This window comes from Bactrocera oleae, chromosome 3 (genome assembly GCF_042242935.1).
Source record: "Bactrocera oleae isolate idBacOlea1 chromosome 3, idBacOlea1, whole genome shotgun sequence".
Taxonomy (NCBI): domain Eukaryota; kingdom Metazoa; phylum Arthropoda; class Insecta; order Diptera; family Tephritidae; genus Bactrocera; species Bactrocera oleae.
The window spans coordinates 54,045,594-54,097,769 of record NC_091537.1 but is presented as its reverse complement, the minus strand read 5'-3'; the positions used below and the strand labels follow the sequence as shown (position 1 = coordinate 54,097,769).

The following is a 52,176-nucleotide window of genomic DNA, read 5'->3' as shown; positions in this document are numbered from 1 at the left end:
AGGAAGCGTTTGAACCAGGAAAAGGATTTTCACAGTCGGTAGAGCAAGAAGCTTGTATAGCTGCACAAGGGTCCTCACAGTCGGAAGTAGAGGAAGGGTATGTACTAGTCGAAAGAGCTGGATGTGCATATATCAGCACTCGTGTCCTCACAGTTGAAAGATCAGGAAGCATGTGAACCAGTAAAAGGGTCCTCACAGTCAAAAGAGCAGGAAGCGTGTGTACCAGTACAAGGGTTCTCCCAGTCAGAATAGCATGAAGCTTGTATACCAGTACGAGGGTCTCACAGTTGGACGTGCGTATGTCAACGCAGGTGTCCTCGCATTTGGAAGATCAAGAAGCATGGGAATCAGTAAAAGGGTCCTTACAGTCAGAAGAGCAAGAAGTTTGTATACCAACACAAGTGTCGTTATAAGTGGAAGAGCAGGAAAAAATTAAACCTGAAACAGATGACCTTTTGCAAGAAGGTCCAGAATTAGAAAATGTAATGCATGAAGTGGAGTTGAACCAATGTACAACGAGTGGAGAAATAAATTCAGAAAGCCCGGTCGCAAAGGCTTATTGGGCACAATGGAATAGTTTGAAGTGAGTGTCTGGCTGCTTTCATCGCGTATGGGAAAGCGAAGATGGGCAAAGTTCCCAAGCTGTGATGATTATTCGGAAGGTAAGGATTCCCGAAGTTCTCAACGAGCTGCACAATGGTCCAAGTGGATGATGGATTGAAGCAAAGATTTATTGGACTAGTTGTCGTCAATCAGTTATGGAGAGTATTGCAAAATATGCTGAGCGCATTGTAGCTAAAGGATCAAGGTCCAGGAGTCATGGCCAGATGAAACAGTACAATTCGGGTCCGCCAGTTGAGCAAATAGGCCTAGATAAAGATGGTCGATTTTCCACCAATAAGTTAGGAAATAGTCGTGGTCGTCGAGGACTATTTCAACGAATGGCCAGAAGTATACACAATTCCTAATCAAGAGGCTGAACCAGTGGCGGACGCATTCGTTAACAAGTGGGTGACGAGATTCGGTGTTCAAATGGAGTTAAGTTCTAATCAAGAGGGGGATCTCGAGTCAGCTTTATGTCAAGGGATGTATCAGAAACTAGGTATCCGGAAAACGGATGGAATTGCAAACACAGTTCTAGTTAGAGTGTGTCGTGATAAGAACAGTTGAGACATAAACAAGAAATTGTAAGCTCGAATAACGAGCAATAAGTGTTAAAATGTTGGAATTAGAAATAAAGATAAGTGTATAGCTATTAAATTGCGACTTTTGTTTACCAATCCAGTGATCGAACTCAAGAGTGAGTTGCAAGGTAGACGATTTATCGAGAAATCCGTTATATTACAGAATCCACATCAGTTTTGTCGCCTAAAGTGTAATTGAGCTATAAGCAATAAATTGTAAACTCGAATAACGAATAATAAGTGTTCAGTTGTTGGAATTAGGAATAAAGATAAGTGTATAGCATTAAATTGGGACTTTTATTTAACAATCCAGTGATCTAACATAGGAGTGAGTTAGAAGGTAGACGATTTATCGATTGAGATCACCTCCTTGAAATGTGCCCTCTAAACACAGGAATGAAAATAAAAATAATGTGATATAATAACTCGTTTGTGAAAAAGTATTTGTAATAGAAAACGTTCAACAATATTTTGGAAAAAAAATTTAGCTTTTCTTTACCACTTCTGAGGTTCCAATGTAGGCGCGTTACCGATTTTTTTGAGTGTTCAATTCCCCAGGAGGCCTATATTCACCCATATAAAAAACCATATACAGTTCTAAAATAATCGACTTTTCGTAACAAATATAACTCGAAATATATATACATTAAATCATGTACATTTTATGAATAGTAATTACATTAACAATATAAGTCGATATTATCCACTTGAAATGATTAAATAAAAGACTAAAATAAATATATAAGATCAGATACAATTCAATTGTATTCATTCACAATATTAATACCATAATCCTTACAATCTACTTAGTAATAATTAATATTTACAAAATGATCTAAATTGCCCACACCGAAATACTTTTTAACAACCCTTATCAAAGGAATAGTGGTGGAGAAAAGGGTCCTATACCAGATACACGAAAACACTTAAAAAACAAAAAAATAACGTAATAATAAGCGTATAAATACAAATACAAATATTATACAGATATTATAGAAATATTTTTCATAAAATCTTAAATATCTATCAAAATAATAAATAATATTTTGGACCAAACTATGTAAATGTAATTTTTAGGAACTTTAATAATTTAATACTATTTGAATACGTAACAAAAACATTCTTCAAGTTATAAATTTTAAAACATAGCACGGCAACACACTGTAACAGATTTGAGTACAAGATTAGTAGGCAACCCGTACGAAGGCCGTTTTAGTAATAAAATATTTGGGGGCAACCCGTGTCAAATGTAAGTTTTTAGCGTATTATTGAAAAACTTAGGATAGGTTACTTGAAGTGTCCACAAGTGCCAGTAACAGATCGAGGGTCGGCTTTAGTATACCGGCCCAGGCTTTCGGGGATAAAATGGGTATGGGCGGGTAGAGGAGATCCTCCAGATCAAGAATACATATGGATATAGCCGCGGGAAACTTATAGTTCGAGATATTTACGTTTAAAGTTAAAAATTTCAACTATTTAAAGTACGTCTTTTTGCGGTTTAAAATGAATTAAACACTTATATCTTTCACTTTTATATCCACTAACACTTGACTAATTCGTTTTTAGAAATTTTTTTTATATTAGATGCTGCAAAAATAGCTTTATTTCAATATTTAAATCATTCTTCAATTTGATTAATTTTGACAATAACAAAATGTCTGGACGGTATACTAAAGTTTTCCCCAGATCGATAAACTCAATACATTCATATTACTTTTACTAACACACTCATAATGTTCGACCTGGCAAGGAACTTTAAAAGACAGTAATTTTTTGACATACGCTGCCAGTAAATGCACAAATAGTGACATACCATAAACACCAAACACTCACACTGTCATAAACACAATATAAACATGTATCCAGGTAAAGTTATACCAGAAAATCAATTCAAGACATTTTTGTTAGATTATTGTTAGTCAGTTTAGAATTTTTAAACTAGAATGACATTACATAAACATGTATTCAAGGTATGTTGTACCAAATCATCAAATCAAGAAACGTTTGTAAAATTATTAATCAATACCAAATTTTAAACTAGACTGTCCACTATTTGTTTACATGATTCCGTTTGAACTGCGAAGGTCAATCAGATTCCGTGTAAGCAGTTTTTACAAGACGGAATTTTGAATATGGGTACAAAAACACAATTTTATATCCTTAGGTGCATTATGGTCACTATTTCGTTAGTTGTATAAATGCAGACTATTTTCATACGAAAATTAGACATACTTATGTTTCAACCAAGCAAAATGTGAAAGAAATGCATTAACTTAGCCCCTCGTTTAACTAGTTTCAATTTCCAAGGAGTTGTCAAAACACGCTTAATTACTGTAAACATATTAAAATGGTACATCGGACCACCGGCTGCTCAATCACTTTTTATATGTAAGTACAAGTAACATTCGATCGTTAAAATATTATATGTTTGACAAGAACCTTCGCTTTCACACTTAAGAATTCGTACTCGCATTCTTTCCTGGAACCGATTTACTGGCATGTGTGGCCCCAGCGTAATACCATGTTGCGACCAAAAATTTGATGCGATTAGAATACATTTAATCTGTTCACTAATCTGAACTGTCCTCACTGCCGTTGGAGATTTATAAAACAGAAAAACAGCCGATTCTACATTACCGGAAATGACCCGAGTTTTATCCGCCCAAGCCCTTTTATTGCGGCGATCTAACCCTGCTTGGATCGGTAAGTTTTATTTTAAGTTTGTTGTCATTAGAGCAACGCCTAGCAGCAGGGTTGTTCCGTATCCGAGGAGATAGTTGCATTTATGAGCCAAGAATCCAAGTTAAACAGCCGCTCAGATCTTCTTCTCCTCAGTTTCATGTTGCCCAACAGGATATCACCCGAACATAGGTGCGATAGGATGGTACTGGCGAAACAGATTGACGATTTAATATTCTCCACAATGAATGACGAAGCCCCCACCAGAATTATGGGCGCCTGTAATAGCTCGCCATATATTACTATCGCTAGCGGTGGGCTGATATATAGCATAACCTGGCGACCTATGCTAACTCTCGCATCACACCATCTGCCCATAATTATCTAGATCGAGAAACCTCCCGACTTTATTTCTGTGGACACCCGCACCTTTGTTAACATTAACAAAGCTAACTGAGTCGGCTTCACAGACTTCACCTAGAGTACCTTCACCGCACTATCTATTCCTACAGATGTCATCGTTGGCGAGCGTCAATTCCGCAAGGTGATTGCTGCTGCTACCGCTCGCTTCATACCGGTTGGAAGAATCGCTGCAGTATTAGCAGTTATTAGTCTTATCGTCCGGTAACTCTTCTTTCCCCAATAGTGAATACACTCGGGGCCCTGCTACTCCCGACATTCGCTCACCACCTGAGTCTAGCAGACCCTCAGCATGGCTTCTGACAAGTGCACAGCATCACCACAGCAATCAGCGCCATAAATACCCAAGTAGTTCATGACCTAAACCAGAAGCCACCCTGAGTGAGGACGATCCTCGTAGCGTTGGACTTGTCAAATGCTTTTGACACAGTCATCCACACAACGCTACTTGAGGACATATAACAATCCACGCTCCCTCCAGAGCTGAAGCAGAGGACTACCTGACCGGTCGGCATTCATCCGACTACTGTTTCGAGGTCAAAACTCCAAACATAAAAGATAGACGTCGGGCAATGAAACAACTCAAACGAAGAAGCTTCAGATTTGTCAAAAACTGTACTCCGGACTATCACGGGATGCCTCTAGCTGTCCCCAATAGAACACCTCCGTAGTGAGGACCGTATGCTTCCGGTTAAGGAACATAACGAACTCCTCTCCGGGCAGTTTCTTCTGGGATGTGTTCGGAGAAATCACCCCTGCAGTCGTCTGCTTGAAACGAAACCGCCTAATAGGAACATCAAGAGGTCCTTCTTTGATCACGTCGTCCTCCCAGGATTACGTCGACGACATTGGAGAGTACGCCGACCAGACTTCGGACGCAACGAACATAAGACATGCACTGACCGCCATTCACAGCAGAGTCGTCAACGCCTTCACCGACTCCCTTTCAGTGAATGGCGTACTTGGAGTCAAACCACCACCCATCGCAGACGTATGAAAATTATAGTATAATACCATTAATAATTAATAATTTTGTGATTGAAAATCAACGGTTGATCGTATAAGTGTGAAAATTTATAATTGTATGTATTTTTCAATGCAGAATCGTTAAAAGTTGAAACAAAAAATTTTGCCAAAAAATAAAAAAATTATTATTTGGGGTGGACTACTTTACATCTAGGGGTATGAAAAATAGATGTTGGCCGATTATCAAACCTACCCGATAAGCACACCAAATTTTATGAAAATCGGTCCAGCAGATTCGGGGAAGTTTGGCAACAAACACTGTGCCATGAGAATTTATATATTAGATACTGTACATATATAATATTTAACCTGCAGTAAAACCTTATAGTCAAGTGTTCGATACTGATTCAAGTGAATTCGAAGAAAGTATATACACAACGACAACACGATCATGATAATGGCTTTCTAAATTGCGAAGATTTATTGAAGGACACAGAACGCGTCCACGAATTTTGGGAATATAGATGGATTCACAGACGAAAACACAAGGAACTATGTGATTGAAAAAACAAAAATTTGTAATAATAATGAAAATTCTAAAAAAACGGATTTTCGTCCCACCCTATTACCTATGTGTGCTATTGCATAAGTACAATATAATAGTTAAACAATTTCAGAATTACCAATAGAAATGCACTAACATATTAACTGCAACCTAAACTGTATAAAATTTTCATTTTGTAATTGGTACTTACAAAATCAGTAGCGATCAGCATTGGTCGGCGGTAATCCTCTTAGCTGTATCCTCCAAGCGCGCGGACTGGGCAATGGACGTCGCTACCATCACCGTCTCGGCTGGGCAGCTAGTTCCTTGCTCAGGTTCGGTGATTAGGGCAGGCGGTCGTTAGCTAAGTCAGGGGTATTTATTCATCCATCGCCTTCTGGGAACCATGCTTTGCATACGACACCGGGGGAGGGGGATGCATAGCTATGGTAGAGGTTAACTTCAACCTCTAGGGCGGCAGCAGCGGTCAGAACTAACCCACTGGGGTAAATCACAAAAGAGGAGTGGAGCTGACGCTGCTAGATGCGCTTATCCCGAAAATGGATGGAGACCCGGGAACGTATATGCCAAATTTTGATGAAACGGGCTGGCTAAATGGATTCAAAATCCTAAAATTAAAAAATGACTCTCTCTGCTATTGGTAAAGGAAGTAGTGGTGAACCTTCAAGGCCCTGTGGGAAGAGTTGTCCTCGAGAAAGTTGACCGAGGCTGCATCCCGACCATTCCGAAAGCGAAAGTACTTGTACTTCGCACGGTAAAACCGAGGGATGCGCTGTAACTTTTTTAAAAGCAAAATCCTGATGTGCTGACAGAAGTTTACGATCTCCGACAAGAAGGATGGCTGCCAGAACTACATCCTCCAAATAATGGCGTGGGACGTAAGTAACGAGTATTTTCGCCTCAAAAACCGGAACCCTTGAGATAAACCTTCATAAAAGCAAGCTCGCCTTTGCCGGCTGAGAAAGAGAGAAAGAACCCTGGTTATAGATGCTGACGCCAATGCGCACCATGCGGGAAGGGGTAGCAATTATCCCAACGACAATCTAGCTATTGCTAGCAGTGGAGAGGAACCAACATAAATAGGGCCTACCTCGAAGAACGTTTTAGGTGTAACACTATACACTAACACAATAATCAAGGTCGAATATTGGATAGTGAACTAGTTGCATTGAGAAATCACTTGAAGATCTTGTTAACATGCTTTTTCCAGAGTGTACGGACGCTTTAGCTTCCAACATGTAGGAAATAGTGTAGAATACGTCCCCTCCGATATCATATAAAAGGACAAAATGCTTTGGGCAATCAACGGCTTCAAACGGTTTAAATCCTCTGGTATGGACGGTATTTTTCCAGCCAAGATGTGGAATGTATCAACAACGCTGGCACCATACCTGATGATATTGTGATGAGCACTTATGATAGAAGAAAATCGAATCGACGATAAATTGCCAGGATCAACTAGACATGGAATTCGTAGTTGCCAGAATTTCCGTGTATAGCCATTAAATTGGAACTTTTATTTAACAATCAAGAGTGAGTTCAAATATAGACGCTTTATAGAAAAATCAGTCAAAATATGAAAGATGTTTAAGGCTTAACTATCTTTTGGAAAGAGGCGAGGGTCATATTCATGCCAAAGGCGTGCAAAGGAGTCCCCCCTTATTCAAAAGAATATAGACCAACAAATCTAACCTCATATCTTTTGAAGACACTCGAAAAGATTCTAAATGCTTACATTAGGCACACGATTTCCTCGACTAACCTATCGAAAGCTCAACACATCTTGCGCAAACGTTAATAAACTGGAGGCATCCGGGTAAGAGCCCGCAATCATAACATATAAAAGCTCTGCTAAGCTGCAGGAAGATTATTGCAGAATGAAACGAAGCCAGATTGCTCAGATTAAAGCAAACAAATTATGCATAGCAGTCGACATAGCTATACTAGGGACGAACAAGTTCCTGCCTTATCTAGAACTCGGTATCACAATTAGGTATCAAGTGTCAATTAAACTTCGTAAAAAGCATGTCATATTGCACGACGTGAACTTCCGCTCTTATTAATAATGAACCTCCATTTGGCATTACAAAAGATCTGTAGGTCTATGTATGACGTTACAATCAGCCAATGTAACCTAACCTAACGACCAGCATAGAGTCGAAAAGAGCTAACATTTGTCAGAAGATTGCATGTATATCACAGGCTAAACGACAAATCTATGAACTGGCACTCTAGAACCAATTCGATCGATTGCGGTCACAGAAATCAGAAAATCATAATGTTCAGTACCTTCCACGGCGGTGTATGTTTTTTGCATTAAAATCTCAAATGAATTAAATAAAATCTTAGTAATGGCGGTCGTTGTTGATGAAAAATGGTATATCTGGAAAATTTTCAGTGTCTATATATGGCCCTCTTTCTCATACATTAAGAAATTATGTTTGATGTATGTTACTACTCTTACAACAGAATTTTCCACTTAAAAACAAAAAGCTTTGAAGCTTTAAATATGTAGAGGTGAAACTTTACAAGTGTAGTAGTAAATTGGTTACCTTCGTCTTATAGGGATGTTGGCGCAAATCTTAAAGTTTTTTACTCGGGTTGCGTACAAGTCGAAAACTGATGTATAACTCTCCTGTCACTTGAAATCGAGATCGTAAATTACCTACCCGACTTTGACAGTTAACTGTAACGACCAGATTGAAATCCTACCACACATGAACGGCGAAATTTTGTTGCCGCCGTTTAAGATATATAATATATTGAAAACTAAAAAAATGCGAAATTTTAATGTACCTGATGAAGCGTTTGGTGATGTGGAGCCTCGTAGCATTAATTCCCAATTGAAAATTATAAAAAAAAACATTTATTAATTGAGAGCAAACAAGTTTAAATCACTTTATTAAGTGTTGAAAGTTCAAAAGTCCGTCGTTTTAATATACCATAAAATCATAAAAAAAGGTTTTAATAGTTTTTCCATATATTAGGTAAAGTAAAAAGTTCGTTCGGTTTTTATCTAAGAGATGGTGTTATTGTCCATAGTACTAGTGTTACGTGTCGCAGCATGTCATACTATACGGCGCTGAAAACGTGTTTATTCAGATGACAATTTTTCGATTGATTGACTCAGTACATTGTAAGCGCTCGTCAAAGATCAAGGCGAAAAAGCAGCCAAAGCGGCTGAAGAAATTAATTTAGTTTATGGGCCCGATACTGCAAACGAACGTGTAGCACAAAAGTGGTTTGCTAGGTTCCGTCGGGAGGCCTGTCGTCGAAAATTGCGATAAAATCATGGAAATAGTGGAAACAGACCGTCACGTGAGCACTTATTTAATTGCTGAGGAACTAAAGATAAGCCCGAAAACTGTTTGGAACCATTTGCATAACCTTGGATTCAAAAAGAAGCTCGATGTTTGGGTGCCACACGAACTAACGCAAAAAAACATGATGGATCGAATTTCTATCTGCGAATCGCTGCTGAATCGTAACAAAATCGTCCCGTTTTTGAAGCGGATTGTGACTGGCGATGAAAAATGGGTCACATACGACAACATCGAGCGCAAACGGTCGTGGTCAATATTAAAAGGTCAACATATTGTAACGAATTTCTCCAAAAATTCGTCTACCTTGTAACTCACTCTTGAGTTCGATCACTGGATTGTTAAATAAATGTCGCAATTTAATGCCTTTACACGTATCTTTTTTATAATTCCAACAACGCAGCACTCTAACTAGAACTGTGTTTACTGCACAGTCCGGCAGCCCTTGTATAGTAGGTCTTTAGCAAAGTTTGCCACTAGAACATTCTGGCAACTACGAATTCGCATCCGTGTTCGTATAATAAATTTTTATTGTAATAAATGTTGGGTGTTCTAATTTAAATACCTAAAAAGAAGTGTTTTATCTGATCTGGCTACAATGCGAAATGTTATAAAAAAAGATTACAAAAATAAGCTTAATCGAAGGAAAAATATTATTATCTCAATGTGATCAAAAACATGAAAACGGTAGTCTAATATATTAATGTAACAATCACAAGAGGTATAGTTACTTTTTTTGCATATGTATTGTGGTGAACACGAATACCAGAACAAATCAGAATCGACGATAAACTGCTAGAACCAAAGCTGAGGAAGATCAAGCAAATGTCAAATCCAACCAATCGTTAAACTAAACTGAGCCAGTTAAAAAGAGCACGGGCTGGCTCTCGCAAACAAATGCCCGTAATCTCCTACTTACACTAATAAGCTTAACGTTACCGTTAGTGGATGTGTAGCAAAAAGCGAATACTTACTCTGGATACGGGCGCATCACATTCCATAATTCGATCGGCAAAGTTGCGTACTGCAACTGGATAAGATACCCAAGTTCTCGGAAAAGCAACGTGGGAGATCGTAATTGGAAAGGCAGCCGTGTTACACATGTTTATATAAGCAGATATCGGCGACGAAGTGATAATTGGAGTAGACTTTCTACCGAATCAAGGAATCAAAATTGACAAGGAGAACAGGATTATGACTTCTACAAATATGGAAGTGCCACTTATGTTCGGTTACGATAATATGTACAATTCAATGTTAGACAAGTGATAACAATAGAGAGCCAGCAGATTCCACCAGCATCAAAAGCAGTTATTTGCGCAGAAATAGATGAAGATTATTGGCCAAACAAGTTGTGGATTGTTGAGGCCACAAAAGAATTTAGACCAACCTTACTTGTAGGCAAACCCCTGGCTATGACAAGACAAGATAAACGTGTTTCAGTAAGAGTACTTAATGAGTGCAAGTTACCAATCAAACTCTCCAAAGGAGCTTTATTAGGGCAGTGTCAAGAGATATGGGCCGTGATAAATTGCGAAATAGGTCTTGAAGAAGATTCCATGGATAATAACGAAGAAAGACAGTTACCTACTACCTAGAATCGCTGATCGTCAGGCACACAATGGTTCTCAACACTTGATTAGAAAAGTGGTAAAATTGGCAAGTGGAGGTAAATAAAAAAGACAAAGAAATTACATGGATTATTTAACGCTCCTGCTAGGTCGGCAGAAATCTTCCGCTGAACCCTCCCTGAGGGTGCCGACTGGTAATAAAAACCACAATTTCACGACGTAAGCGTGGATGAGCTGGCGACAGTCAGCCCCAGCCGTAGTCGTTAGGAAAGGTCAAACTTCTTACCTGTGTGTTCGTTGGACCAAGGTGTCATGCGACTCGTGTCGAGGATCAACCTGACTGGAGGTCCTTAAATAGCACAGTCTCGAACGGATCTTACGAATATCTGACGCCCTCCGTAATAAGAAAGCCTTACTTGCGTAGCGGGGAGTATGCTCGTGGGACCTGCTATGAATATGAAGCAAACGGACAGGAGCGAAGCTTGGTCCTGATGATAAGGCAAGCACAAGGGGCAGAAGCTAAAGCTGGCCCCAAAAAGCAGTAGCCCCAGAGGCAGCCAGACCCAAACCCTGCAGACAAAACACGGTTGCAAAGCAGGGGGAGGGGGGAGATGCCAAAGGGGCTGCTGCTGGAAGTGTATCTGCAAAAGAGTGGCCTGCATTAAATATTTAGGACCCGGCAAGGGCGTAGTATGCGGAGAAGCGACGCGTCGCATACCTACTGAAGAAAGTAGAGATGCAACCGCCAACCAAAGAGGAGCTAACGAAAGAGCTTCAAACATCGATTGACAGCGCAAGAGCAGTCCTACCAAATTTCAAGTTGTAACCGCCAGTAAAGGCAGCCAAGCGACAGAGGTCTGCTGGAGAGGCTAAGCCGTCAGCCAAGAGACCGACAACAAATGGATTCACGAAAGTGAGGATAACACCGTACAAGTCGGACGCCGATGCTGCAGACCATCTATAAACCAACGTTCGTTACAAGAAACTGAGAAGAAGTACTAGATATCACACTTGTTTCGGAAGAACTACTTAACAGGAAACGAGAAAAACGTATCCCTATGATTCCGCCGTTTCAGCCCAAAAGTAGGAAGGGTCTCGACATCCTCGTAAATCGATTCACGGCAAGCATTTGAAGTGACTTGTCCAATAACGCAAAGTAGTTTAATTTAACTAAGCTTTCCCGAGACGAGTCTGCTTAGATCATACAAAAAGGAAGTTTAGAGATCAAAAAGAACTTCTAGGATATCTTTTTGTAATGATATCGAGAACACGGCGGAAGCGTCTCGACTTAGGAACATAATGGCACAATCGGTGAAGCTGTGAAAGCCATACTATAGAGTATACTCAAAACAGCGGAGCAGAAATATACTACACTCCTATAAACATAGTGTCAGAAAGCAACCTAAGCTGGGCAAATAATAGCTTCAAGGAAAATCCACAGAAAAAGAAGGAGCCTTCAATAATATCCAGCCTAGGGCCATATTGAGTGCGCTTAAGGATCTGGACATCTCTGAACCTTTCAGAAAATTAATTGAACAGATGCTTACGAGCAGGTCAAAAAAAGGCCACCTTGTGACACAAATTGTCTAAATCGAACCAAAACTATTCAAGCCCCTAAGTACTAAATATGTGGACCCCAGTGCCTATAGTTGACCTTCTACCGAAAATATCAGTCAATCCACAAAGAAATCTCAAACGAGTGTACCATTTGACTTTGCGAAAGTATAAAATGTTCGGTTACATCCGAACTTAGCCCTTCCTTACTTGTTATAAATTAAAAATGCTCAATGTTGGTACAATGTCATATAAAGAAAATCTAATTATAATCGCAGTAAAAATACCGAAATCATTTTATAATATAGATCTTAAATTTATTGCTTCGTTATCAAATGATAAGTATTTAGAAGTAGATAAAACCAACGAATATACATGACTATAATTTCTGTAAATAATCATTTTCTAACATATCAGGAAAACACCGATTTGAAAATTGTTAAAAAGAACAAACTTTACACATAGTATAATAATTGATAATAGAAAGTGATGATAGAAATTCGAATCTGACGGGAATTTTTTTGATTATTTTTAATAAGAATCTATAATGAACCTTTTGAAAACAAACAAGAATATACAAAAAAAAAATTTAATCCAAATAGTGTTTGAACTTATCAAATTTTCAATTAACATTTAACGATATTGTTACAAAGCATTTAAAAAATATTGAACATATAAAAGAACTGAAATTTAATAATATTATTATTTATAAAAATTATGAGCAAAATACAAGAAAAGAAAATTGGGGATGTAAAATTAAACGAAATATTAAAAAAGTGTAGAAATAAGTAAGAAGATCCGAGAGGGAGGTTGACTATTTATATTCACAGACCCATATATACAAACATATACATGGGGGTTCATAAATCCAAACACATTTAATTTGTTTATTTATTCTTTATTCAAAAAATCGATCTATTAATATTGTTTTACATTTAAATTTCACTTTGTAAAGTGGTTTAAACTGTGAATTATATTGGTAATAAAAAGCGCGTGTATGTTGATTTAAGTAAGTTCGTAAGCAGACTAAAAATCAGACGAGGTTGCTCATTTTGATTGATAGAGTCGCACTTTTTAGTAATATACACATTTTTGGTTTTTTAGTAATATCCGCCAGACCTTGTAGAATATACCGATCCATTTTTCATGTATTCCGACACTGTGATTGTTTTTCGCGGCCCTTCATGGTCCTCAACTTTTATAACCTCGTAGTATATTCTGAAGTATTCTGATATATAATATTATTTCTTCCTTTAACCATTGGCCAACTTGATTTTCAATAAAACACTGATATACATAGGGTACTCGTTTAGGTGTAGTGTACTGGTATATCATCTGTAAGTATAATCTTCATAGCGAATGGACTTTTTTCTTCTCTATTTAAATGATTTAAATACTTAAATCATATAACTTTTTTCTTTCTCATCTTCTATAGACAAGCAAATACTATAAATTCTGTCAACACGTCACTTTGGTTCTGTAAAGGTTTCGGATTAGTAGATCTCTTAACGAAGATTGCTTCACTTCCCTTACCAACATGACAATTTTTCCCAATACACTACTGTCTATTTTTGCAGAATAACAAAAGTATATTTCTATAACTACATGGAAATTTATATTGAGTTTAATATTGTTTATATTCATCTCGATGGTATATCGCAACTTCCTAAAGTAATAAGAGCACTATACTTCAATCTTGCCAAACGCCCTTTGTCGTTACTTAATTCAATATCCTGATCAAGCAACATTAAAGTATCATAACGTATAATGCAAAGATCACTTCCAGTATCAACTCATGCGCAAAAAACTGTTATTTTGAATGTACACATCCCTTATTACATTTACATATCTTTGAGCCTTTACTGCATTGCTCAATGAATCTTTGCATAAAAAAAAAACGATGCCCTATCTTATTACACTTGTAACAGCGATATTGCTTGCCTGGAAATGTGTGCTCCTTCACCACACTTGAAACATTTGTTATTTTTACCAGCACTTTTACTATTTACTTTGACATCTGAATATCAGATTGATTTTGAGGAATTCTAGAATGAAGTTATTGCGTCGACCGAATTTTTTATATATGTATATATATCTGATTTTTAGTACACTGATGTTTCGGGCTTGATATAAAAGAACTTTATTAATTTGCAATCTGAAATATGTTACCATTTACAAAATATTCAATAACACTTTCATCATCAATTCGTATATGTTTCCTAATTTCAATTAAACAGCATAAATACTCAAGAAACGATTTTGATACTTTTTTATGAGCATTCCTTAAACTATTGTGTATATCAGCTGAAGATAGGTTTGCATCAAAGTCTTCAATGAGTATAATTTTTAAAGACGACCAAACACGTATGTATACCACTTACGCTCCTAATGAACAATTTAGCTGCACTCCTTAAAAGTTTTTTTGCGTAAATAAACATTTGCAAATTAATTCATTCATCATCAAATTCTATTGCCAACTGATTAACGTCTATGGAGTCTGTACCAGTAAATGAAGAAATACTATGGGTCCCACTGTTCCCACGTCTTTATACTGACTAGCACTCGATTCTTCGTCGCTAAATTTACCATTATTTAAACCGAGACGTCAGATCAAACAAATCTGTAACTCTGATTTTCTTTCGCTTGTTGGCAGTCCCAATTCTTCCAATTCTATTTCTTTTAACCACGTCATAGTCATAGCTTTAATAGTTTGAGTTAGCACTAACGCACTTTCACCTAGGATAACCTCGTATAAATCACGGTATACAGTAAATCAGCTAAGAAAAACAATAAATGTAAATATACCTGTTTGACAAATTATTTGTTTGTATTGGTTGATTTTTCTTTCCTAATTGTCATTTGTGTTAACCCAAAGTAAACATTTACCAATTTTTTGCTGTGAAATTATATTAAAAAAAAAAAATTTAAACAAAATATACCAAATACTTTTTGTTATTTAAATTGGTGAGTTTTATTTTAAATCTTTTAATTATTCTATGACAAAAATTTACATTAAAAGCACATAAAAATAATGGTAGTGATTTTTTAAACTAGGTGCGTTCTATGGGTTAATGAGAGAAAACTACCTATACATACAAACCCATTCATGTATACACTGTCAACTAATCATACTGCTGCCAATGGCTGATTTACTGTATACTGTGATATAAGCAGAGAATGTAAAATATAGAGAAGGTCCAACTACAGACCAGCGTGTGAATTGTCAAAACCTAACAAAATACGACGATGAGCGTGTTTCCCCACAGCTAGCTCGGAAGGAGAAATCTTAACCGTGGCATGTGAACAGAGCTGAGCATTCAATGAATATTATGCTCAGAAGTTTGCATTGATATTATATGATCATTAAGCGAATTTTTATGAATGCATGCAAAACTGAAAAGACCAGAGGTAAGACCGTTTCAAAAAAAAAAACAAAAGTTCCCAAAATTGCCGTTCGGTAAAAGCAAAAAAAAAAAAAAGCCATCGCTACGTTAGTTGTTTTTCCCGCAGGCAAACCGCCTACGCATTCACAACAGGTAACGAGTGCGAATTACTGAAAGTGGTGCGAACAAAAGAAAAAGATAAATAAAAAAATTATAATAAAACAAAAGCAAGTGCACACTTTCCGTTTTTGGCTCTTCCTTTTATTCACTACTTTTTATATACATCTTTTATACACATATTATATACTATTCAAATACGTATATGTGCATATTCATTTTGAAGTTAAGGGATTGTGGGATTTGCGGTAGCGTCCCTATTTATACGAAAACATTAAGGTGCGACATTTTTATAATTGGAAATTTAATAAAACTTTACAATTCGGTCAGTTTTTTGGCAAATTTTCTCGGTTATCCAAAAAATATCAATTAAAAAAAAAAATTTCTCGCTTTCAAAAAAAAAAAAAAAATTTTAATAGTGCTATTGCTCATTTTGCATATCTTTGGTTTGGCTTTTCGTACAATTGGGAAACGATATTTTTTTTCTTTTTCGTCAATCGATTCCTAATATTTCAGATTTATTTCTGTGCCAACTTCTATTGTTTTTCGTGAATTTTAATTAAAAAAAGCCAAAATGAGCAAGCCAAAGCCAACTATCGCCAACCTCTCTTCAAGTAAGGAGTTGATCGACTTAAAATCCTTAAGCGTCAAAGGACGGTGGCGAAAAGTAGCATTTTGCGCATAAAAACGGGCCTTCTCGAGAAGACTATGTCTCTAGATCCAATCGAATTGGAATGTCGTCTCGACATATTAAATTCACATAGTGAAAAATTCATGAAATGCCAATCTAAGATTGAAGAAATTGGATTGAATTGAAAGTTGGAGAACATAATTGTTGAAACCAAGTCAATAATTAAAACAATTTTAGCAAAAAATAGAACGTCTATTGCCGAAACATCCTTTGTAACATCTCACAGCTCAAGGCTCCCAAAAATGAATCTGCCGAAATTCAAGGGAGAATATTCGGAATTTAAAAATTTCATGAGTTTGTTTGTACGTTTTGTTCATAATGATCCAAATATCCCAGATATTGAAAAATTTAACCATTTGGTTAATTGTCTATCTGGAGAAGCTTTGGGAACGGTAAAGGCATTTCAAATGTCGGATGAAAATTATCCGAAGGCATTGGCAAGTCTCAAAAAAGATTACGATAATAAATGTTTGATATTTTTCAATACAATTTAAAACTTTTTGAGCTGCCAACTATCCCAAAGCTATCAGCACCTTCATTGCGCGCGTTGATCGATGAAGTGTCAGCTGTTTATGTCTCATTGCTATCGTTGGGCGATGAGAAACATATAACAAATGCGATTATCATACATATAGTCATAACAAAGGTTGACTCTATTACTCGGTTCAAGTGGGAAGAACATCTGGATAACGACAAGCTCCCATTGTGGAAGGATTGTGAAGCTACTTTGAACAGACGGCAGAAGGAGCATCGTGTTTGAAGACGAGACCCATAGTCGCAGCCAGCGCAAGTCACATTAAGCAATCCCAAATGGACAGGACGAAGTCAGCTCTAGCTGCTGCAAATACAAAGCAGCCGGCTTGTCAGCAGTGCAAATCAAAGCACCATTATTTAACCGCCTGTCCCACTTTCAAAACTCTCTCTGTGATTCGAGTTTGCCAAATCGGTACCCTTATGCATAAATTGTTTGTGTAAGGGACATACGGTCTCCAAGTGCAGGGCGGATCGATGTTGCGTGTGCAATCGATCCCACCATACGTTACTGCACCAGTATCCCGTTTCACTTGCTGTTGCACCTCCTCCGCAACCAACAACAACTACACATGCCATGCATACAACAAGCGTATCAGATCGTGTAATGTTGGCAACAGCAGTTATTCTTGTGAGAACCAGCTGTGGAGAATACCTGCCCGCTAGAGCATTGTTGGATTCAGGATCACAAGTCAACTTTATGACGGAGGATTTGGCCCAAAAATTGCGGATTAGACGACAAAAGAGGACGTTAAATATTATAGGAATTGGAAATTCCAACACGAAAGTCGGGGCAAAATTAAACGCATTTGTTAAGTCCCGGGTAAATAGTTTCGAATTTTCGGCGGAATTCTGGATTATGCGATGTATTTCGGCAAATCATCCAGACCATAACATCAATGTTAATGGCTGGAAAATTCCACACAATATTAAATTGGCGGATCCAGAATTCCAAAAATCCCAAAAGATTGATATGTTATTGGGTGCAGAAGCCTTTTTCGATCTGCTAACTGTTGGCTAAATTAAAAGTGGTCCTAATCAACCAACGCTACAGAAAACTCTTTTGGGATGGATTGTGTCTGGCAAATACGTCAGTAGTGTAAGTCCTCTTCCGGAAGCAAATAGCACATTATGCCAAGCTGAAGAAGACTTAACGTCAATAAATTCAGTAGTCCAAAAGTTTTGGGCTCTGGAGAAACTTCCTTCAGAAACAAATGGCAGCAAATTCACACCATAACAAAAAGACTGTGAAAAGTTTTTCGTTAATACAACTCAAGTATTACCTTCTGGAAGGCTTCAAGTCAGAATGCCCGTAAGTTATTCGATCACTCCTATGCAGTTCGGCGGTTTCATGCGCTGGAGAGAAGAACATTGAAAGATCCAGAACTTCGTAAAATGTATCTGGACTTCATGAATGAGTATAAAGCATTGGGTTACATGAACATACAAATGCTTAGCGATGCTAATATAACTAAGTATCCACTCGGTTCATTGGCCATAAAAAGAGACTTTTATGTTGATGATTTATTAACAAGATCTGAAAATTTTGAGTCTCTAGATCTTATAAGAAGTGAGGTAATTAAAATAATAAACTCGGCCGGATTCACCTAAACGAAGTGGTTTTCGAACCACCCTAATTTTTTCGACAGTGACTGCACTGAAAAGTCATTAAGCTTCAATGACAAAAACTCAACTAAAACACTAGGAATCCATTGGTTGCCGAAGACTTGTTTCGATTTGTTTTAGATGCCAATTTTAATGATCTGCGAGCCACTAAACGAAACATATTGTCAGTCTCTTCTAGCCTTTCCTCTTGGATTATTAGCCCCACTAGTCACCAAAGTAAACATCTTATTGCAAGAGATTTGGATCCAAAAACTAGATTGGGATGAGAAAATTTCAAAGCCAACTTACTGCAGCTTTCATCTATTAGCATTCCTCAGTACGTAAACCTAGAGTCGAGTGCTATCTGCCAAATACATGGCTTCTCCGATGCTTCAATAAGAGCGTACGGATGCTGCATATACATACGAAGCCAATCTGCTAGTGGTGTCTAATGTATACTGCTTACTGCAAAGTCTAGAGTGGCTGAAGACCAAGTCTCTTCCGCGTCTCGAACTCTCAGCAGCACATCTTCTTGCCAAATTATGGTCACGAGTAGCGCCTATGTTGAGTCGACGATTCGAGAAAATTACATTTTGGACAGACTCTCAAATCGTGTTGCATTGGGTAAAACACATCCATCTACATTACAAACCTTTGTCGCAAATAGAGTGTCCGAAATCCAAGAATTGACTGACAAAGTACATTGGCGACATGTGCCAACAAAACAAAATCCTGCGGATCAAGTGTCTCGGGGTTGCAACGTGGACGAATTGAATAATTCGATATGGTTTGGCGGTCCACAGTTCCTCGTAGAAGAAGCCGCTTTGTGACCAATTAACACTCACTTCCAGCTCTCTCCAGAAGACGAAGCATTAGAGAAGAAGAAAAATACTTTCACACTAGCTGCAAATGTGAAAGACAATGCTTTAATGGACCTTATCGAAAAAATATCTTCTCCTCAAAAATTGCTTCGTTTGGTCGCATATTTATTACGGTGGATTAGACGACCAAAATTGCCTACTGTGGGAAGGGATCTGACATCAGATGAATTACACTTGAGTTTTTTGAAAATTGTTCAGGTGGTCCAACATTCAGAATTTGCGAATGAAATCCAAAAACTGACTAAAGGCACCACGCTACCCGCAAACTTGCCAAAACTCAATCCGTTTTTGCATGAGTACTAGGATGTGTCGCTTTCATTCAAATTAATCCGAGTAGGAGGTCGCCTATTAAATGCACCCCTCCCATACGATGCGTAATTCCCCTTTTTACTCAATAAAAATTTGCATTTCGTTAACACTTATTTACGGTTCCTGCACTTTCGAAATCACCACGCTGGGGCAAAAGCATTGGTTGCGAATTCTTAGAGAACGCATATGGTTGATTAATGCAAGAGAAGCATGCAGTAGAACCATAAGAAACTGTACACACTGTTTTCATTACAAGCCGAAGTTGCAAACCCAAATAATGGGAAATTTGCCAGTCGAAAGACTTCGAGCGCTACGACCCTTTCTCATATGTGGCGTAGATTTTCGTGGTCCAATATATACTACATTAAAAATACGCGGTCGATATACAGCGACAACGCAAAAAAAATCCCGAAGCTGGACGAGGTAAGCTATAATTTGGAAACAGCAAAAATAATATTATAGGACCGTGGAACCGTGTTTCGACTTATGAATCTGCAACAAACATTATTCAAAAGCCATTTAATAGTCAAAAAAACTATGGCTTACTTGGTGTTAGAAAGTTCCAATGGAATTGGGGGATCACGAAGGCTTATTCTTATGCTCATTACATCAGTTTTGGCCTCAACATTTTTGTAATCGTAATATAAATCAAAAATAATTAATTAAATTAGGTAATAAATCAATTTTGATTTCACTCACCGTTCGTACAAAGAAAAAAAGCGAAGTGAAGTGGCGGGTGCTCGAATAGAGAGATGTGGTCGTAACCGAATCGAATGCTAAAAAGCCAGTGGGATCCTTCTTCTAGTCCCTTATACCTATATTGACGTCTTCATGGTGGTGTGATCGTGGTTAAGTTGTATTTGTGTGCGTGTTGGTGCATGGTGTAGTGATGTGGAATGTATGGTAAGTAGGTGTGGTGATGTGGATGTGAATTGGTGTGGTGTGACAGTGTCTTATGGGATGTAGAGCAGGTTCGCCTCCACGCGGTGCATAATGGGTAACGCTAAATGACCTGCGGCCTTCACGGCCTTTATAACTCCTACGGATTTGACCTTTGCTCGACACGGACTTAGCTTAACTATTAGATGGATCGGTTTGAACCCTGGGCTGGTGGTGGTGGTATTCTGTCACCTGAGTATGTAGGGGTAACACCCTGCAGAAATGGCTGATGGGCTAATACCAAGGCCGCCTCCGTCCCGTTAAAACCATGGCAGGCCTCAGAGTGTGTTCCCCTCCTGTCATCATTAAGTTGGTGTGGTAGGTGTTTGTTGAGATGACTCCTTCTTTGCGTTGGTCGGCTCTGAACGCACTGCCTCATAAGGGCGTGCGTCAACCCTCGCCTTGGCCTCGTAACCGAGACAACCTTGGGACCATTTAAAGGCGACTACCTTTCCAGGAGACGGATAGCGGCTCTGAGTGGGGACCCAATTACAATGAACACAAAACAACAACAAAACTTAAACAAGGACGAGGGAGGAAGCGGGTCGAAATCGACCTCTTCAAAAGTGGACAGTTCCCCGGGGGGGGCATCCTCACCGATGGGGACGAAACCGTCTCCGCCGAAGGGTGAGAAGAATAATTCCGGAGGTGACCGGCTTACCATCGCTAGGGGCGGTAACGTGGGTGGAGTGGGCAGGAATCTGCCGACGGACACCTTAGGCAGGGCAGAAGTGCGCGGCGGAATCGCTAGCACTAGCAGAGGAACCTCTGTTAAGTATATGGGGGGCGCGGGGTCCTCAGTGAAAGCTAAGGGCTCCGGGGGGAAACGCCAGACTACAGCTAAAAAGCTGAAGTAGGACCGTCGGCTGGCTACTAAGATTTTGGAGCGCTACGGTGGCAAGCAGGCTGACCAGAAAACTGATCAGCATGCTAGCACACTTGAGTGGGCCAAAAGGGTGCTAAGCGACGTCAATGTCGGGAAAAGGGGGTCGAGCGTAGCCCCCGCGTCGATGAAGCGACAGAGGTCGCAGGAGGGGGAATCCTCCCTCGGTAAGAAGCCTCGAGTCGGAGCGGCACCGATGTTTAGCGAAATCGCTAAACTCGCCAGCTCAATTGAGCTCGGGGTATACGACAGCAGCAGGGGAGATGGAGCCATCTCCCATGAAGAGTGCAAGCGGGTAGCGGCTGCTATCTCCGCAGTGTTCATGAAGGTGGTCAGGGGAAGCCCTGGACCACCCCCTAGATGTGAAAGTGCCGGGTGGAATCTCGGCTTACAAAAACTTGTAAGGTGTGCCGACGAACGGTCGGCATTCCTTTATAAGGAAGCGGTAGCCAGGGTGGGGGAAGTATGGAAGGGAGCAAGGCTCGAGGCGGTGGCCAAATCGGATCTTCCGATGCGACCTCGTGCTCGTGTCTGGCTTCCGGCCGAACCCTCCACCCCGACCGAAATTGAAGAGATATTGCGGTACTGCAATCCATCTCTTCCCACCCAGGACTGGAAGGTGGTCAGGCTGGAGAGGACCAAGCAACCATATCGGCGAGTGCTGATACTCCTAAATAAGGAGTCCCTCGCTCCTCTCAGCAGTGCAAAGGGGGCCATAAGCTATGGCTTCGAGAGGGTCGTCCTCAGGATTCTCCCAAATGAAGCCAGAGCTGATGGCCTGTCGCCACCAGCTGAGGTGGAAGAGAGTGGGAGAGCGACCCACTCTAAAATGGATATCGACCCCATCCTCTCGTATACGGTGAGCACGGCGGGCGGATCGTCAGTCGATGATGGATCCGTTTTCAGTCTCGACCGTCTGTTTGAGGCTGCTGGGGTCGATAGTACGGATGAAGGTGCGGAACTCGCAGTGCTGGAGAGGAGTTTGGAGGATGAGGATCCTCCATATTAACCTCCAGCACTCGAAGGCGGCCTCCGCCGATCTAGTGCTTCGTCTAGGACGGGATGAAGCCGACGTTGTCCTTATCCAGGAACCGTGGCTGAGCAGCAACGGTATCTCTGGTCTAAGGACAAAGAGCCACAAACTCCTGGCCGCAAACAGTACAGGTAGAACCAGAGCCTGCTTGGTGATCAGAAACGAACTTAACGTTTTTCTTTTACATAATTTCAGCAACGAGGACGTCGTCGCTGCTAGACTGGAGGACAGCGCTGGAGAACTCTGGCTGTTCTCAGCCTACATGCCGCACGACGACGAGGTGGAGCCACCCCCGAACCTGCTGAGAAGAGCCCTGGCAGAGGCCAGGCGCAAAGGAGCCGGTGTCTTAATAGCCTCGGATGCAAATTCAAGGCACACCGTCTGGGGGAGCTCGGACATTAACACAAGAGGTGAGTCACTCTTTGATTTTATTTGTAGAGTAGATCTTTCTATTTGTAATAGGGGGAACAGCCCTACTTTTGTTACTGCTAGCAGGGCGGAAGTCCTTGACATTACGCTAGCCTCTAGGGAAATCGCTCCCTTAATTTCGGAATGGAGGGTTCTAGACGACCATTCATTCCCGGATCATAGATATATTTCTCTCAGCTTGAAAGCCTCATGCCCGGAACTCAAAATCTATAGAAATTTTAGGAATACCAACTGGGTCCGGTACTGCAGGAAGCTTCGATCAGCTCTGCCACCCGCACCCGACAGGGATTCGATCCTATCGGCGGATGCGGTTGACGAGCTCGTCGAGATTTTCAGCTCTGTTAGTAGAACTACTCTTGACAGCTCCTGTCCTCTGAGAACTCAGAAAATCAAAGGGAAACCCCCTTGGTGGACATCGGAGCTAACGGAGATCAGATCTTCGAGCAGAAGATTGTTCAACAAAGCCCGTAGAAGCGGCTCTGGCGACGACTGGGCGTTGTACAAGGCCGGACTGGCCATCTACAAGTCCGAGTTGAAGAAAGCCAAGAGAGTTTCTTGGAGAGCCTTCTGCGGTAGGGTAGAGGGCTGTCATGAGTCCTAACAATTTAGGCGCATTCTTGCAAAAAACCCTACTCCAATGGGGTATCTAAAAAATGCAGATAGTAGTTGGACAACGAGTAGCGAGGAGTCGTTGAAACTACTCCTGGATGCTCATTTTCCACTAAGTCACTCTGCTGAAGAAGTATCACTGGGGGAGCTGCAGGAGGGCTGTACAGCCTTCTTGGACCTTCTGGACGATCGTCGCCTTACTTGGGCGCTGAAATCCTTCAAGCCCTTTAAGTCCCCGGGGCCCGATGGCATTATTCCTGCGCAATTGCAGCGCATGATCAAGATGTCATTGAGCTGGCTGGCCCCTATCTACGCGAACTGCGTCAGATTAGGCCATGTCCCAAAGGTCTGGAGACAGGTTAAGGTTGCTTTCATTCCGAAGGCCGGCAAAAGCTCTCACGTCTGTGCGAAAGATTTCAGACCCATCAGCCTATCCTCGTTTTTGTTTAAAACACTGGAGAGGCTTATGGATCTGTACATTAGGAGCAGAATACCGAGGGGTAATCTGTTACGGGCGCAGCATGCATATATCAAAGGCAAGTCAGTCGACACTGCTTTGCATGATGTAGTGTCATGGCTGGAGATAGCTCTCAAGCACAAGGAATTTGCTGTGGGCACCTTCCTCGACATCGAGGGGGCCTTCAACAATGTGCGACCAGAGGCAGTGGTTAAAGCCCTCGAAAAGTTTGAGGTGAAATCTAACCTCAAGCACCTTATTTTTAGTCTTCTTTGCGACAGAACTGTCGCAGCGGAGTGGGGTGGTGCCAAGGCCACCAGAAAAGTGAATAGGGGAACTCCGCAGGGGGGAGTACTCTCCCCACTGCTCTGGATAATGGTGGTTAACGACCTACTTATAGAACTCGAGACGCAAGGCTGTCGGGTGACAGCATACGCTGACGATGTGGTTCTTATGGTTAAGGGAAAGTTCCTGAATACCGTTTACGAGCTCACCCAAGGGCACCTGAACGTGGTATCTAGGTGGGCGAATAGAAGCGGCTTAGCCGTCAACCCAAGTAAAACCGAATTGGTTTTATTTACCAGGAGGTATAAGATACCAAATGTGCCTCTCCCTTTCTTCGGGGGTTCACTTCTTCAGCCTGCTGAGAAAGTGAAATACCTAGGGCTCATTCTCGATAGCAAACTTTCCTGGAGACCAAATATAGAGGAGAGAGTTAAGAAGGCTTCAGTCGCCTTATACTGCTGCAAAGGGGCTATTGGGAAAAGCTGGGGACTCTCACTTAAGGTGGTGTTCTGGCTCTACGAAACCGTAGTTAAGCCAATAATCTTCTATGGTGTGTTCGTCTGGTGGAGGGCGCTCGAGAGGACCACACTGGCTAAAAAGCTTGAAAGGGTCCAAAGAGCGGCGCTCATCGGAATCTCCGGTGCACTGCGGACCACACCGACACTAGCTCTTAATGCTATTTTAAACATAGCACCTGTGGACATTGCCGGTAGGTGCATTGCCGCGAAGTGTGCTCAAAGGCTCAGGGAAGCTGGGCTTTTGAAGAGGTCCGAACAAGGGCACTCCGAAATTCTTTCCTCCTTCAGCGGCATCCCGGAAAATATAGATCACTGCGTCACTGTAGCCACTCGAGGCGGATCCTTCTCCGCTCATATCCCAACGAGGGAGATGTGGGTGGGAAGAAGCCGTTGGAGAAGAGGCGCGGTGAGCTTTTTCACGGATGGATCGAGGCTAGGAGGGAAGGTTGGAGGGGGGGGTTTTCTGTAAGGAGCTCTCCGTCAGTCTTAGCTTCAGGCTACCGGATCACTGTAGTGTTTTTCAGGCGGAAGTGGCTGCTATTAAGGCGGCGGTAGAGGTACTGCTGCGTAGTGCAGCCTCGTTTGTAGAAGTGAGCATTCACTCTGATAATAGGGCAGCAATACTAGCTTTGAGCGCGCGTACCGTGCAATCAAAGCTAGTCAAGGAGTGTCTGTCCTCTTTAGAGGTAGCGTTTGGCTATGTCAACATCAGGCTCGTTTGAGTGCCTGGTCACAGCGGAATCGCTGGAAACTGCAAAGCCGATGAGCTAGCCAGGGAGGGCACCTTTGCCCCGCTCACATCGGAATGGGATCGGGTTGGATCTCCGTTAGCGTCCTGCGCTCTAACTTTGGATCAATGGACCTTGCGTGCACTCAGCAGACGTTGGTCGACGACTAGGTCCTGTGCGACCGCGAGATCCTTCTAGCCAAGAGTGGATCGCAGGAGGTCGGGGTCGGGGTCGGTCCCTGAGCAAAGTGCATCTAGCCGCTATTGTAGGAGTTCTCACTGGACACTGTCCAATGGGCACTCATGCGGTACGGCTTGGTAAACTACCCGATGCCAGTTGCCAAAGTTGTATGGAGGAGGGCGAGGTGGAATCATCCCAGCACTTTCTCCTCCAATGTCCGGCATTCGCTAGGCTGCGATTGAAATATCTCGGCAATCACACGTTTGGCGGTCCTGAATACCTATCCGTAATGGATATTGGCCGTCTTAACAAGTTTGTAGTCAGCACAAGACGTCTTGTCGACTTGTAAGGGTCTTTTGATCCGGACTATAGGAGTCGTAGGTATCACAACGGACTGGCGTCTTAAGCTGTCCATCAGCTGGGATCCCTTCTGGGATCGACCTCCTAACCTAACCTAACCTAACAGTGTCTTATGGTGAGGGGGGATTGAGTGGTCATTTAGCCATCCCGGCCCCCCTAGGCAAATGATTAGCCTAGTAGTCACTGCAGCTGTTGTAGCGTTGCCACAACGTTGCTCAGACCCGTGGAACGACGTGGTTACGGTCTAGGCTATTACATTCCGCGGGTGTACCGCACGAGTTGAGGGTTGAGGTCCTGTTGCGCGGCTTCGAAGGGTAGGTGGCCGACCGATGTCGCGCCTCGAGGACGATGAAGTAGCGTGTGATGTGGTCTGCTGCAAATTTGGCACAGACCCGTGGACTCACACTCTTGAGTCCCATGCGTGTGCGATAGGCGGTTTAGACAGTGCCGTGTGCCTGGGCAACTTGCTGTCATTGCAACGGTCGCATACTTCTAAAAAACCCCACAATGTTGCAGGCGGTGTGGGCGCCGACATATGGGACATCCTATACGATGTGCCTCTGAAGGCAGTGATGGTAGCGTCGGTGAAGGTCGCGTGCTACCACGAGGAACTAATATAAAGGATATGAATGATCGTGCCACGCTATGTGGTATGAATGTTTCATCGTATTGATCGACCATTTTTTATTAGTTATTTGTTATTTTTAAGGGTTATTAACGAGTTTTTCGGTTTTTTGCTTCTTGATTTGATTATTTTATTGTATTGCGGTAGTATCGGCTGATTGTTTGCGATTTGCTGTGTCGCTATTACCGGCGGTTGGGAGAAAGCATAGTTTCACGATTGCGTTTTCGGGATTATGATCGGTTTATCGTTTATCATTTGCTTTTTCCTTTATATCTGCGGTTGGTAGAAAGCACATTCATGAGCGGTCTGGTTAGCATTCCGCTTTGTGTACGAAGATCAATCACTCGTATGTGACCGTCGGAGCCGTAATGTAGCTTTTCTATGCGCCCAAGCCGCCATTCGGTAGGAGGTAGACAATCATCATGGATGATGACACAATCTCCAAGTTTTGGTGCTTGTTCATGAGTCTTCCAACGGTATAGTTTATGTAGATCCTTTATGTATTCTTCTTTCCATCGGCGGCTGAAATCGTGATGGAGAATTTTAATTCTTTCCCAGCGGTTTAATAAGGATAGCGACTCCACGCCTGGCTCAGGTATGGCCAGAATGGGTGTTCCTTTGAGAAAGTGCCCTGGAGTTAAGGCTGTGAAATCGGAGGGATCTTGCAAAAGGATTGTAAGAGGCCGTGAATTGAGAACGGCTTCAATTCGAATTAATAATGTCGGGAATTCTTCGTAATTTAATTTGTAATTTCCAGCTACTTTTTGAAGTGGGATTTGAAGCTTTTTATAGCTGATTCCCATAAACCACCTATATGAGGAGCGCTTGGGGGGATGAATTGCCAATTAATGCCTTGGGGCGCGTACTTTTGTACAATCTCAGGCGAGATTTGTTTGATAAATTGCACAAATTGCTTTTCGGTGGCTCTTTGAGCGCCGATAAATGTTTTACCATTATCGCTCATTATCTTCAATGGAAAGCCGCGTCGACCGACGAAGCGGGCAAATGATGAAGGAAAGCCTCCTTCGTAAGACTAGTACAAAGCTCAAGGTGCACCGCTTTTGTCGTAAAACAGACAAAAACAGCCACATAGCCTTTCATCAGAGTGGGAGACCTTATCATGGACGCCTTTATTTGAAAAGGCCCAGCAAAATCGACCCCTGTGATGGAGAAAGGCAGAGCAAAGTTGCAGCGTTCCGGAGGAAGTGCTGCCATAATCTGTGTTCGCATCGCGATGATCGGCATGAAGCATTAATATGTGGATATAATTGATGAGTAATGTGGCGAGTCGAGACTTCTCTGGTACAATTATGGGATTCGTTATATAATAGGCTTGAATTGGCAAGCCGACCATTCACACGAAGAAGACCTTTCGTGTCGAGGAACGCTCTATGAACTTGAGCATATAAGCGATTACTCTGAGGGCTCGGAGTAACGATGAAAATCGTTCGAGGATGTCGGTATCATCCACTGTTGTGTGAAAAGAGTCGATTTTTCGACTTTCTGGGGCAATTATATTGCGCATGGGTGATTGTGACCAAGAATCGGGAGATTCTGTTAACCAATGGGGGGCCATTCCACCAGAGGGTGGTGGTGGCAAGATGCAGGGGTTTGCATCCTCTTGTACGTAGATCAGCAGGATTGTCAGCAAAAGTTACGAGTCGCACAGTGGCTGATCCTACTAGGTCAAGTATTCAAGACGTTCGATTGAAAATATACGTCTTCCATGCAAATGATGGTTTTTCTAACCATGCTAATACAATTTCGCAATCGAACTACATATAATTTGTATTTTTATATGTTTAAATGCATTCGCACCATGGATTCTAGTTTGGCTAGTAGTAGCGCGCCACATAGTTCAAGTCGTGGTAGACTTATTGTTTTTAAAGGAGCCACTTTTGCTTTTGCAACTAGTAAGTGACTTGTGGTCGCAGTGTCGCTTTATGTGCGAACATATATAGTTGCGCAATATGCCTTTTCAGAAGTGTCACAGAAGCCGTATAGTTCGACTTTGTGCTCTGGGGCATAATTTACCCATCGCGGGATTTGTATCTGTGTGATATCATTTAGATTGCTCGCAAACTGGAACCACTTTTCTAAACGAAGTGGTTTTACTTGTTCGTCCTAGTCGGTTCCATCTAACCATAATTCTTGTATTAGGATTTTGGCTTGTATCATAATTGGCGAAGGCCATCCTGCGGGATCGAAAAGTTTTGCCACAGAGGATAAAATATGGCGTTTTGTAGTAGCGGATAATGCTGATATTAACTCTGTAGTGTATAAAAACTGGTCAGATATCGCATTCCATTGGATCCCCAGAGTTTTTGTTGTACTTTCCTTTTCGAATTTAAGGAATTTAGTGTCCAACAGATTTTCTTTAGGTATGTCCTTTAAGATGTTAGGTTGAGGGGCTTTTACCACTTGTGGTCCCGTAAATAGGATATCATTTAGCGAATTCCCCATGATGGTGGATCTTGATGCATTAAAGACAACTCTTACTTTAGTTGTTTTCTTTGTCTGGTTTTACCACTGCATGATGCGGCAAGTAAAATTAATAGTATTTGCCGTTGATGATTTTTTCCCATGGACTTACTTCCTCCATGTGGTCTAAATGGAGATATTCTTCCAACACACTATCATATACTGGTTTGAGTTCGCATTTTTTAAGTAGGTTTTTTTTCATACTTTGAAACTGCTGTATTGCAGAGGTGCGAGAGTGACCTAAGGCGATTGTGTTGGGAAATTGTTGTTTTAGTGGTAGTTGTACGACGTACAGACCATTATCTGATCTAGTAGTTGTGGCTTTGTAAAAGTCTTCACAATACTGATCTTCTGGGGTTGTAATTGATATAGGGGGGAGTTCTTCTAACTCCCAAAATTTCTTTAATTGTGAATTGAGGTATTCGTTTGAGATTTCCTCAACCTGAGTGGGCATGGCTGTAACTGGTTCCGTAACTAGTCCACTTAGGATCCAAACGAAAATACTATTTTGTGCCAATAGTGTATTTGAAATTTTCTCAATACCTTCGAGTATTATCTGTGGTATGAGATCACTGCCTAATAGAAGGTCTATTTGAGCGGGAGTGTTGCAGTTGGGATCTACTAGCTTTAGGTGTGAAACCTTTTGCCAATGCTTGCTATTTATGTAATAGCTTGGAGGCATATTTGTAAGTTGCGGTAAGACAATAGCTTCTGCTTTAATGCGCTTATCCGCTTTGAGGGAAGTTAGGGTAATGGGACAGATTTTGTTTGAGTTTTGGACTACTCTTCCGCCCAGTCCCGTGATTTCAAAGTTGGCTTGTTTTGTTGGCAGTTGTAACCTATTTTGTGCCCTAGACGCTATGAAAGATCGTTGTGATTCTTGGTCTATTAAGGCCCTAAGTTTAAACAGCTCTCCTCGGTGTTCGATGGAGACGACTGCTGTGGGTAGTAGTACCCTACTTTGGTTTTCGCTGTGTAGCGTTTGAGTTTTTAGTGCCCCTGAGCAGCATGGTGCTTCTTGGCAATTTTCGAGATTTCGCACTTCGGGGTTTGCTGTTGTAACTAAACCCGTGGCTCTTTTCATATTTGCGCTGTTTGGGGGTGAACTGGAAAAAATATTTATATGAAGCATAGAATGATGTCGTTTATGACAATAAACGCAATTGAATTTGCTTTCACACTCTTTTAGAGTATGCGAACGTGACAAGCAGTTTGTGCAAAGTTTTTTTGTTCTCACAAAATTGGTCCTATCGACAATATTTAATTTTTTGAATTTATCGCAAGATTTAAGTTTATGTCCTAATGTACACAGTTCTGGTTTAGGGTCTATTGAAGCTTCTATTGAGGTCGTTTTGAACGTTGTACGTGCTTGTATATAACGAAACTCTTTTAAGTAAATAGAGATTTTTGTTTTTTCTTTTTTTTCGACAAAATTAAGTTTAGCTTTCGTATTTTAGTTAATAAGAGTTTTTAATTCGAATTAAGTTTCTTAAATACGGGGATTTAGTTTTTTACAATTACTGGTCGTATTTATTTTTGAATTTATTAACAATCGAACTTGTATTTATTTATCGTTTTTATGTCCTTATGTAGGGTTATGTAGGTACACCCTAATGCGTGGACTTGTAGATATGTATTTATGTATGTACTTGAGCAATTGAGAGCTCGTTGAAGATCAATGCACTTTGTACCTAGGTATACGCGAATTATTGTGCTGAAATGTTTGCCAATGAAAAAGGGGTATTGCGGGATATTTGCCAAAAAGGACTTCGAAGCATTTTTAGTTGAGAAATTTTTATATTATTCTTTTTAGCTTTATTTTAGCAAAAAAAAAAATTTTTTTATTATGGAATTATTTATTTTTTTGTTGCTATTTAACCGCACCGTTTAATTAGTTTTAAAATAATCGATATTTAAATAATTAAATGAAATAAAAATATGTATTTGTACCTACTGTATATGGGGTGTGTGTGTGTGTTTTGTTACGCAGCCCTGCTTATTGCTTTATTAAGCCTAAGTGGTACTGCCGGAAATTCTTTGCAAGTAAATACTTGAATTTTTATTTTTTATTTTGTGGTTGTTGTGTGTATATATATATACAAATGTAAGCACATAAGTTTAGGCAATCAATAATTTGTTAATATAATATATATATATATATATATATACATACAAGTATATGTGTAAATATAAGTATTATATATATGTATATAACTATATTCATCCGGTTTTTGGTTTTTTATGTATCGGTTTTTTAAAACTTTCCGTTAACGTTAGGAAAAATTATAAGTATATAGTACTTAAATTTTTAGTTCCGTTTTTTTTGTTATGTATTTTCCGTTAACGTTTCCTGTACCCGTGGTTTCAAACTGTTAAAACGGATTTTCCTAGTTTTAATGGTATACAGGATTCACAAACATACATATATAATTAATAAGAAAAATGAAAACGATACACTCACTTTGTCTGGCCTCAAGGGGGTTTTGGGGAGAATGTACGAGGTTTTATTTTTGAGGGTTTTTTGGGTTTCCCTTCTTTCCCAACTTCCTTCACGCCAGCTATCCTGATGCCTGTTGTGCAGCTCTCTTCCTGTGTGTTTTTTGTTGCTGGCTGTTATATATTTTGTTTTTAGTCTCGCGCCCGTTTTTGATTAATATTTTTTTGTGTATTTTTGGGTTTCGCGCCGCCTTTAGATTTTTTTGTTTTTTGGTTTCGCGCCCTTTGTTTTTGTGCTGAAGTAATTTTTGATTTTATATGTTTTTTTTATATAGAACATATATATGTATTTATTTCTTTATACTATTACACTGCACTTTTTTCCCACTAACTGTAACTGCATCGTTTTGGGTTTTTTTTTTTGTACACTTTGTCACTGCACTTGTTTTTTTTTTGAAAAAATGCACCGGTTCTTGTTTTCACTGTTTGTTCTTTTTTTTTAATTTTATTTTATTTGTACCCCATAGTGCCATCCACTAGGGCTCGAAGGACCATAATTAAATTAGGTAATAAAGCAATTTTGATTTCATTCACCGTTCGTACAAAGAAAGAAAGCGAAGTGAAGTGGCGGGTGCTCGAATAGAGAGATGTGGTCGTAACCGAATCGAATGCTAAAAAGCCAGCGGTATCCTTCTTCTAGTCCCTTATATATTGATGTCCTCATGGTGGTGTGATCGTGGTTAAGTTGTATTTGTGTGCGTGTTGGTGCATGGTGTAGTGATGTGGAATGTATGGTAAGTAGGTGTGGTAACGTGGATGTGAATTGGTGTGGTGTGTGTGTGTGTTAGCCACTAATGTTCATTTTATTAATTTTTCTCCTGTTCACAAGCAATATCTGAATTTAATTGTTTTGATTTTACGTTTAAAAATTTTCAGTTTTTTAATTAGCTGTCAAATCTTCATTTTTTAGGTTGGCAACACCAATGAAACTTCGACTGAAAATAGCTGAAGCTCGAAATACCAAACAAGAGTAAGGTGAATCTGAAGCTGAATTGCTTCAACCGTAATTGGGGTAAAATACACAAGTGACAGCTATGATTTTACATTTTTGATAAGCACTGTTTAGTGCTTTATTTGGCACATTGCTCAAATAGCTCAAATGCTCAGTTGAGCAATAATTCGTAACATTATACTTACAGAAATGGAAAACATTCAAATTAAGAATCCTTATGTTTAGTAGACTTCGATTCATTTAAACGTTTGTCGTGAAATTACAATAATCCTATGTTATAGCAAGTTTGATGGATCTAAAAAACTAATTATCAACGTATAAGAATGCAGCTCTAAGGGACAATTATAATCAATAGTTTAATCATATTAATACATCAATGTAATTTGAAACTTCTTAAAAATAATTTTTCAATAAAAAAATATTTAACGAAGTACATATTCTTAGAAAGGTAGGTATTCATAAAGTATTTAAAAACAATATTTTTGAAACAAATTTTGGAGAATTATGCAATTAGAAACATTCCCAAATCCCACCAGAATAATAAAAATTTTATATAATCATTATTTTTGAGCAAAAATAATATATAAATACAAATCATAAATATCTCAAAATAAAACTCATTTCTATATCACAGATTTCCTATGAAGGCATTTGCTAACTTCGTTCCATGTCCTTTTAGAACAAATCTCAAGGATCAAACCTATGTTATGGCATTGCCACGAAGATGTCCTGGTTTGCATGACTCTTGCTAATTATTGGATCCAAAACATGAGAGTTATTGGAAAAATAATATCTGTCGGTAAATATGGGTGTAGCTGCAACGAGTTCATCGAAATAATAATTTCGTTTTTTTTTGGTGGGTGTTATTCACAAAAGAGAAAAGGAAGATACTTTTGTTCCAAAGGGCATGCAACGAAGTTATAGCAAAGACGGACATATAGTACCTGTTGCAGTATGCAAAAGAAACCATATGTGTGTCAACCGTAATTTCAATTTTTGTTCCAACGCAAATGGTGTTCTGTATTACAATAGTGTTCAAGAAACCATTGAAATTATGTAGTGTTCTGTAATGTACTACAATGGATTGCACTGAACACACCCAAAGTTTAAAGATCTTCTGTTAGCTTCTTGCGAACCATCTGTCAAATACATTGCCATTGAGGTTGGCAATGTTCTTAGGTGGGGACTTGCTGTTGTGAAAATATTTTTTCTTTCGGGTAGGTATGTTGTAGCTGATATATCGCATGTCTGAGCTATAAAACCGTTTCTTATTTGTTGTTTGTTATTTTGCAACCTATTTGTTATTGTGTGAAATACTAGAATTGAACAATAAGTAAAATATTGAATTATAGCTATTTCTGCACTATATAATATTGTGACGAACATAGATGATAGACCAAAATCGAATGAACGATAAACTGCCAGAAGCAACTAGTTAGCGAATTCGTAGTTGCCAGAATGTTCTAGAAGCAATGTTTTGTTACAGATTTACTATATAAGGGCCGGATTGTGCAGCAAACACAGTTTTAGTTAGAGTGTTGTCGTGATAAGATCAATTAAGCTATAAGCAAGATGTTGTAAGCTCGAATAATGAGCAATAAGTGTTAAGTTGTTGGAATTAGAAATAAAGATAAGTGTGTAGCCATTAAATTGGGACTTTTATTTAACAATCCAGTGATCGAACTCAAGAGTGAGTTACAGGTAGACGATTTATCGAGAAATCCGTTACAATATAAAATAAATGTCTACAAAAGAATCAGTGAAGTAATAGTGGATATTGAAGTGAAAAATATAGGTGTAAAATTCATGTATACACATAGCCAATAAAGTCTGCGTTCACCCGACACTATTTTTAAGTGAAGTAAAAACACAATGTAAATGGGTAATTCACTTTAAATTTTCTACATGTATATCTTTTTATATTTTTAACTTCAAAATGCAAAAACAAAAATGTGTGTTCCTATTTTCATTTTTGTGATAACGGGATTTTAGTGTAGGGAGAAGTAAACAAAGGCACCATTAAGTCTAACTATTATCGTCCGTCCAAACATATACTACACTATATCACGAATTTCTAACTAAGATGAAAGCCATACATCGATTATTATAAACTATTGATTCATTGCCGATAATTCTCCATGTAACGAATACTAAAGTATTGTGGCGAACACGAGTACCAGAATCAGAATTGACGATAAACTGCCAGAAGCAACTAGACAGCGAATTCGTAGTTGCTAGAATGTCCTAGTAGCGAACTTTTGTTAAACATTTACTACATAAGGGCTGCCGGATTGTGCAGCAGACACAGTTCTAATAAGGGTGTTCGAATTGCGAGCAACAAGTGTTAAGTTGTTGGAATTGGAAATAAAGATAAGTGTATAGCTTATTGGCACTTATATTGAACAATCCAGTGATCGAACTCAAGAGTGAGTTATAGTTAGACGATTTATCGAGAAATCCATTACAATTGGTGTCAGAAGTGGGATTGTCAAATAAATTCCCAATTAGATAATTATTTAAAAATGGCCAAGTTTAACGATTTAAAGATTCCACAACTGAAAAAGGAGCTGGAGGAACGTAGTTTGGTGACAAATGGTTTGAAAACTGAATTACAATCACGGTTGAGAGAGACCAAGGAGGCGGGAAACATTAATGTTGAGGAATATGTCTTTCACATGGATTTAGAGGAAGAGAGAACAAAGATAGAAGAAAAGGAAGAGGCTCAATTCTCGTCAAAGATTGTGGACATAAACATGGTTTTTGCTGCAATATCGCAGATGGGGAAAGAGATGTCAACGCAAATGGCGACACAATTTAAAGAGCAGGATACACGTATGTCTCAAATGGAAACGCGACTGTCAGCGCGTTTGGAAGGACAGTTCGCAGCGCAAGATGCACGTATATCAGCACAGGTGTCCTCAAAGTTGAAAGAGCAGCATGCACGGATATTGCAGGTGACCTCCCAAATAGTAGAAGCGTTCTCACAGATATCGGAAGAGCGGGATAAAATTAAAACTGAAGTGGAGGAGTTGAGAGAGTCTCCGTGAGCAACAATTAAATCGGCCAATTATGTCGTCAGCTTCTGCCAAGGTAAAACCTCCATCCTTTGATGGCACTGTTCCGTTCCACGTTTTTAAGCTTCAATTCGAAAAGACGGCATCTTCAAATAATTGGAACGCTGAGGATAAAGTAGCTGCATTGTTCGTTGCATTAAAAGGTTCTGCAGCAGAGATATTACAGACCATTCCGAACTGCGAGGCAAGTAGTTATGAAACGTTGATGGGTGCATTAGAAAAACGACATAGTAGTGAGCACAGGAAGCAGATCTTTCAAATCGAGTTGCGAAATCGTCGCCAGAAAGCCAATGAGTATCTGCAGGAGTTTTCTACAGAGATTGAGAGATTAGCTCACTTAGCTTATGCACATAAATCCATTTAATACATCGAGGACACGAAAATTCAGACTTTCGTCAATGGAATACGAAATAACACTACACGCTTCGCTGCATTAGCATGTCCAAAATTGACGTTTGCAGAAACCGTTTCGTATGCTCTGACACAGGACACTGCATCTTTGCTTTGCAATCAAACATTTAAAGCTCACAAAGTAGAAATAGAGGAACACACTTGGGTGAACCAATTACTTGAAAAAATTGAGAACATGCAGAAAGCACTGGAAAAACTTACGGAAACGCATAAAAAAAATGATGGTGTGCTGAAATGCTTCAACTGCGAAAAAAGTGGCCATATTGCACGCAACTGTAACAAGCCCAATAATCCAGTTGGACGTAAACGCAAAGCTGAGGAAGATCAAGCAAATGTTAAACTAAAGCGAGCCAGCCGAAAAGGGCACGGGCTGGCTCCCGCAAGCAAATCCCTGTAATCTCCTTTTCACAAATAAGCAGGAATACGAGTAACGTTGCCGATAGCGGTTATGTACACGGTAAAAAGCGCATACTGACTGTGGATACGGGCGCATTACATTCCATAATTCGATCTGATCTAGTTGAAAAAGAAGTGAGACCGTTAGCTGGGGCAAAGTTGCGTACTGCAACTGGAGAAGATACCCTAGTTCTCGGAAAGGTAACGCGCGAGATCGTAATTGGAAAGGCAGCCGTGTTACACAATTTTATAGTGGCAGATATCGTTGACGAAGTCATAATTGGAGTAGACTTTCTAGCAAATCAAGGAATCAAAATTTACTTGAAAAACAGGATTATGTTCTATAGAAATATGGAAGTGCCACTTATGTTCGGTTACGATAATAAAAACATCGTTAGACGAGTGATAACAACAGAGAGCCAGCAGATTCCACCAACATCAGAAGCAGTTATTTGGGCAAAAACAGATGGAGACTATGGGTCAAACAAGTGGTGGATTGTTGAGGCCACAAAAGAATCTACACCAAACTTACTTATAGGCAAAACCCTGCCTAGTACTTAATGAGTGCAAGTTACCAATCAAACTCTGCAAAGGAGCTATATTAGGGCAGTGTCAAGAGATTGAGGCCGTGATAAATTGCGAAATAGGTCTTGAGGAAGCCAACATGAGATTTTGTGTGGACTATAAAAGGTTGAATGATGTAACGAAGAAAAACAGTTATCCACTACCTAGAATCGATGACACACTTGACTCGTTATCAGCCACAAAATGATTCTCAACACTTGATTTAAAAAGTAGTTATTGGCAAGTGGAGGTAAACGAAGAAGACCAAGCAAAGACGGCTTTCAGCATTGGAGATGGTCTATGTCAATTTACCGTTATGCCCTTTGGATTATGTAACGCTCCTGCTACTTTTGAGAGACTTATGGAACAGGTATTAAAAGGATTACACTGGAAGACCTGTTTGGTATACCTCGACGATATCATCGTGTTGGGTAAAAGCTTCGATGAACACCTTAAGAACTTGGAAGAGGTTTTCCAACGGATAGCTAGTGCTGGTCTGAAGCTGAGTCCAAAGAAGTGTTCCCTTTTCAAAAAGGAAGTAAGCTACTTAGGACACAAAGTGGCAACGGAGGGCATTTGCACAGCTAATGAAAAGATCGAAGCAGTAAGAAATTGGCCCACTCCTAAAAATTTACATGAATTGCGGAGTTTCCTTGGACTATGTACTTATTATAGACGATTCGTTCCAAATTTTGCAGGCGTAGCTAGTAGCCTCCATGAACTCACGAGAAAGAACAGAGTTTTTGAATGAAATAAAGAACAGGAAGTGGCTTTCTAAACTCTGAAGAAACGGTTAAGTACTGCGCCAATGTTGGCATTCCAGGTCCCAGGATCAACGTTTATTTTGGATACGGATGCTAGTGGATTTGCAGTAGGCGGCGTTCGATCACAAGTCATTGATGGGCATGAGAAAGTGGTTGCGTATTACAGCCAGAGAGAAATTATTGTGTTACTCGTAGGGAATTACTGGCGTTGGTGAAGTGCATCAAAAATTTTCATAAGTACGTTTATGGCCAGCGATTTCGGGTGAGGACAGATCATGCAGCATTAAAATGGCTTCTACAATTCAGGAACCCAGAAGGACAGTTGGCACGGTGGATTGAGAGACTCCAAAGTTACGACTTCTCTATAGAACATCGAACAGGTGGTATTCATGGCAATGCTGATGCCATGTCCCGCCGTCCCTGTAATCTGGAATGCAGACATTGCTCAAAATCTGAGGCCAAAGAAGACATTATAGATCTCCGATTAATGACTATAACATCAGACTGGGATCCGGAGAAGCTACGGAAATGTCAGCAAGAGGATCCAGATTTGAAAAGTGTAATACACGGATTGGAGATGAATAAACGTCCAACGAGAGAAGAAATAGTTGCAAAAAGCCCAGTCGCAAAGGCTTATTGGGCACAATGGAATAGTTTGGAGTTAGTGTCTGGCTGCTTGTATCGCGTATGGGAAAGCGAAAATGGGCAAAGTTCACGAGCTCTGATGATTGTTCCAAAAGAAAGAATTTCTGAAGTTCTCAGCGAGCTGCACAACGGTCCAAGCCGAGGACACATGGGCTAATTACATGAAACAACGGGGCAGACTCCAGCAAGGGTAACTTTTGGTAATGATCTTCGACTACCGATTGATTTAAAAGTTGGAATTAACGCCAACGGAGGAAGGAATACTAAGGAATTCAATAGCATCCTAGAAGACGAGATGAGGGATATACATGCTATGGTGAGACAGCGCACCAAAATTATGAGCGATAAGATGAAAGCAAAATACGACAAGGCAATAAAGTCTGAGGATTTTATTGAAGGCGATTTGGTATTATTATATAACCCACAACGAAAGAAAGGGCTGTCTCCAAAATTACAGTGTAATTGGGAAGGACCATACCAGGTTATTAAACGATTCAATGATGTAGTGTATCGCATACAGACCATTGGAAGACCAAGGAATAAAATGAAGGTCGTTCATCTGGAACGGCTTGCAGCGTTTGGTACCGCAAATATGTATAATCGGGACGAGCAGACTTAGGTAGAGGGCACTGTGGCGAACACGAGTACCAGAACAAATCAAAATTGACGATAAACTGTCAGAGGCAACTAGACAGCGAATTTGTAGTTGCCAGAATGTTCTAGTAGCGAGCTTTTGTTAAAAATTTACTATATAGGGGCTGCCGGATTGTGCAGCAGACACAGTTCTAATTAGAGTGTTGCCGTGTAAAGAGCAATTAAGCTATAAGCAATAAGTTGTAAGTTCGAATAGCGAGCAATAAGTGTTAAGTTGTTGGAATTGGAAATAAAGATAAGTGTATAGCATTAAATTGGGACTATAATTTAACAATCCAGTGATCGAGCTTAAGGGTGAGTTATAGTTAGACGATTTATCGAGAAATCCGTTACAGTATACTAGTGCCAATCGAATGAAAAATGAAATCGGATTCAATATTGTAACGCATTTCTCGATAAATCGTCAATCTGGTACAGAGAACAGAGAATGTGGACTATAGAGAAGGTTCACAGTGCGGCCATTATCAAAATATTTCACTTTTCGCAGGGGAACAGAAAACGATGAGCGTGTTTCACCACTGAAAATTATTGGCCACAATTAACATCAGGAGAATTGAGATTATTTTTGAATGAAATAAAGAACCGGAAGTGGCTTTCTAAACTCTGAAGAAACGGTTAAGTACTGCGCCAATGTTGGCATTCCAGGTCCCAGGATCAACGTTTATTTTGGATACGGATGCTAGTGGATTTGCAGTAGGCGGCGTTCGATCACAAGTCATTGATGGGCATGAGAAAGTGGTTGCGTATTACAGCCAGAGAGAAATTATTGTGTTACTCGTAGGGAATTACTGGCGTTGGTGAAGTGCATCAAAAATTTTCATAAGTACGTTTATGGCCAGCGATTTCGGGTGAGGACAGATCATGCAGCATTAAAATGGCTTCTACAATTCAGGAACCCAGAAGGACAGTTGGCACGGTGGATTGAGAGACTCCAAAGTTACGACTTCTCTATAGAACATCGAACAGGTGGTATTCATGGCAATGCTGATGCCATGTCCCGCCGTCCCTGTAATCTGGAATGCAGACATTGCTCAAAATCTGAGGCCAAAGAAGACATTATAGATCTCCGATTAATGACTATAACATCAGACTGGGATCCGGAGAAGCTACGGAAATGTCAGCAAGAGGATCCAGATTTGAAAAGTGTAATACACGGATTGGAGATGAATAAACGTCCAACGAGAGCAGAAATAGTTGCAAAAAGCCCAGTCGCAAAGGCTTATTGGGCACAATGGAATAGTTTGGAGTTAGTGTCTGGCTGCTTGTATCGCGTATGGGAAAGCGAAAATGGGCAAAGTTCACGAGCTCTGATGATTGTTCCAAAAGAAAGAATTTCTGAAGTTCTCAGCGAGCTGCACAACGGTCCAAGCCGAGGACACATGGGCTAATTACATGAAACAACGGAGCAGACTCCAGCAAGGGTAACTTTTGGTAATGATCTTCGACTACCGATTGATTTAAAAGTTGGAATTAACGCCAACGGAGGAAGGAATACTAAGGAATTCAATAGCATCCTAGAAGACGAGATGAGGGATATACATGCTATGGTGAGACAGCGCACCAAAATTATGAGCGATAAGATGAAAGCAAAATACGACAAGGCAATAAAGTCTGAGGATTTTATTGAAGGCGATTTGGTATTATTATATAACCCACAACGAAAGAAAGGGCTGTCTCCAAAATTACAGTGTAATTGGGAAGGACCATACCAGGTTATTAAACGATTCAATGATGTAGTGTATCGCATACAGACCATTGGAAGACCAAGGAATAAAATGAAGGTCGTTCATCTGGAACGGCTTGCAGCGTTTGGTACCGCAAATATGTATAATCGGGACGAGCAGACTTAGGTAGAGGGCATTGTGGCGAACACGAGTACCAGAACAAATCAAAATTGACGATAAACTGTCAGAGGCAACTAGACAGCGAATTTGTAGTTGCCAGAATGTTCTAGTAGCGAGCTTTTGTTAAAAATTTACTATATAGGGGCTGCCGGATTGTGCAGCAGACACAGTTCTAATTAGAGTGTTGCCGTGTAAAGAGCAATTAAGCTATAAGCAATAAGTTGTAAGTTCGAATAGCGAGCAATAAGTGTTAAGTTGTTGGAATTGGAAATAAAGATAAGTGTATAGCATTAAATTGGGACTATAATTTAACAATCCAGTGATCGAGCTTAAGGGTGAGTTATAGTTAGACGATTTATCGAGAAATCCGTTACAGTATACTAGTGCCAATCGAATGAAAAATGAAATCGGATTCAATATTGTAACGCATTTCTCGATAAATCGTCAATCTGGTACAGAGAACAGAGAATGTGGACTATAGAGAAGGTTCACAGTGCGGCCATTATCAAAATATTTCACTTTTCGCAGGGGAACAGAAAACGATGAGCGTGTTTCACCACTGAAAATTATTGGCCACAATTAACATCAGGAGAATTGAGAAAAGTGCTAATTTCAATGTTAAGAAATGAACGCTTACAGATTCGTATATTTGCAATGCGCAAACGACTTTGCATATAATTTTAAGATATTCTGCATATACAGGGTGGCTCACGAATCGTGCTACAAAACTAAACCGTAATAAGTTTCTTTTTAATCAGTGCATTAGATTTATTTTTTTTTATTGTGTAGAAAATTTTATTTTATTTAAACAATTAATTATTCCCCCATGCTCAGCCACGCATATGCGATACCTAATTCGGGATTGCCTCAATTAGGTATTTAATGGTATGCTTCAGTTTGGTCAGATTTCAGTTTGATTTTGTACACCTCTTTCTTGATATAAACCGATAAGAAAATAGCAAGCGGTAGCAAATATTCTTATACATAATAGATGTATAATTATGTGGGCATGTAAACATATATGAAAGTACTCATTATAATTGTTAATTTGTCTACATGCAACAAATGTATGTAAATATGTACACTCATTGTTTCATGCGAAATCTCCGTTGTCACGGACAACCAATGTCCGAAGCTCACGTTTCTTTTTTCTTGTCAAAGATTCACTGTGCAAAAGGACTGACGCGACGACAAAGCGGCACAACATTGTGTTGTTGGTAGAAAATTCGAGCTATGCCGAAAAAAAAATAACGAACGGCCGCCGAATGTCGTTGCTTCCCTTGCCGTTCTAACAGCTTTGCTCACAAATCATCGTAAATATGTATGTTTATATATGAGCATGCATACATATTGACGCAGATTTTTGTGAGCTACGGAGAAATATTTTAAATCGATAAAAGCTTTGTTGCCACTTTTGTTACTTTTTTCTGGGTTTTGTGGGCTTGTCACTTTTCCCTTCTAGAGGGTACATAAAAAAGTTGTTCAATTTATGATTTCTAGCTTTTGCCATCGTCGCGAAAAGACGCTTGTAGGCAAACGCATGTTCGGGTGACGTATTTACATGTGTACGGATATTCATATGAATGTAGGTTGGTTTTTGTATGCATTATTTTTTCGGCAATGTTACATATACATACATATATAAGTATATTACAAGGCGCGCACATATAATGTATTGATAAATGATAAAATTATGATTTGACTTTCTGAGTACGTACATTCAAATGCGCATGTTCAGATATATGACTATATAAAATTAATATGATGAAAGATGTATGTATACGTTTTAATAAATTTAATCACTATAAGTAACAATTATCATACAGAATATATAAATGCATATTACGTAAAAACTATATAATCTTATTAAATGCCCAAACTGACTATAAATATTATTTTGAAAATTACATAATTTAATAGAGTCTTATCACTTTTGCATGCATTCATACAAATTGGCATAATGTTATGATATTATGAGTTCATAAGGAACATACATACAAACTTTGTCTTTTATATATATAGATAGATAGATAGATATATTTTTATTTTCAAAATATCGTAATCATATTTATAGGTTGTCAAAATTTTACTTTGCTCATGAGCTGGGTAAAATTCTGACATCGGATTCGCTACGAAAAATTTCACTTTCATCCGTCAGAAGTTTCGTTTTTCTGCCGTTTGGCACACAGCCTTAACAGAAAGCAATAATAATCCCTTAAGTACAAATTCAGAAATATTTAAAATAATACAAATACCAAGCAAACACTAGAAAGTACAGAAAGAAGTCGAAGGCTTGATTTCATACTAAATGAACTCCAGAATACTATACAAACAATATCATTAGCCAAAGTCAAAGTATTAAAACCCGCGATATTTCACATGGATGAAATTAAAGATATTTTGTTTAAACTCAATAAATAATCTTATACTCTTACTGCTGGTAGGGTAAAATAAAGATCTATATTGAGCTAAAAATATATAACGAATCAATTTATTAATAATACTTACGTCCATAGCATTAAACATCGCGCGCCAAGAAATTTTTCAGAAAAGTTACAAATTCTTCGTTTTCTGCAGCCAATTTTACTTCTTACTCGTTGTCAAATCAACTTTCTTCTTTTTTTTAAGCCAAATTCACTTCTTAACGCGCTGTCAAAATCGTATTTTTCAACGCTTAACTGTTTCGTCAATTATACATATATATCAGGTTTGGTTCAGGTCAGGTCAGGTTTTTTCAGGAGGCATCAAGTGAAAATTTATTTTTATATTTTCATATGTTATTATATTTTTTGTTTCATAATGGGTTCACCCAAGTGTGTTCCTCTATTTCTACTTTGTGAGCTTTAAATGTTTGATTGCAAAGCAAAGATGCAGTGTCCTGTGTCAGAGCATACGAAACGGTTTCTGCAAACGTCAATTTTGAACATGCTAATGCAGCGAAGCGTGTAGTGTTATATCGTATTCCATTGACGAAAGTCTGAATTTTCGTGTCCTCGATGTATTAAATGGATTTATGTGCATAAGCTAAGTGAGCTAATCTCTCAATCTCTGTAGAAAACTCCTGCAGACACTCATTGGTTTTCTGGCGACGATTTCGCAAGTCGATTTGAAAGATCTGCTTCCTGTGCTCACTACTATGCCGTTTTTCTAATGCACCCATCAACGTTTCATAACTTCTTGCCTCGCAGTTCGGAATGGTCTGTAATATCTCTGCTGCAGATCCTTTTAATGCAACGAACAATGCAGCTACTTTATCCTCAGCGTTCCAATTATTTGAAGATGCCGTCTTTTCGAATTGAAGCTTAAAAACGTGGAACGGAACAGTGCCATCAAAGGATGGAGGTTTTACCTTGGCAGAAGCTGTTGACACAATTGGCCGATTTAATTGTAGCTCGCGGAGACGATCTTTTAATTCATCCATTTCAGTTTTAATTTTATCCCGCTCTTCCGAAATCTGTGAGACCTCTTCAGCTATTTGTGAGGTCGCCTGTGCTGATATACGTGCATCTTGCGGTTGGAAGAGCAGTTCCCAGCGAGGAATTCATTTTTGTGATGTAAGAACAAGTAAACATAGGCACCATTAAGTCTGCGTTCAGTTTGCTTGAATTTATACTACCGTTATTTCGCATGAATTGGTTCGTTCTTTTTGCGAACATTCTATTGCGTTTTAATATAATTACTCGTTTAAAGCGCTCGTGACGAGTTTTAATAATATTTAAAAAAATGGAAACCAAAGAAAAAGAAATTAGTCTGCCGGATAGAAAAATTATCATTAAATTGTGGAAAAATGGCGAAAGTTTCAGAAAAATTGGGCAGACTATTGGAAGAACGTATTCTTCTGTCCAGCGCATCGTAAACAATTAAAAAAAAACCGGAATTTTAACGTCAAAACCGCGATAGGGCCGTCCGAAGATATTATCAGCCCGGGAAGAACGGAAAATAATAAATATAGTGAAAGTTAACCTACCCACCCAGTTACGTCCACAAAGATTATTGAAAACGTAAATATAATATAACCATTAAAAAAATAATTTGTGCCGAAACTGCTAGAAAAATTTTACGAAAAGCTGGATATCTTGGTAGAGTCGCTCGAAAGAAACCATTAGGCAATTCACAAGCTTTGTCTTATGTCTTATGTCGTATTTCAATAGCTTAAAATATACGACACTTGTGAGCACCCCTTAATTGTTGTATGTCATATTATGTAATATTTCTACACTTCTCCAGCTGGTAATTAAAAATTAAGAATACAAAAATGCCACGGGAAAGTTACAAAAATAAAATTAAAGTTTCTTTATGTTGAAACAGGGGCATTTTGGTCCACAATGGTTCAATTGATGAAATTTATTAATTTTAGACACTTAAACATCAACAATAAAAATAGCACACTCAAAAAACATACCTCGACGTGCTGTATTTGTCGTATTTCAATTTTGTATGGGAAACAACAACAGTGTTGATATGACAGTCATAAAAAAAATAAGACAATACGACGATATGACACCTTATTCTAATATCTAATATCCTACATATATCGTATTTCACTTGTAAACAGGCGAAAGCGCATTGAATTTGCTCATAATTATATAAAGTAGTCGCCGGAATTCTGGAGAAAAGTAATATTTTCGGATGAAAGTAAATTTTGCATGTTTGGCATAAAAGGTCGACAAATTGTGTGGCGCAAGTCAGGAACAGCCCTTGAAAAGCAAAGTCTTGTTGGTACAGTTAAACACGGAGATGGCGGAATTATGGTGTGGGGTTGCATGGCAGCTGGGAGTGTGGGTCAGCTTGAATTTATTGAATCCACAATGGATAAATGGAGTTATTTGAACATTTTAAAAAACAATTTGAAACAAAGTGCAGAGAATCTTGTATTATCTTCGACGTTTTGGTTCCAACAAGGTGATGACCCGAAGCATACTGCGGAAATAGACTTTGGCTCTTGTAAAATGCTCCTAGATAACTTATAACGCCCTCTAAATCACCTGACTTCAATCCTATTGAGCATCTATGGGATCTGTAGGAAAAAAGAATTCGTCAGCATTATTTAACAAGTAGAGAGGCTTTTGGAAGTGTTATGAAAGAAGAATGGTCCCAGATTACAGCTGAGGAAACAGATAAAGTGGTAAGATCAATGCCAAATCGATTGAGCGCGGTTTTAAAACAACGCGGGTATCCATCAAAATATTGAATTAATTTTTAATTTATTTAATTTTTTTTTATTATTTTTAATACTTTTGTAACTAATTTTAAAGCTGAACGCAGACTTAATGGTGCTTATGTTTACTTATCCTTACACTAAAATCCCGTTATCACAGAAGTGAAAATAGGAATACACATTTTTTTTTTTGCATTTTGAAGTTAACATATAAAAAGATATACATGTAAAAAATTTTAACTGAATTACCTATTTACATTGTGTATGTACTCCACTTAAAAAATAGTGTCGGGTGAACGCAGACTTTATTAGCTATGTGTATCCAGCCGCGGGAAGCTTATAGTTTTCGAGATATTTGCGTTTAAAGTTCAAAATTTCAAAATTTTTAAAAGTGCGTATTTTTTCAATTTAAAATGAACTTTACTCTTATTTTTTGTTAAATTTTATATCCACTATTACTTCACTGATTCTTTTATAGACATTTATTTTATATTATATATGTGGTGCAGAAATAGCTATCATTCAATATTTTACTTATTGTTCAATTCTATTATTTCACACAATAACAAATAGGTTTCAAATGACAATCAACAAATAAAAAACTGTTTTATAGCTCAGACATGTACAAACATTACACTACATAATTTCAATGGTTTCTTGAACACTATTGTAATACAGAACACCATTTGCGTTGGAACAAAAATTGAAATTACGGTTGACACACATATGGTTTCTGTTGTATACTGCAACAGGTACTATATATCCGTCTTTGCTATAACTTCGTTGCATGCCCTTTGGAACAAAAGTATCTTCCTTTTCTCTTTTGTGAATAACACCCACCAAAAAAAAACGAAATTATTATTTCGATGAACCCGTTGCAGCTACACCCATATTTACCGACAGATATTATTTTTAAAATAACTCTCATGTTTTGGATCCAATAATTAGCAAGAGTCATGCAAACCAGGACATCTTCGTGGCAATGCCATAACATAGGTTTGATCCTTGAGATTTGTTCTAAAAGGGCATGGAACGAAGTTAGCAAATGCCTTCATAGGAAATCTGTGATATAGAAATGAGTTTTATTTTGAGATATTTATGATTTGTATTTATATATTATTTTTGCTCAAAAATAATGATTATATATAATTTTTATTATTCTGGTGGGATTTGGGAATGTTTCTAATTGCATAATTCTCCAAAATTTGTTTCAAAAATATTGTTTTTAAATACTTTATGAATACCTACTTTTCTAAGAATATGTACTTCGTTAAATATTTTTTTATTGAAAAATTATTTTTAAGAAGTTTCAAATTACATTGATGTATTAATATGATTAAACTATTGATTATAATTGTCCCTTAGAGCTGCATTCTTATACGTTGATAATTAGTTTTTTAGATCCATCAAACTTGCTAAAACATAGGATTATTGTAATTTCACGACAAACGTTTAAATGAATCGAAGTCTACTAAACATAAGGATTCTTAATTTGAATGTTTTCCATTTCTGTAAGTATAATGTTACGAATTATTGCTCAACTGAGCATTTGAGCTATTTGAGCAATGTGCAAAATAAAGCACTAAACAGTGCTTATGAAAAAGGTAAAATCATAGCTGTCACTTGTGTTTTCTACCCCAATTACGGTTGACGCAATTCAACTTCAGATTCACCCTACTCTTGTTTGGTATTTCGAACTTCAGCTATTTTCAGTCGAAGTTTCATTGGTGTTGCCAACCTAAAAAAATGAAGATTTGAAGAAACAAAATCAAAACAATTAAATTCAGATATTGCTTGTGAAAAGGAGAAAATTTAATAAAATGAACATTAGTTTTGATTTATATTACGATTACAAAAATCTTGAGGCCAAAACTGAGTGCCGAGCATGAGAATAAACCTTCGTGATCCCCTAATTCCATTGGAACTTCCTAACACCAAGTAACCCATAGTTTTTTCGACTATTAAATGGCTTTTGAATAATTTTTGTTGCAGATTCATAAGTCAAAACACGGTTCCCATAATATTATTTTTGCTGTTTCCAAATTATAGCTTACCTCGTCCAGCTTCGGGATTTTTCTTCAGAGATTCAACAAATTTTCATCTCTTTATGTCTTTGTACAAAATAATGATTAAAATAATTTAAAATTGTATGTAAAATAGTTTATTTACTCGTCTTCCATTTTATATTAATATTTTTCCTAAATAAACGCAGTAATGTTACCAAGCAGTTATACTTTAGTCAACCCCACTGGCACAGAGTTGAAAACCGTAACACTACAAGAGTTTTACAACACTTCAACCCAACTTTTTTTTGACAGTTTGAGGTAATATCTAATTTCAAAACTTCAACTAAAATGCATTTGGGTTGAAAATCGAAATAAGGGCCTTCAATTATAATGTCAACAGCTTTCCGTAATGCATTATTCTAGTACACTGGAATATATTAATATTTTTCCTAAATAAACGCAGTAATGTTACCAAGCAGTGATACTTTAGTCAACCCCACTGGCACAGAGTTGAAAACCGTAACACTACAACAGTTTAACAACACTTCAACCAAACTTTTTTTTGACGGTTTGAGGTGATATCTAATTTCAAAACTTCAACTAAAATGCATTTGGGTTGAAAATCGAAATAGGGGCCTTCAATTATAATGTCATGAGCTTTCCGTAATGCATTATTCTAGTACACTGGAAAATAAGATCACGTGTGTTCGCTTGTATAACAATTCAATTCTTTATTTCTATGCATATAATCCTAAACCTTAACCTAACGAGTTAAGCTGGGTGTATGTGTTAACAACACATATATTTATTATTCTAAATATTTTAATTATAATACCACTTTATAACAAACCTCAATTACTCTCGTATATACAATATTTTAGATGAGAATCATGATGGGCGAGCTTTTGAATAGGATCAATTTTTTATTATTATTTTATTTCATAAATATTTATTCGACAATTTATTTTTGTTCGCATTTTCGCTAATTTTGTTATTTTGCTTTATGTTCTTATTAGTACATCTTTCAGCTTAGTCTTATTTTAAAGAATTTCGAAAGGCTTTTTGTCGTTAACGTGGGTAGTGTTTGATTAAATCACTGGTAGAGATGAGATTTTACCTGAAAAAAACCCAAATGTAAAAAAAATAGGGAAAAACCCCGGACAAAATTACCGAATTGGAAAATATTCGGGTTTTTTCATATTTAGCGTAACATATATCTAGTTAATGTGTAGATTTTATGAACGGTAACTTACCGGTAAGTTTAAGCTTGTATTAAGCAGAACTCTATGTTATTACATTTACTTTTTTTCCTTAGATCACATCATGCCCAAAAAGAAAAATACTGATGTATAGAAAAACTATTTTCGTTCGGCAACCAGTAAAACAGTAAAGTGCAAACACTGTGAAAAAGTTTACCAATGTGGCAATGTCAGCAAAATGACCAGCCATTTGTTAAATTGTTATAGACTAACTAGACAAACTACGGAAAATAGCTGTTACTAGCACAACTGCCGGAAATGTGTCCTTACAAGATGAATCAAATCATGAAATGTCATAGGATAACACTTCGGACGACTACAACTTCTATTATTATGACTACATCAGAAGGTTTAGCAGGAAAAACACTTCATCTAGATCAGCTTTTATATTTGTTACTGGTTCCTTTTTATCCATCGTTGAAAATCCCCTGTGGGTACGATTTTTTGACGATTTGCAACCACTTTATAAGTTAAATCTAGAAAAGCTATCTCCACAACACATTTGCCGTGTGATGGCTGGAGCAATCAGCGCAATGCATGTATCATCAACTTATTATTATTGCAAAACCCGATCCTGTTTTTGTTAAAAGCCTTAATACTCGGACAAACCGACATACAAACCAATATGTATCTCAATAGATAATCAAAGTTATAAACGTGTATGGAGGCTAACATTTTTAACACTTGTCGGAGATAACACAAATTATATTCAGAGAGCATTTCAGATAGTTAAAAATTCATGCACATATAATACCGCTGAGATGTGTAGCACAATACATTGAATTTGCTATGCGAAGATTGCTTAAAACTAGAACCTATTAATGCGCTTATATCGATTGCCACAGATACGCTGGGGCAGTTACTGCACTGCGTCAGAAAGTTAAAAAAAAATCCAAAGTTGCATTACAGACATTAGCAGTTCACGAAGATGCCACTATTTCAGGCGAAATAAAGGGTGCGTTCGAGATGACAATCACGAAGCAGTGTTGTAAATTTGTCAAAGTATAACGTTCTGCGTGAATTTTTGGCAACACTTGCAACAGCATCACGTTCTACTGTCTCTTTTTGCACGCTATTTATGCAAATAATCGACAACACTAAATTTTTGTCTGCACATCAGCAGAGTATCAGCAAATATGCTGATACAGATACAATTTTCAAACTTGGCCTTCAAAGAAATTAAGTCTACATATATTTTTGTCTTTCCGGGTATATCCATTTTAAATGAGCACCATAAAGAATGCTGTAGTTAGGCGATCAAATAATTGTTTGAAACCCATTCATTATGCTGCATATTTATTTAATCCAAGATTGCAAGGCATAGAATTAGAAGGAGAACACGGAGTGAATGCTAGGGAGTTTATACACGACGTGAGCCAATCGCACAGTATTGACGTTGGTGTTGGTTTAGCCAATTATAGAGTAAACAGGGATTATGGTACAAACCATTTATATGGAAGAAAGTCGTTGAAATGGACCCGATAATTTGGTGGAGGACTCTACAGGTCCAAATTGCTGAGTAAGGTTGAGGTACGTATTTTCACTGCTCCCTGTACTTTAGCAGCCGCTGAACGATCTTTTAGCACATATGCGCATATACATACATAGTCACAAACGAAACAGATTGACTATAGACAGAGCAGCAAAAAAAGCTTTATCGCATAATTGGAACCTGTTACACAAACATAAAGATGATGACAATGACGATGATGACGATATCTACACCCGGCAATTGTCAAGTCAGTTGCGTAGCCCAATAAATGAAGAACGACCTTCAACATCTCATGGAAATACACAAGGAATAGACTTTCGCTGTATTTATAATATATTTAAGGATCATGACAGTAGCGACAGTGACTAAAAGCATTTATTACGAATTTCGCTTTCTAGTTGGTTTTAGCAGATTATTGTCGATTCTGTTATAATTATCAACCGTTAAATCAATTTTGTGTGTTTTATTTCGATGTTTAATCAAACTAGTCGCATTATATTTCAACTGCTTAGCACATTTATTAAACTGGACACTAGGTCCATTATTTACTTTTTTAAAATAACTCAACACGGCGCTAGGCGCCATTTCTATAAATATATTGAACAAAGAATAATATTTAATTGAAAATATATAAATAATATGTACTAAAAATAATTAAATTCATATTTGTAAGACTTTCTATCACACGGTTTGTTATGATATTAAAATGGTATGTAGAACTTGAAACTAGTTACGTAACCGTAAAATCGAATGTTAAGAATCGATTTCGGAAGGTAAATGCCACCGCATCACTATCAACTCAAGGCTGGATCTCCGTTTTTGCTTCGTAATTTCAACTCACCACGATTTTTCAATGGCACAAGATTTGCCATTCAACGAGTAAGGAAGGGCTAACCATTTGATACTCTTGAACTTTGCAAAGATCAAAGCCGGTTAAATAAAAAAAAAAGTTGCGAAAGGGTGAACGAATTTCAATCAAATTTAGTATCATATTGACTTATTCTGAAGACAATTTCATTTACATTGAGTGCTAAAACACTACTATAATTTTATATCTTTTAAGAATACGTGTGCAACTAATTCCTTAAAAATATTCCACATTTTGACCAACCTAAATGGTTTAAAATCAGGTGGAAAGTCGGAAAGCATTGTATAGGA

General features: G+C 38.7%; 1 long non-coding RNA gene and 2 pseudogenes across 1 annotated transcript; all 3 read left to right on the top strand.

Annotated features, from left to right (window-relative positions):
• The first annotated feature begins 12,832 nt into the window (after positions 1–12,832).
• LOC118683098 (uncharacterized) lies at positions 12,833–33,020 on the top strand. The gene is made up of 3 exons (XR_004978929.2): positions 12,833–13,047; positions 32,267–32,533; positions 32,710–33,020. It is a non-coding gene; the product is annotated as an uncharacterized lncRNA (long non-coding RNA).
• LOC138856426 (uncharacterized) lies at positions 20,862–22,607 on the top strand (annotated as a pseudogene).
• Positions 33,021–35,273: 2,253 nt separating the features above from the next.
• On the top strand, positions 35,274–51,387 carry LOC138856078 (uncharacterized protein PF3D7_1120000-like; annotated as a pseudogene).
• The last annotated feature ends 789 nt before the right edge of the window (positions 51,388–52,176 follow it).